The sequence below is a fragment of the Chenopodium quinoa genome, unplaced genomic scaffold (genome assembly GCF_001683475.1).
Source record: "Chenopodium quinoa cultivar QQ74 unplaced genomic scaffold, ASM168347v1, whole genome shotgun sequence".
NCBI lineage: Eukaryota > Viridiplantae > Streptophyta > Magnoliopsida > Caryophyllales > Amaranthaceae > Chenopodium > Chenopodium quinoa.
In genome coordinates this window covers 652,377-724,465 of record NW_018744593.1, presented here as the reverse complement: position 1 = coordinate 724,465, position 72,089 = coordinate 652,377, and the positions used below count along the sequence as shown (strand labels likewise).

General features: G+C 35.5%; 5 protein-coding genes across 5 annotated transcripts; 2 read left to right on the top strand and 3 right to left on the bottom strand.

The window, feature by feature from the left end:
• The first annotated feature begins 784 nt into the window (after positions 1 to 784).
• Positions 785 to 2,269, top strand: LOC110699588 (dof zinc finger protein DOF3.1-like). Its single transcript, XM_021877091.1, has one exon. The coding sequence runs from the start codon at positions 1,289 to 1,291 to the stop codon at positions 1,958 to 1,960; it is 672 nt and encodes a 223-aa protein (XP_021732783.1). The 5' UTR covers positions 785 to 1,288; the 3' UTR covers positions 1,961 to 2,269.
• An 8,591-nt stretch (positions 2,270 to 10,860) lies between these two features.
• LOC110699772 lies at positions 10,861 to 11,574 on the bottom strand. The gene has a single exon (XM_021877289.1). The coding sequence runs from the start codon at positions 11,572 to 11,574 to the stop codon at positions 10,861 to 10,863; it is 714 nt and encodes a 237-aa protein (XP_021732981.1).
• A 4,833-nt stretch (positions 11,575 to 16,407) lies between these two features.
• Positions 16,408 to 17,121, bottom strand: LOC110699771. Its single transcript, XM_021877287.1, has one exon. The coding sequence runs from the start codon at positions 17,119 to 17,121 to the stop codon at positions 16,408 to 16,410; it is 714 nt and encodes a 237-aa protein (XP_021732979.1).
• A 10,960-nt stretch (positions 17,122 to 28,081) lies between these two features.
• Positions 28,082 to 37,552, top strand: LOC110699587 (LAG1 longevity assurance homolog 2-like). The gene is made up of 7 exons (XM_021877090.1): positions 28,082 to 28,241; positions 28,981 to 29,227; positions 30,754 to 30,968; positions 32,314 to 32,469; positions 35,962 to 36,147; positions 36,232 to 36,410; positions 37,063 to 37,552. The coding sequence occupies exons 2-7, from the start codon at positions 29,111 to 29,113 to the stop codon at positions 37,080 to 37,082; spliced, it is 873 nt and encodes a 290-aa protein (XP_021732782.1). The 5' UTR covers positions 28,082 to 28,241; positions 28,981 to 29,110; the 3' UTR covers positions 37,083 to 37,552.
• A 4,365-nt stretch (positions 37,553 to 41,917) lies between these two features.
• LOC110699586 (brefeldin A-inhibited guanine nucleotide-exchange protein 5-like) lies at positions 41,918 to 71,081 on the bottom strand. Its single transcript, XM_021877089.1, has 33 exons — positions 70,657 to 71,081; positions 70,480 to 70,567; positions 69,094 to 69,340; positions 68,759 to 68,880; positions 68,611 to 68,669; positions 67,530 to 67,587; positions 66,543 to 66,627; positions 66,219 to 66,452; positions 66,003 to 66,061; positions 65,832 to 65,901; positions 65,691 to 65,759; positions 63,852 to 63,974; positions 63,617 to 63,670; positions 63,451 to 63,539; positions 63,239 to 63,335; positions 63,045 to 63,143; positions 61,916 to 62,104; positions 61,081 to 61,191; positions 60,816 to 61,000; positions 56,931 to 57,554; positions 55,648 to 56,065; positions 55,199 to 55,438; positions 54,961 to 55,084; positions 54,722 to 54,870; positions 53,277 to 53,627; positions 50,561 to 50,727; positions 50,239 to 50,450; positions 49,982 to 50,148; positions 48,911 to 49,027; positions 47,026 to 47,162; positions 44,183 to 44,516; positions 43,521 to 43,616; positions 41,918 to 42,429 (listed from the first exon to the last, which is right to left on the bottom strand). The coding sequence occupies exons 1-33, from the start codon at positions 70,763 to 70,765 to the stop codon at positions 42,367 to 42,369; spliced, it is 5,346 nt and encodes a 1,781-aa protein (XP_021732781.1). The 5' UTR covers positions 70,766 to 71,081; the 3' UTR covers positions 41,918 to 42,366.
• Between the last annotated feature and the right edge of the window lie 1,008 nt (positions 71,082 to 72,089).

The following is a 72,089-nucleotide window of genomic DNA, read 5'->3' as shown; positions in this document are numbered from 1 at the left end:
TTGAATTCCGAACTATTATATTAGTGGGACGACATGTAATGAGTCTCATATATTGGACAAAGAATTTCAAACCTTGGATAATGAATCTTACAAATTAAGCTAAATGTTATAGAAGGAGGTAAGTAAATGTTATTCGTATTTATAAGTAAAAACAAATACCAATATACTAATTTGTGATATCATTTTGTATTATTCAAGTTACAAAATAACTATAGATTATCAGCTAATTCTACTCAATAATTTTATACAAACAACAAATACAACTAGCTAATCCAAAAAATTTAATGTGACCATTCAATTGATTCAACCCTTAGCAATCAACTTTCCGCAATTACCAAACAAGCCGTTTGTCGCTTGTATTGCCCATACCCGTGCAAAAAGAGAATAAAACTCCAAGAACATATTCCATAAGTAAAGTTGAAAATACAGTTTTCCAATCCAAATAAAAAAAATCACCTCAATGAAATTATAAAACTACTTTACACACAATAGCTAAAGCACATGCTATAATACGATTAATATAATAATAACCCTATAAAATCATGAGTTTAAGGAAAACCATAAAAAGACCAATCTCCTCAAAGCAGTTGACACATGTCTTCCACAACTTCCCAATCACAAGACAAAGCTTGCAATTGAAGCCATAATTATAAATTATATCCAAGTTATTCCCTCTTAATTAATTTAATTAACCTAATTTAGTAACAATCTAGAAGGTAATTAATCTAGGGCGGTTTAGTTATAAGTTCACACTCTATTTGTAGCTATTTTCAGTCGGCCACTAGTCGGGTGGTCAGTTTCACGCGAAAACACTGTCAAAGATAACAACAAAGTACTTCACATACATATTATTTACATTCACATACACTTCATAATAATCAAACTCTCTATAATTTGAACACCTCTCTATCTCAAATTTCTTCTTCTTTCTTGAATTTCTATTCATATTCTCTCTCCTCCATTTTTTTCGTTGTTGTGGATCGTTAGGATTAAAACTTCATAGTAAGTTCGGGTTTAGTTTTGTCGACCCGTTTGTCGGGTTTAAGATTTGAATTAGATAAAAAGTGTTGGCTTGTTTGTGTTGGTGAGATCTGAATCATACAGAATTGTCTTTTGAAAAGAAAAAAAAGGGTGTTGTTTTTAGAGGCAGAAAACAACTTTTTTGTCCAATTTTGGGTTACCCTTTTTTTTGCCACTTCACAATAGTTTGAAGATTTTTTTTTGGTTTTTTTTAAAAAAGAAAAATTTGACTCAGAATTTTCCCAAAATTAATCAGACATATTTACAAATGCAAGATCCGTCAGTTGCAGCAGCAGCAGCATTTCCACAGTTGAAAGCGCCACAATTTCCGGAACAAGAGCAGCTCAAATGCCCACGTTGTGACTCGAATAATACCAAATTCTGCTACTACAACAACTATAATTTATCTCAACCTCGTCATTTTTGTAAGAGCTGTAAGAGGTATTGGACGAAAGGCGGCTCGTTGAGAAACATTCCTGTTGGAGGCGGAAGTCGTAAGAACACTAAACGCGTCTCGTCGAAGCGATCTTCTTCCATTTCTTCCGCCTCGGCTGCTCAGACCCAATCGACGTCGTCGGGTCTGAGGCCGGAGCCCAAACCCGTCTCAACGTTCACCCCGGAAGTTGAGACGGGTTTGCGCTTGCCAGCAACAGCAGGGGGTGCGGCAGGGAGCTTCACCTCCCTGCTGGGGCTGGCTTCAGAGGGTCAATTTAGTAGCCTCTTCCTAGAGGGTCTAGCCCCAAATGGTCTGAAGTTGGGTCAAGGTGATGGGTCAACCCGAAACCCGGGTTTGGAATTACTTCATGGAAATGGAGGTTCATCATCGGAAGGATTATTCATGGGTGGACTTCAAATTGGGGGTGATCAATCTTGTAATTGGAGCACATCTAATGGTTGGCCTGATCTTGCTATTTACACTCCAGGTTCTAAATTACAGTAAAATAGTTTTCTATTTTGGGTGGTTTTTTAAATTTAATTATAGAAAGAAGATGATTTTTCCTTTGTTTTTTTTGGGTTTTGATTAATCATCTAAATTAGAGGGATTTAATTAAAAATTCCTTATTTAAGAAATGCTTTTATGTATGGTGGATTTAACTGCAATTTTCTGATATATACTAGAAGGTGACATCTTATTTTTAAATATATGAGACAAAACACAGGAATGATACATATTCTAAGTATGTAATGGGTAAATGTTCTCTCGATTTCTGTGTGTTGTCATGAATATATACTTGTGTTATTCATTATTCTTCACATTTTTGTGATTGAAATTATTATTTCACCTCTTTTCTCTAGAAGGGGTTCCCTCATTCTTAAGCAATTGCAGATTTCAGAAACAATTTTTTCTGTTCAACAGGAATGTTACATAATGGTTATTGTTTATGATCTATGTTACTTAGACACGTGTACGCGTGTTGATCATTATGATCTATATATGCAACTCTACCACGGAACCTTGATGGTTGATGCGGGTGCGGGGACATGACATTTATGAAACATATTCCTCTCTATTCTTCTTCGTTTTCACATTATTGATGTATATACTTGCATTTAGGATTCAATTATTTGCTAGTTTAAATTATGTTCTTATCTATAATAAGTACGTGGATTGAGATTACCGGGGTGTTAGAGTTAAGGTTATACGACTATTTTTGTTGGAGCGTTGAATATGGATACTTAAACAGAAGAGTCGAAGTAATATAGATAATCGTAGTGGCAATCATTGATGAATGTAATTAATTTCATTCATCAGTTGGACGTTTGTATTTAATTGATATGATTTGGGATTGGTGTTCATTATGTAGGCATAATGTATGTTGTTGGATGTTGCATATTTGTAAAGTTCAGTCCATATGCATGAATGGCGTTGTGTGGCAGCTGAGTTGTTGAGGTGGGATGTATAAATATGGAATTTGACAATTTTGGTGGTTTGTGAATTTAGAATTGTTGATAAATTCTATACTTTGAATTGTTTATCTTTTTGTCTTAAGAGGGCTAGACAAAATTCCCAACTTGTATCTTCCTTCTCCTTGGATATTATTGTTTCTGACAAGTACAATATTCCTCGAAGCTGGTTAATTGTAACATCAATTAAGTCTTGTATGAGGTGGACTTACGTTAATTTTAGGGTAAGATGGTCAATTTGAGTGTAATTTTAACAATTTTTATGGTAGTTTTAATTCCTTTAAGTATAAGTTTTAATTTGTAATGAATTTATTATATTTTAATGTGTAAATGTGCAATTTCTTATGAGTACATGCTATGAAGGTGTTAATATGATTAATCTAATACACTATTAGTGTTTTTTTAAGGGTAAAATTTATGTTAGGAAAATAGTAACTTTTGAGTATATGAGTATAACTTTAAATACTTTTAGGATAACTTTACCCGTCTTACAAAAAGTTAATAAAGTTTACCTTAATCAAGAATTTGTGTTGTCACATTAACCTTTTTTTTAATCTGTTTTTGAATAACGCCAATACTTTCTTCTATAACCTGCCTACTACCTCTAGTTTCTTTTTAGGTACTTCGTTATTTTTTTAGTGTCACGCAACCTTGTTTTTTTTTGTGGTTTTTTTTTTTTTTTTTGTTTTTTTGGACATCTCTTTTATTTATTTAATATCTCTTTCATTTTTTTTTTTTGGCATACGGGTATAAAATATCTTATTTATTGTGTTCTTTACTAGATTTTGGGAAAACTTCTCAAGTTGGAATGTGTACCATTAATCAAGATATACGAAGTATAAAGTTACAAGACCAGTCTTAATCATGTTAGAAAACCTTGTATGATATGTATATCCAAAAAATAACTCAAGGGCCCAAATCAGACATAGGGAACTTAGTTTGTTACCGGATCTCTACACACAACCTGTCAGAAGATTTAGCCTAGATAATATCATCAACATAAAGCCGTAAATATGTCAGATCGTCACTTTGTCGAAAAGTGAAAAGAAAATTGTCACCTTTAGCAACATAAACCCCATTTTGATAAAAAATCGCAAACCGATAAAGTGTCTTGTGTCTTGCGAAGACGACAAACGTATGTAAGTGGGCATTCTCCGATCAACAAAACCTAGAGCTTGATGCATATAAACTGTTTCCTGCAAATTACCATGTTAAAAAGACATTCTTGACATTTAAATGATGAATGGACCATTTTTTAGCCATAGCTAAATTGAGAACGGTGTGTATATTGGCCGGTTTGACCACTAGACTAAAGGTTTTGGGCGGGTTTAGGGCAGCTTTTTTTGGCCCAAAATTGGGTTGGGCCCGGCCCGTCCCGATTTTTCAAAAAAATTGGGTAGGTTTGGGAAAGCATTTTTATGCGAATTTAGTTAATTTTTTTGGCCCGGCGTGAAAAGCCAACACGGCCCGACCATTTTGGGCAGGTTTGGGCACGAACTTTTCGGCCCGAAGTTTGGCCCGGCCCAGCCCGACCTGAGAAATGGGCAAAAAATTTAGGTTTTGGCCCTGTCGGCCCAATGATCACCTCTACTTTCAAGGTCTTCATTAGATTTATACTTATGTTTCAATAGCGATATGCAATTTACAATATTCACCTCTGTAAGCCTAGGTACCAAATCTCAAGTTTGCATTATATTCAAAGCACTAAATTTGTCATTCATCGCTGCATTCCAATTTGGGTAATTCAAAGTGTGTTTGTAATTTTTTTAAAGTGGTGATTTCCGAGGAGGTGGACCCGAAGTTTGAACGTGGAGGTTGTATTTCGAGTTCAGCTTAAATATGTCCCATTGACTACGGGTTATGCAAGGTGAGGGGGGAGTAGGTCTAGTGGGTTGTAGCGGGGGGACACCACAAGCATGCGATGGGGTGTACACAAGGTGGGAGTGGTGGGGCTGTGCGCAGGAGATGGAGGTAGTGAGGTCCGCGAGAGGAGTGTCGTGGGTAGGCGAGCCATGGCTTGCCAGCGGTGTCCTCTGCCTAGCAGGTTGATGATGGTGCGTAGGTGGGCTGCTAGGAGGGGTTGGGCCATTTTGAGTATAAGGAAGAGTAGTGGGCTATTGGTGGGCTTTGGGCTTCATGAGGAAATGGGCAAGCAGGGGGGTTTTATCATCAATCATAGCCCAAAAATTGCAATCCTTCAACACATGGTTGGTCAAGTTCTTGTAGGGAAAAGTGTGCTCATCAAAAGTGACGTGTTTAGTCAAAAATAAATTTATTAGATGATAAATCAAGACATCGATATCCATGATGCTTCGAAAGATAGCCCAAAAAGACACACGGTGTAGAACGTGGAGCTAGTTTGTGCGGAACAGTAGAGTATAGATTAGGGAAACAAAGACACCTAAAAACTCGTAAATACGTGATGGTTGTTTTCGAAACAAGGCATGAGTGGGGGTTATCATATTGAGAGCTTTTGTTGGCAAAATATTTAAGAGGTAAGTTGTGGTCTCAAGAGCATTGATAGAGATTATTAGAAGATAATCTTGTCATAGGATATATGTGTGTATTTAGGATATATTTTGTGTATAATGTATCTTTATCGTATTGTGTGTAACTCTATATATTTGATCAATGTAATACACTCCAGGCTAAGGAGTTTTCTCATAATCTAGCATGGTATCACAGCTTAGGTTTTATATTTTTTTTCCTTTTTTTGTTCTTGGGTAACCTGTGCGTCTTGCTCCATCACTTCCGTCAAATACGCACCATCACACTTCCCTTACTTCTAGTTGTACCACATCATGACTAAAGACTCAAATACACCTCCACCTTCACCTCCTAATCCACCGGAATACCACCCTGCCTTGTCCGTTAGCAATATTAAGAATTACGTTCCTTTAATTCTTGATAGAGAGAATGTACAATACTCTAGTTGGGAGGAGTTGTTTGAATGTCGCGCACATGCATACAACGTCCTTGATCACATTGATTCTAAGACCCCCCGTCCTGAAGGTATTTCCGACTCTCTGTAGGAGAGACTCAACTCGGTTGTCAAGCAATGGATCTATGTAACCATCTCTACATATTTACTCCACACAATCCTCACCAAAGGTGATATGGCACAATAAGTTTGGGATGAAATCAATGTTAGGAAAAATGCTAATAAAGAACAAATTCTAATTCTAAGAATTTGAGAAATAAAAAATTACAATGTAATATAATATCAATTACACCAACAACCAAACACCAACAAGTTTAGAAAGTAAAAATTACAGAGAATTACACTAAACTACAAGTATGAAAAACTATACTTGCATCACTCTAAGCCAAATGAACATCCAAGAACACGAGAATACCATGGACCGTGTGAGTCTTCGATACTTGATACTCGTCTAAGGCGTGAGAACACTTTCCTAAAGCGTTAATTTTCCCCACAACGGTGCTTGGGTTGAACTAGAAATACGCTTTGAGATACAATAGACGAACTCTACACTTTAAGCACTTAAATGTGTAGAATGATGATCAAATTCTCAAACAATTAACTTAAATGATAGAGGATTAAAGAAGAGATTGCAAGTTTTTTCAATAATGGTATAGAGAGGGAAAAATTTCAGAGAGGAAGATGATTTTTTTTTGTCTAGAAAACAAAGGCCCCGATACAATATAAAAATAAATAAAAGCAAAATCATAGAAGAGGGAGGAGGCGCGGGCGCGCACGAAGAGGCGCGGGCGCGCACGAAGAGGCGCGGGCGCTCCACCACAGAAGCGCGAGCGCGCCACCGTGAGGAGCGGGCGCGCCACCCTCCGGCGCGGGCGCGCCACCTTCGTGCGCGGGCGCTCCTCCCCGTTTTGCCAAATTTCCAAATTTTCCAGAAACCTGGCGCGATTTTGTTGGCTAAACTGTGGCACGGGCGCGCCAACAGGAGGAGCGGGCGCGCCTCCAAAATCTGCCAGATTTTCTAGAAACTCAGCGCGATTTTGTCACGCTTTCGGAGCGGGTCGCGCCTGCCTTTCACGAGCGCGCTAACAAGTGGAGCGAGCTCTCCACTTCAACACTCTAAATAACTCAACAATCCTCCCCCATTTAGAGTGTTCCTTTAAAACCTTCTCTACTTCTATCAATAAAGCTTCATCTCATGCTTAAATGTCAATGTCCCTACGGATTGAATTGACACTTAGTATAACACACTTAACGATGATCATATCCCATGATTTCCATATGGATTGAATCACACGGATATCTCTAACCATTCGAAGGTGAAATACACACAAGATAACTTGAATTTAACATCACTTGACACTTTTATACAGCCATGTGTCCGTATCTTTCATAAGTCCATCAAAGTCTATATGTCCATCTAGACTTCTTGAAGCGGCTAAACTTCGAACTTATATAGGTAGGTTCTCATATACGTAAATGTGCCCTTGTGACAAGACACTTGCATTTAGAACTTCTCAACTCTAAATCTTTGAGAACTTTAAATAAACGCTACCTAGCACATCACAAGTATCATAGCAATTCGGGTCATTAAATATTGATAACAAACAACAAAAATGTAATTCAACCACATTGAATCTAAGACTTGATGTTTCTTCAAGCGTTAGATTGGGTTTCACAAATTTGTGCTTTAGGACATAAACTCATCCCAGTCAAAGCAAATATGATGGAATGTCTTGGCATTGCTTTAGTAAAGCAATCCGCCAAATTCATTTTCGTAGGAACATAGTCAAGACTTATGACCCCATCATTGATAAGCTCTTTCACTAGGCTATGCCTTAGTGAAATATGCCGAGACTTACCATTATACACTTGACTATATGCCTTTATCAAAGACGAAATCAAATCACAATGGATTGCCACCGGTGGCATTGGCTTTGGCAATAAAGGCAACTCTAACATGAGATTTCTCAACCACTCAGCTTCCTTACTAGCTGAGGCAAGAGCTATGAATTCTGCTATCATAGTGGAATCGGCAATGCAAGTTTGTTTCTTGGAAGACCATGAAATGGCACCTCCCCCAAACATGAACACCCAACCACTTACAGAAGAGTTATCCTCTTTGTAAGTGATCCAACTTGCATCAGAATATCCTTCTAAAACCGAAGGAAAACCACTATAAGACAAACCATAATCCAACATACCCTTAAGGTACCTCAAGACCCTCCGAACTGCAAACCAATGTTGTACACCCGGATTACTAGTAAATCTACTAAGTTTTCCCACAGCTAATGCAATATCCGGTCTTGTACTTGTCATGGCATATATTAAGGATCCAATTATCCTTGAATACTCCAATTGGGAAATCGTTTTCCCCGAATTCTTGACCAATTTAACATTAGGTTCCATGGGGATATTCACCAGACTCTTATCAAACATATTAAACCGTTTGATCATCTTCTCAATGTAATGAGATTGACTTAGAATAAGTCTTCCATTGTCCCTAATGATCTTGATGGCCAAAATGACATCCGCCTCCCCCAAATCCTTCATTTGAAAAGATAAGGTTAAGAATTCCTTGGTTAATTCTACTTGTTGTAGACTTGTACCAAAGATAAGCATATCATCAACATATAGACAAATGACGACACCATGACCTTTGTCATCAAACTTGCTATATATACACTTATTAGCTTGATTCACTTTGAATCTAAAGGACAAAATCGTGTCATCAAATTTCAGATGCCACTGTTTTGGTGCTTGTTTAAGTCCATACAAAGACTTAACCAATTTACACACCTTATTTTCCTGTCCTTCCAAAACAAACCCTTCGGGCTGTTTCATATACACTTCTTCCTCTAGATCTCCATAAAGGAATGCCGTTTTGACATCCATTTGATGAATCACTAGATTATATACCGAAGCCATTGCAATCAATAACCTTATTGAGGTAATTCTTGCAACCGGTGCATAGGTATCGAAATAATCAACACCATGCTTTTGCCGAAAGCCTTGGATAACCAATCTGGCTTTAAACTTCACTATGGGGCCATCTGGTCTCCTTTTCCTAGTGAAAATCCACTTGCAACCAAGAGGTTTGCAACCGGGAGGTAAATCCTCTAAGACCCAAGTGTCATTTCCCATTATGGAGTCCATCTCATCATTTATAACTTCTTTCCAAAATGCACTATCTTGGGAAGATATGGCCTCGCTATAAGTTTTTGGGTCACTATCCACATTAAAACAATATGGAGTAGTGGAACTAAGGACATCCCTAGATCCTTCAACCAAATAAATTATGAAGTCATCTAGAGGATTCCTAATTTTCCTTTGTCTTTTACTTCTTCTAACATGAGGAGTCTCATCCTCGTTATTAGATGAACCTACATGAGAATCAAGTTGATCATTATAATCAACAATTTCCTTCCCTTTGGTACTTACTTGTAGATCCTTAGGTCTACTCATTGATGAAAATCGGTTTTCATCAAAAATTGCATCTCTTGACTCAATAATCGAATATTTCGAAATAAAGTCACTTTGTTCTATAACATAGAACCTATAGGTTTTGCTATGCTCAGCATAGCCTATAAAAGTGCATTCCAAGCCCCTTTCACCGAGCTTTCTCTTTTTGTTACCGGGCACTCTTACAACTGCCCTACAACCCCAAACCTTGAGATACTTCAAGTTTGGTTTCCTTTTGTACCAAAGTTCATAAGAAGTGGAATCCTTTCCCTTAGTGGGAACACGGTTAAGTATGTGACAAGCCGTCAACATAGCTTCACCCCAAAACCCTTCACTCAAACCGGAGTAAGATAGCATGGAATTAACCATTTCTTGAAGAATTCTGTTCTTCCTTTCAGCTACACCATTTGATTGTGGTGCATAACCAGCTGTAGTCTCATGAATAATACCCAAAGATTGGAAATAAGCAGGATCATAATACTCCCCTCCCTTATCGGTTCTCAATCTCTTAATTAAAGATTCTACTTGCACTTCTACCTCTTTCTCATAAATATCAAATTTAACCAAGGCTTCATCTTTGGAATATAAAAGATACACATAGCAAAATCTTGAAAAATCATCAATAAACGTAACTATATCAATAAACGTAACTATGTATCTTTTATTTCCCAAAGAAGGTGTACTATAAAAGTCACACAAATCACTATGAACCAATTCTAAGATCTTAGAACATCTCTCAACTTTCTTAAAAGGAGTCTAGTGATCTTATTAAGCATGCAAGTAGAACATTTATCAAGAGAAATATCACATGGAGGAAATAACTCTAGTTTAGACATGAAATTCAACTTATTGTAATTAACATGACTCAATCTAGAATGCCATAAATAAAACAAATTCACTCCATTGTCATTACCAACATTCATACAAACATCATTCATCAATACACACTTCTCTCTTAACGAGAGTTTAAACAAACCAAGAGTCAAGTAACAACGTCCTATAAAAGTGCTACCTCTAGTAATAATACATCTATATGCTTCAAATAATAGTTTATATCCAAGTCTATTCAGGGTAGGGCCTGATACAAGATTTCTAGAAATATCCGGAGCATATAATACATCCCTAAGAATGATACTATTGCCCGAACTAAACATCATCTCAACTTGTCCTCTTCCTTGGACCATGATGGAAGAGTTGTTCCCCATATAGAGCTCTTCACCATCAACAACCTTATGAAAGGTTTTGAACCAATGCTTCACCTTGCATACATGCCTTGAAGCCCCCGAATCCATCCACCATGAGTCATCATCCTGTACCATAAAAATGTTAGGATCCGTTGCATTTAAATCCATACCGGAATTAAATTCAACCTCATGTAAAAGATTACCTTTGGTGGATGAGTCCTTGTTCTTAGAAGCTTGACTCTCCTAGGATTTCTCCATTTTTTTCTTGAAAATGTAGCAATCCTTCTTGCGGTGTCCCGTCTTACCGCACTCCCAACAAGAATTCTTGTTGTTGTCCTTCTTTTTCTTAGACTATCCTTTGGAAGAATTCACATTCTTCCTTTTTCCACTAGTTGAAGCACTAGATTTACCTTCTTCCACCACATTGATGGTAGAAAAGCTAGGATTCCCATCCTTAGCCTTTTCCATGGCCCTAATTCCTTCTTCAATTTGAAGATGGGTGGCCAACTCGGACAATGACATGTCCTCTTTCTTGTGTTTAAGCTCATGCTTAACACTTTTCCAACTAGAAGACAGCTTATCAATAATACTCGAAACAACAAATAATTCATCAACATTAATTCCTTGTTGTTTCAAGTTACTATATATAGGTTGTACCTCATGAAATTGATCCATAATTGATCTACCATCAACAAACTTGAAATCATTAAAGTTACTTACAAGAAATTTCTTGCTTGAAGCATCCTCCGCCATATAATTACTCTCCAACGACTCCCATAGTTCCTTGGCGGACTCAACATGATGATATACATTAAACAAATCATCCTCCATCCCCTTGAGAATACGACCCCGACATATAAAGTCATCATTATCCCATTTCGATTTCTCACGCACATCCTCCATGGTTTCATTCTCATGTTCCACCGACCTAGGAGTGCTAGTTACATAGGCAACCTTCAACGATGTAAAAAGAAAATACATCTTCTTCTTCCATCGTCGAAACCCCACACCGTCAAACTTCTTGAGTTTGACAAAGTGTGTGGTAAGTTCTTTCACACTAGACATGTTGTTCTATTAACGCTTTAGATTGTTAGGAAAAATGCTAATAAAGAACAAATTCTAATTCTAAGAATTTGAGAAATAAAAAATTACAATGTAATATAATATCAATTACACCAACAACCAAACACCAACAAGTTTAGAAAGTAAAAATTACAGAGAATTACACTAAACTACAAGTATGAAAAACTATACTTGCATCACTCTAAGCCAAATGAACATCCAAGAACACGAGAATACCATGGACCGTGTGAGTCTTCGATACTTGATACTCGTCTAAGGCGTGAGAACACTTTCCTAAAGCGTTAATTTTCCCCACAACGGTGCTTGGGTTGAACTAGAAATACGCTTTGAGATACAATAGACGAACTCTACACTTTAAGCACTTAAATGTGTAGAATGATGATCAAATTCTCAAACAATTAACTTAAATGATAGAGGATTAAAGAAGAGATTGCAAGTTTTTTCAATAATGGTATAGAGAGGGAAAAATTTCAGAGAGGAAGATGATTTTTTTTTTTCTAGAAAACAAAGGCCCCGATACAATATAAAAATAAATAAAAGCAAAATCATAGAAGAGGGAGGAGGCGCGGGCGCGCACGAAGAGGCGCGGGCGCGCACGAAGAGGCGCGGGCGCGCACGAAGAGGCGCGGGCGCTCCACCACAGAAGCGCGAGCGCGCCACCGTGAGGAGCGGGCGCGCCACCCTCCGGCGCGGGCGCGCCACCTTCGTGCGCGGGCGCTCCTCCCCGTTTTGCCAAATTTCCAAATTTTCCAGAAACCTGGCGCGATTTTGTTGGCTAAACTGTGGCACGGGCGCGCCAACAGGAGGAGCGGGCGCGCCTCCAAAATCTGCCAGATTTTCTAGAAACTCAGCGCGATTTTGTCACGCTTTCGGAGCGGGTCGCGCCTGCCTTTCACGAGCGCGCTAACAAGTGGAGCGAGCTCTCCACTTCAACACTCTAAATAACTCAACAATCCTCCCCCATTTAGAGTGTTCCTTTAAAACCTTCTCTACTTCTATCAATAAAGCTTCATCTCATGCTTAAATGTCAATGTCCCTACGGATTGAATTGACACTTAGTATAACACACTTAACGATGATCATATCCCATGATTTCCATATGGATTGAATCACACGGATATCTCTAACCATTCGAAGGTGAAATACACACAAGATAACTTGAATTTAACATCACTTGACACTTTTATACAGCCATGTGTCCGTATCTTTCATAAGTCCATCAAAGTCTATATGTCCATCTAGACTTCTTGAAGCGGCTAAACTTCGAACTTATATAGGTAGGTTCTCATATACGTAAATGTGCCCTTGTGACAAGACACTTGCATTTAGAACTTCTCAACTCTAAATCTTTGAGAACTTTAAATAAACGCTACCTAGCACATCACAAGTATCATAGCAATTCGGGTCATTAAATATTGATAACAAACAACAAAAATGTAATTCAACCACATTGAATCTAAGACTTGATGTTTCTTCAAGCGTTAGATTGGGTTTCACAAATTTGTGCTTTAGGACATAAACTCATCCCAGTCAAAGCAAATATGATGGAATGTCTTGGCATTGCTTTAGTAAAGCAATCCGCCAAATTCATTTTCGTAGGAACATAGTCAAGACTTATGACCCCATCATTGATAAGCTCTTTCACTAGGCTATGCCTTAGTGAAATATGCCGAGACTTACCATTATACACTTGACTATATGCCTTTATCAAAGACGAAATCAAATCACAATGGATTGCCACCGGTGGCATTGGCTTTGGCAATAAAGGCAACTCTAACATGAGATTTCTCAACCACTCAGCTTCCTTACTAGCTGAGGCAAGAGCTATGAATTCTGCTATCATAGTGGAATCGGCAATGCAAGTTTGTTTCTTGGAAGACCATGAAATGGCACCTCCCCCAAACATGAACACCCAACCACTTACAGAAGAGTTATCCTCTTTGTAAGTGATCCAACTTGCATCAGAATATCCTTCTAAAACCGAAGGAAAACCACTATAAGACAAACCATAATCCAACATACCCTTAAGGTACCTCAAGACCCTCCGAACTGCAAACCAATGTTGTACACCCGGATTACTAGTAAATCTACTAAGTTTTCCCACAGCTAATGCAATATCCGGTCTTGTACTTGTCATGGCATATATTAAGGATCCAATTATCCTTGAATACTCCAATTGGGAAATCGTTTTCCCCGAATTCTTGACCAATTTAACATTAGGTTCCATGGGGATATTCACCAGACTCTTATCAAACATATTAAACCGTTTGATCATCTTCTCAATGTAATGAGATTGACTTAGAATAAGTCTTCCATTGTCCCTAATGATCTTGATGGCCAAAATGACATCCGCCTCCCCCAAATCCTTCATTTGAAAAGATAAGGTTAAGAATTCCTTGGTTAATTCTACTTGTTGTAGACTTGTACCAAAGATAAGCATATCATCAACATATAGACAAATGACGACACCATGACCTTTGTCATCAAACTTGCTATATATACACTTATTAGCTTGATTCACTTTGAATCTAAAGGACAAAATCGTGTCATCAAATTTCAGATGCCACTGTTTTGGTGCTTGTTTAAGTCCATACAAAGACTTAACCAATTTACACACCTTATTTTCCTGTCCTTCCAAAACAAACCCTTCGGGCTGTTTCATATACACTTCTTCCTCTAGATCTCCATAAAGGAATGCCGTTTTGACATCCATTTGATGAATCACTAGATTATATACCGAAGCCATTGCAATCAATAACCTTATTGAGGTAATTCTTGCAACCGGTGCATAGGTATCGAAATAATCAACACCATGCTTTTGCCGAAAGCCTTGGATAACCAATCTGGCTTTAAACTTCACTATGGGGCCATCTGGTCTCCTTTTCCTAGTGAAAATCCACTTGCAACCAAGAGGTTTGCAACCGGGAGGTAAATCCTCTAAGACCCAAGTGTCATTTCCCATTATGGAGTCCATCTCATCATTTATAACTTCTTTCCAAAATGCACTATCTTGGGAAGATATGGCCTCGCTATAAGTTTTTGGGTCACTATCCACATTAAAACAATATGGAGTAGTGGAACTAAGGACATCCCTAGATCCTTCAACCAAATAAATTATGAAGTCATCTAGAGGATTCCTAATTTTCCTTTGTCTTTTACTTCTTCTAACATGAGGAGTCTCATCCTCGTTATTAGATGAACCTACATGAGAATCAAGTTGATCATTATAATCAACAATTTCCTTCCCTTTGGTACTTACTTGTAGATCCTTAGGTCTACTCATTGATGAAAATCGGTTTTCATCAAAAATTGCATCTCTTGACTCAATAATCGAATATTTCGAAATAAAGTCACTTTGTTCTATAACATAGAACCTATAGGTTTTGCTATGCTCAGCATAGCCTATAAAAGTGCATTCCAAGCCCCTTTCACCGAGCTTTCTCTTTTTGTTACCGGGCACTCTTACAACTGCCCTACAACCCCAAACCTTGAGATACTTCAAGTTTGGTTTCCTTTTGTACCAAAGTTCATAAGAAGTGGAATCCTTTCCCTTAGTGGGAACACGGTTAAGTATGTGACAAGCCGTCAACATAGCTTCACCCCAAAACCCTTCACTCAAACCGGAGTAAGATAGCATGGAATTAACCATTTCTTGAAGAATTCTGTTCTTCCTTTCAGCTACACCATTTGATTGTGGTGCATAACCAGCTGTAGTCTCATGAATAATACCCAAAGATTGGAAATAAGCAGGATCATAATACTCCCCTCCCTTATCGGTTCTCAATCTCTTAATTAAAGATTCTACTTGCACTTCTACCTCTTTCTCATAAATATCAAATTTAACCAAGGCTTCATCTTTGGAATATAAAAGATACACATAGCAAAATCTTGAAAAATCATCAATAAACGTAACTATATCAATAAACGTAACTATGTATCTTTTATTTCCCAAAGAAGGTGTACTATAAAAGTCACACAAATCACTATGAACCAATTCTAAGATCTTAGAACATCTCTCAACTTTCTTAAAAGGAGTCTAGTGATCTTATTAAGCATGCAAGTAGAACATTTATCAAGAGAAATATCACATGGAGGAAATAACTCTAGTTTAGACATGAAATTCAACTTATTGTAATTAACATGACTCAATCTAGAATGCCATAAATAAAACAAATTCACTCCATTGTCATTACCAACATTCATACAAACATCATTCATCAATACACACTTCTCTCTTAACGAGAGTTTAAACAAACCAAGAGTCAAGTAACAACGTCCTATAAAAGTGCTACCTCTAGTAATAATACATCTATATGCTTCAAATAATAGTTTATATCCAAGTCTATTCAGGGTAGGGCCTGATACAAGATTTCTAGAAATATCCGGAGCATATAATACATCCCTAAGAATGATACTATTGCCCGAACTAAACATCATCTCAACTTGTCCTCTTCCTTGGACCATGATGGAAGAGTTGTTCCCCATATAGAGCTCTTCACCATCAACAACCTTATGAAAGGTTTTGAACCAATGCTTCACCTTGCATACATGCCTTGAAGCCCCCGAATCCATCCACCATGAGTCATCATCCTGTACCATAAAAATGTTAGGATCCGTTGCATTTAAATCCATACCGGAATTAAATTCAACCTCATGTAAAAGATTACCTTTGGTGGATGAGTCCTTGTTCTTAGAAGCTTGACTCTCCTAGGATTTCTCCATTTTTTTCTTGAAAATGTAGCAATCCTTCTTGCGGTGTCCCGTCTTACCGCACTCCCAACAAGAATTCTTGTTGTTGTCCTTCTTTTTCTTAGACTATCCTTTGGAAGAATTCACATTCTTCCTTTTTCCACTAGTTGAAGCACTAGATTTACCTTCTTCCACCACATTGATGGTAGAAAAGCTAGGATTCCCATCCTTAGCCTTTTCCATGGCCCTAATTCCTTCTTCAATTTGAAGATGGGTGGCCAACTCGGACAATGACATGTCCTCTTTCTTGTGTTTAAGCTCATGCTTAACACTTTTCCAACTAGAAGGCAGCTTATCAATAATACTCGAAACAACAAATAATTCATCAACATTAATTCCTTGTTGTTTCAAGTTACTATATATAGGTTGTACCTCATGAAATTGATCCATAATTGATCTACCATCAACAAACTTGAAATCATTAAAGTTACTTACAAGAAATTTCTTGCTTGAAGCATCCTCCGCCATATAATTACTCTCCAACGACTCCCATAGTTCCTTGGCGGACTCAACATGATGATATACATTAAACAAATCATCCTCCATCCCCTTGAGAATATGACTCCGACATATAAAGTCATCATTATCCCATTTCGATTTCTCACGCACATCCTCCATGGTTTCATTCTCATGTTCCACCGACCTAGGAGTGCTAGTTACATAGGCAACCTTCAACGATGTAAAAAGAAAATACATCTTCTTCTTCCATCGTCGAAACCCCACACCGTCAAACTTCTTGAGTTTGACAAAGTGTGTGGTAAGTTCTTTCACACTAGACATGTTGTTCTATTAACGCTTTAGATTGTTAGGAAAAATGCTAATAAAGAACAAATTCTAATTCTAAGAATTTGAGAAATAAAAAATTACAATGTAATATAATATCAATTACACCAACAACCAAACACCAACAAGTTTAGAAAGTAAAAATTACAGAGAATTACACTAAACTACAAGTATGAAAAACTATACTTGCCTCACTCCAAGCCAAATGAACATCCAAGAACACGAGAATACCATGGACCACGTGAGTCTTCGATACTTGATACTCGTCTAAGGCGTGAGAACACTTTCCTAAAGCGTTAATTTCCCCCACAACGGTGCTTGGGTTGAACTAGAAATACGCTTTGAGATACAATAGACGAACTCTACACTTTAAGCATTTAAATGTGTAGAATGATGATTAAATTCTCAAACAATTAACTTAAATGATAGAGGATTAAAGAAGAGATTGGAAGTTTCTTCAATAATGGTGTAGAGAGGGAAAAATTTCAGAGAGGAAGATGATTTTTTTTGTCTAGAAAACAAAGGCCCCGATACAATATAAAGGAAATAACCGCAAAACCGTAGAAGAGGGAGGAGGCGCGGGCGCGCACGAAGAGGCGCGGGCGCTCCACCACAGAAGCGCGGGCGCGCCACCGTGAGGAGCGGGCGTGCCACCCTTCGGCGCGGGCGCGCCACCTTCGTGCGCGGGCGCTCTTCCCCGTTTTGCCAAATTTCCAATTTTTCCAGAAACCTAGCGCGATTTTGTCGCGCTAAACTGTGGCGCGGGCGCGCCAACCGAAGGAGCGGGCGCACCTCCAAAATCTGCCAGATTTTCCAGAAACTCAGCGAGATTTTGTCGTGCTTTCGGAGCGGGTCGCGCCTGCCTTTCACGAGCGCGCTAACAAGTGGAGCGAGCTTTCCACTTCAACACTCTAAATAACTCAACAATCAAAGCCATATTTCAAGATAATAAAACAACTAGGGATCTTTATCTTGAAAATTAATTCAATGACCTTCACCTATCAGGTTTTCCTGATATCTCAGCATATTGCAAGCAGTTGAAGTGTTTAAAGGATCAATTAGCTAATGTTAATCAACAAATTTTGAAGCATAAATTGGTTCTTTGCCTAATTGCAGGTCTTCGCAACACAAACTTTGACACTGTTGCCGCCATTCTTGCCCAGACAGATCCCATCCCATCCTTTAATACCGTGAGATCCCGTCTACTTCTTGAGGAGTCTCGCCGAGCAAACGAATTAGCAAGTTCATCTGCTCGGTCGTTTGTAGCACACACCGGTAATCCGATCTCGTCCTCTGGCTCGCAATAGCAACACGAGTCTCTCCAGTGTCCCGCGGTGGTTCTGGTGACGGATGTCCAGCCGGCCGAGGCAACAACAAGGGTGGCAGCAGCAAAGGGGGATGTGGTCATGGGAAAGGGCGTGGTCAGTCGCCTAAGTCTAATGCATCTTCACACAAGAGCAGCAGCATCAACAAGTCCTTCTTCTCAGAACCCCCCTCAGTGGGCCGGCCCAACTCCACAGCAGCCCTACATTCTTGCTTGGCCTCCGATGGCATATCAGCAACTATGGGCTGCCTCTCCCTTTCCCTTTCCACAACGGGCTTAACAAGGGAATGGGTCGTATTCTTCTATGGCATCCCCTCAAGCCCAACAACAAGCTTATATAGCTAGTAAACCAAGCTATGGAAATTTGATGACCCTTACCAAGCTTGGCAATGCTTTCTCTACAATGAGTTTAGCAAACCCCGAAGATGGTTGGTACATGGATTCGGGAACTTCGTCTCACATGACCATAATCAAGGTAATCTCATGCCCTTGTTTAATTTGAGCACTCAAAATTATATTTTAGTTGGCAATGGTCATCGCATTCCGATTACTGGTTATGGTCATACCTCTCTCACTGACAAAAAGTAAGCCCTTCGTAATGTTCTCCTTGCCCCTAAAATCATAAAGAACCTAATTTTAGTCCGTAAGTTTACCTCTGATAATTCAGTTTCTATAAAATTTGATCCGTATGGTATTTCTGTAAAGGATCTTCGCACGGGGAACATATTACTGAGATGCAATAGTTTAGGGGAGCTCTAGTCACCACCAATCAACCAACTTCATGTCTTGCCACCTCTCTCTTCGCCGTGTCTCCCTCCACATGGCATGACCGTTTATGACATCCTGAGGCGTCATCTTTAAGCTTTCTTAGGAGTAATAATTTTATTAATTGTAATAAGGAGCATAGCTACAATTTTCGCAATTCTGTCAAATTGGGAAACATACTAGATTTCCTTTTTATAAATCAAATAGTCATACTACTTGTTCTTTTGACATTGTTCATGCCGATTTGTGGACATCCCCTATCTGTAGTGTTAATGGTCACAAATATTATTTGATCTTACTAGGCGATTTTACTCATTATGTTTGGACCATTCCGCTCACATATAAATCTCAAGCCTTTCAATCTTTCTTGGATTTTCATCAATATGTGCTTACTCAACTCGAACCCCCAGTTAAATCTTTTCAAAGTAATCACGGTCGTGAATTTGACAATGATCCTTTTAAACTATTTTGTGCCAAACATGGTATGGTTTTTTGGGTTTCTTGCCCACATACCTCTTCTCAAAATGGTAAGGCCGAGAGGATAATTCGCACCTTAAACAATGTTAAGTGCACTATCCTATTTCATGCTTCTCTTCCCCCTTCTTATTGGATTTATGCGCTTGAGACGGCCACATATATGCTTAATATCTTGCGAACCAAAGCTCTCAAAAACATAACCCCGCTCAAGCTCTTTTTGAGATAGTGCCATCATATGACCACATTTGTGTTTTTGGTTGTCTTTGTTTCCCTAATTTGACTGCTACCACTCCACACAAGCTTGCCCCACGCTCCACCCCGTGTGTCTTTTTAGACTACCCCCCTAATCATCGAGGCTATAGGTGTTTGGACTTGACCACAAATAAAATCATATTATCTCGTTATGTCACATTTGATGAATTCACCTTCCCCTACCGCAACTTGGGACATTTTCGTTTAAAAGATTATGAATTTCTTGGTGAAAGTGAAACCAACCCACTCCTTAATCACGCCCTATTCCATCAGAGTCAAGTACAAACCACTCCCTAATCTACAAGCCCACAAACTGTGCTTACTAGCTCACTCACTCCAACTGGGTAGTATACTATGCAAGGAGGGCGCGACCCATCTCCTTCCTTCGCAACAGGTTCGCGGACCACACTGCCTTCTAACCCAGCTAGCCTTCACAACCCCATCACTCCAACCCAGACCGCCCCTATTGCTTAACCGGCCCAATCCAGCCCACATATTATTCCCCACCCCCTATGTGAGGCTTCTAGCCTATACGCCCAACAAGGCCGCCCCCTCCCTCTCCCCCTATTACTCGAAGTCAACGGGGGATTTTCAAACCAAATCCCAATTATGGTCTAACTAGCCTAGCTCCTCAAAAATCTCCGCTATCTAAAAACCACAAACAGGCCGGCCTTAAATGACCCAAATTGGAATGTGGCGATGAATGATTAATATAGTGCTTTAATTAAAATAGGGACATGGGATTTTGTACCTAGGCCTACGAGGGTGAATATTGTGAATTGTATGTGGCTATTTAAACACAAATACAAGTCTAATGGTGACCTTGAAAAGCACAGAGCTCGTCTTGTTTGTGATGGCAGGTCGCAGGAAGTTGGGGTCGATTGTGATGAGACTTTTAATCCGGTTGTTAAACCGACAACTATTCATGCAATTCTTAGCTTAGCTTTGGTTAAAAAGTGATCGATACATCAATTAGATGTGAAAAATGCCTTTCTTCATGCTGATTTGCAGGAAACAATCTATATGCACCAACCACCGGGTTTTGTTGATCAACGAACACCCAGCTATGTATGTTGCCTTCGCAAAGCACTATATGGTTTGTAACAATCCTCTAGAGCTTGGTACCAACGTTTTGCAAATTTCCGGCTACAGATCGGTTTTGTTGTTGCTAAGAGTGACACATCTCTTTTCACTTACCGACAGGGTGATGACATGGCTTATTTACTAATTTATGTTGATGATATTATTTTAGCCACTTCTTATCACAAGTTGAGACTTGGGATTATATCATAGTTACAAATTGAGTTCCCTATGTTTGACTTAGGGCCTTTAAGCTATTTTTTAGGAATTGTGGTGACCCGAACACCATCTTACTTACTTCTTTCATAGCAGAAGTATGCTCAGGAGATTTTAGAGCGTGCGGGCATGGGCTCTTGTAAACCCGCAACTACTAAGTTGATACTAAATCAAAGCTAATAAGTGCAAATTCAGGCTCCCCTTTTAGAGATCCTACTCTATATCGAAGCTTGGCAAGTGCTCTACAGTACCAAACTTTTACTCGTCCTGATATCTCTTATGCAATTCAGTAGATGTGTCTTTTTATGCATGATCCTAGGATCCTCATTTTAAGGCATTAAAACGCATTATGCGTTACATTCAGGGCACCATTGATCATGGGTTACACTTATATCCTTCTGCTCCGACTTGATTAATTACTTATACCGACGTTGACTGGGGTGCTTGTTCTGACACTCGTCGCTCGACTTTGGGTTTACTGTTGTTTCCTTGGGGACAACCTTATTTCCTGGTCATCTAAGCGTCAACCTACTCTTTCTAAATCGAGTGCGGAAGCAGAATACCGAGGCGTCGCTAATGTTGTATTGGAGGCATGTTGGCTCCGTAATTTTTACTTGAGTTACATTGTCCGCTTCGACAGGCCACTATTGTTTATTGTGATAATGTTACTGCAATTTATCTTTCTAGCAACCCAGTTCAACACCAACGCATCAAACATGTTAAGATGGATATACACTTTGTTAGGGAAAAGGTTGCTTTGGGTCAAGTTCAGATGCTTCATGTCCCTTCGAGGTTCTAATTTGCAGACATCTTCACTAAGGGTCTTCCACGAGAACTTTTCTTGGATTTCAGATCCAGTCTTAGCGTACGTCCTCCTCCCCCTATGACTGTGGGGGTGTGATAGAGATTATTAGAAGCTAATCAATCTTGTTATAGGATATATGTGTGTATATAGGATATATTTTGTGTATATTGTATCCTTATCATAATGTGTGTAACTCTATATATTTTATCAATGGAATACACTCCAGGCTAAGAAGTTTTCTCATAATCTAGCAAGCATAAACCCAAAATGCAGGTAAAAGTGAGGTAAGTTATGTTTGACATTATTTATGGTGGCTATCATGTAATCGACCTTTACATTTTAAGAAGATGTGTGAGGGCAAGAGAACCTAAAAACCATTACAATATCTAAGCATTGCTTTTTAAAGGAGTCATTCTAAAGTTTCTCGATCATGATTGTAATAATCCGTATTTTTATAATATATACTTCCTCCGTTCTATTAATATTGCAACAAGGATGAAATTATGCATTCCAAAGCACATTTTATATGCTAAATATTTGTATTTCTATAAGAATAAAAATTATAAAAAGTTGATATTGTGTAAGTATTTTACGAGACAAACATGAATATATTTTATTTAATATAAAAATGTCAAACAACCATGATAAATAGTGCAAAAGTCCAGTTGTTGCAATATTACTAGAATGGCGGTATATATATATATATATATTATTTTATTTTATTTTATTTATAAATTAAAATGATTCATTTCATTTTAAAGAATTAATTATTCAAATATCAAATAAAAGTGTATAAAATAATATGAGTCATTACTTGAGGCAATAAAATATTTTTAATTTGGGTTAACATCAATTAAATTGATGAATCAACTTGTCGGGAATTCAAGAACACTTAAGAGCCCAGCAAGTTGGCCCCAAAGGAGAAGATAAGGGGAAGTAGGATTAGTAATGATAGTTTTGGTAAATAAGTGTTTTTGTTTTAAAAGGGGAGTATAAAACAACATCAATTAAATTGATGATAGTTTTAGAGTATAAATACTTTAAAACCTCAAGAATTTTACACTCTAAAATCATAATTGTTAGATTTCATAAAAACTCCAAAAGTTTTCCTCCTATTTCTCTCTCCTTTTTTCTCTCTTTTTCTTCCTTTTTCCACGCCTCTTTCTCCTCTTCTCTTTTCTCACACCGACGCCACCGGCGCCACCACCAACCATCGGCGGCTAGCAGCAGCAGCCGGCGACCACCAGCCGACCACCCGTCCTCTCTCCTCCTTCCCTCTTTTCGGTTTGGTAGTAGTAGTAGTGTATATATATATATATAACTCTTTCTTTCTCCTAATTAAATTCTAGTTATTTTATTAAATTAAAGGCATGATTTTTTTATTATGTTTTTGGTATTGATTTTGAGTATATGATGTTGTTAAATTATTCCTATAATTTTCAGATTTTAATTTAATCAAAAACCCAAATTTACAAACCCTAGAATTTGGGAATTTAATGTTTATGATTAGGGTTTCATCCTAGGTTGTTGTGGTTGTTAAATTGATGATTTAAACATGTTTCTATTGAGTTTTAAGCCCTCAATTAATGCTGAAATTTAATTATACACACTACTTTTTAGTTATTGTGTTAGGGTTTGATTACCCATAAAAGGAAAAAAGGTTTTTAATGATTTAAATATGATTTCCTAGCCTATTAGTGATGTTTTATATTAAATAAGTATGTTCTTCACCCAAAAAAAAAATATTAAATAAGTATGTCGGAATTTTATTTAAGTAATAAAAACTAAGTCTTTTTAAAAGGATTTAAAGTACCCACTTAAAGAAAAGGTTATGGCTTTTATCCCATTAAATTGGGTTAATTAGTAAGGTTTAAAGAGTGTTATAGTTGCTGGAAATTTGTGAGAATAGTGGATTAAGTATAGTTATGTATTCTTATTTGAAGGAAGCTTTGAGCTAGGTGATTTCTAGCGAGTATGCCCGAGTTTAGGCACTATTCAAGGCACGTATGCGCATAAGAATACACTACTAGAAATAGGCCGTTTTCCGAGGGAATCGTTCCGACGTACCTAAATTATGTCAGTAAATCCGAATTTTCCGACGGAATTAGGGTCTGTCAGAACATTCCGTCGGAAACGGTTCGTTACGACGGAAAATCCCTCGGAATCCTTGTGACGAAAATTATTTCCCTCGGAATAATAGGCTTCCGACGGAATATTCCGTCAGAAAGTTAGGTTTCCTACGGAATTTAAATCCGTCGCAATTTTCCTACGGAATATTCCCTTGAAAAACCCAAATATTCCGACGGATTTTTATCCGTCGAAAAATTTCCGACGGAAAAATCCGTCGGAACTTTCTATTATATATAAAAAAAACCGAAAATTCCTTTGGGAACCCTAATCTTCTCCCTTTCCGCCTCTTTTCCCTATCTATCTCCTCTCCTCTCCTCTTCTCCTTTTCTCTCTCCTCCTTCCTCTTCCCTTCCTCTTCTTCTCTGATCTCCTCTCCTCTCCTCGATCTTCTCCCTTTCTCTCTCCTCCTTCCTCTTCTCTTCCTCTTCTTCTCTAATCTCCTCTTCTCTTCTCGATCTTTTCCCTTTCTCTCTCCTCTTTCCTCTTCTCTTCCTCTCTGATCTCCTCTTCTACAACAACAACAATCAACAAAAAGGGGGTCGCAACAACAACAATCAATCACAACATCAATCACAACATCAGCCGCAACAAGCAACATCAATTTGAATGTAATTATAATTGTGTAATTATATAATTTTTTTTATTTTCGTTGTTTAATTTTCGGTTTATGTAATTTTCGGTATTTTTTAAATAAATTGTGTTAATATAATTTTGTTTATTTGGGCTTATTTCGGTTGTTTAATTTCTAATTTTCGTTGTTTAATTTTCGGATTAATTTGCATTTATTTGGGTGAATTTGTTTTTTTTGGATTTTTTGGGTTAATTTGGTTTTATTTGTGGGTGGTGGTGTGGTGGTGGTGGGGTTGGGGTGGTGGGTTACGGGGTGGCGGTGGGGTTAGGGGTGGTGGGTGTATGGGGGGTCTGTGTGGGGTGGGTGGGTGGTGGGCGGTGGTTTGCTGTGTGGGTGGGGTGGTGGGTGTATGGGGTGGGTGGGTGGTGGGTGGTTTGCTGTGTATGGGGGGCCAGGGGGGTCTGTGTGGGGTGGGGGTGGTGGTCCGGGTCTGTGGGGTGGGCTGGTGGCAGGGGTGGGTCTGGGTGGGGCTGGTGTGAGCTTTTTTTTTATTTTTTTTAATTGGATTTTCCGACGGAATTTTCCGTCGGAATATACCACTTCCGAGGGAAAATTCTCTTCTTCCTACGGAAAAGTTTCCGTCGTAAGCTTGCGACGGACTTACGATTTTAGTCAAACTAGGGTCCGACAAGATATAATCCGTCGGAAAACACTATTCCGACTGAATTTCCGACAGAAAAGGCCGTTTTTCCTACAAAAGGGTTTCCGACAACCGGTTCCGACGGAATTTCCGTCGAAAAGGGGTGTTTCCGACGGAATTTTTCCGTCGGAAATGACCTGTTTTCTAGTAGTGATATTTGTGTATGCGTAGTATTATGCTAGGATTGTAGCGTATGTTTCAAGTGATGAATTAGTAGCATGTTTAGTTGATTATATGCTTGGAATTGATGTTGGTGAAGCATGAATTATTATGCAAGCATGTGAATATGTTATTTGAGACATGGTACAAGTTGAATATGTATGAATCATGGAAGTATGTTTTATTTTCAAGTATCAAGAAAACATGAACTTAATAAGGCCTTGTTTAGTTCAACTTATTTTTACTTATTTCAGAAAAAATAAGTTCAGATCAGATCAAAAAAAATAAGTTCATATCAGAACATCGTTTTATGTGCGGTTTTTTATCGCTAAATATTCTTAATTTCGTAATGAAAAAATTGTGAAAAATTACATATTAATAAACTACACATTATTACGAATCTAACAAGATTCCACATGATATATTTTTTCCTTATAGATTATCGTATACTTAAGGTCAAAGTTTGCTCAAATCAGACAATCAGATCAGATCAGTAAAAATAAGTTGAACCAAACAAGGCCTAATTGAGGCTTATGTATGTTGAAAAGAGCTAAAGTTAGAATTATTGAGCATGATTAATGAATTTATTTCTCACCCATATATTATTGGAGTTGAGTCAAGATGTTAGTTTATTTGTTTACTCAGTCATGTAAGTTGAGTTTGAGTCAAGGAAGTTTATTAGTACATCTTATGCACCAAGGTAGTAATCGTGCAATTTTGTGCACAAAACTAGGCAAGGAACCTTAATTAAAATAAACAATATGTGCTCACTAATTAATTCAAGAATGAATTGGAAGTATGTGTTGAATGTTGTTATGTTTGTTCTTGATTGATTGGTTGGAGTCATCACAAGTTAAATTGATAAATCACGTAAAGTGTAAGAGGATACGCACCAAAACTCTTGGAACGTATACACCTTGAGTATGAACACATGGGGGGGGGAGTTATGTGACTTTATATTTGATCATAGCTTCTACAGGGGTACAGGACGTTGTACTGTATTTTATTATTAATGTGCTGAAATTCCGTCACAAGGTGACATAGTAGGTGCCAATTGAGGTAGCTCCCTAATTGGAAGTTCAATATTTAATGGGCTATTTTTAAGGAAGGAAACACGTTTGATGCGTAATCCAAAATTATTATTTGATAATTAATATTGTTAATTATGAGTTAAAGGTAAGTTGACTTTTAATTGTATGGCGAGCATGTTTTAATTGTTTTTATTGATGTTAGAATATTCATGTTAGTGTGGTGTATATGTACTCAGCTTTTGCTGATTCGTACTTTTATGTTTGTGTTTGGCTTTCCTTTGGATTGACCCTACTATGACCCATTATTTATATGGTGAGCTCAGGGGATGAAATACAGAGAAAGTGACAGATACTTGAAGCATGAAGGGAATGATTGCAGAGAGTTACTTAATTTGCTTTCTTAGTTTTATATTTTGAATTATTGGTTTATTGCTTATAGACTAACCTTGTTATGTTTATTTCTAAGTTGGTTTTGAAAGGGCCATGTTTGAATTGGTTCAAACTTGTGAACGATTTATTTTACTTTTGTTTTGAGGTTGTGAACTCAAGTTTTAGTTTGAAAGTTGGTTTTAATTTTTAGTTTTTCGCTGTGTGACTTTGAAAAATAGTCTTAGCCGTTATTACAGTGGCGGTAATATTTTGGTTATTTCCTAAAAAGGGTTTTAATTAGAGTAAAATGAGTATTTTAAAAGAAGGAAATTTCCAGGGTATTACAATGATCACTTTGAAAAGGTTTAATAGGTCTCTCAAATTGAGTTTGCACATATTAACAAAAAATTACGAAAGTTGGAAAAGCTTGGGTTTTTATATGCAAGAGGTATAGTCCACACAATATGAGTTAATCATTGACAAAAACCAAATAATATTTATGACCATTAGAGCTCCGAATAGGAGATGTCCATAAATTGGCATGTATGATATCTAAAGCACAAGTAGTATGACTTGTAGAAGTGTAAAAATGTTGTCTAACGTATTTCCCTAATTAACAAAATTTGTAAAAGGTGGAGGAAAGCTCCTTATTACAATTAATGAAAACTTCATTTTGATAAACTAAAGGTAGTTGTATAAAAAGCTTTACATCTAAATTATTCTTATTTTGCCATACATCGTGACACTATTAACTTTGCACGCATCTTTAATTGATTAACGCAGCTATTATTATTATGAAATTTGAAATACGTGACAAAATCAATAAATCATGTATAGATTGATTAATTTATAATTTTTATAGTCTTTGCATCATTTGTAGATTGATTTTATTAATTTATACAAGCAATTATAATAGTCTTTGCATTAATGTTGATTGATGAAACAAGATCTTAGTTATATTCGTGCATTACACGGGACGTAAACTACCTTACTTGTACTCTATACAATTATACGTATCATAAAAAAAAAAAAAAAACAATCAAAAAATATTCCTGTTATGTTTACATATTTTTTTGTGTTTGTTTTGTTTTATGTTTTTTTTTTACTCTTTGAAGCCTTTTTCACGTTAGCGCTGGATCGCTGCACCCATCCCTCTCTCTCCTCCATTGAAGCGTACTCCGAATCCTCCATTGAAGCGCCTTCCGAGCTTTCTCTCCTCCATTGAAGCAGCTTCTCAGGTAACATGTTTTCTATATTAATCATTGGATTTCATTTTCACAATCTAGTTTGAATCGTCAATGTAATTGTCATTACTAGTTAATTTAGGGTTCTTCTAAGGCAGATTATTGAACTATTAGTTATAATTACTGATTTACTTAAGTTATTATGAATGTTTATTACAACGATCGATTTTGTTGCTAAGGAATTTGCAGTTCATTTTCTTAAGCGAGAAGAATTTAACGTGATTTATGTTGCAAATCGTTTTTCATTCAATAACATGTATGATGAAATGTAAATGTATGTTAATTTTCTCAATTGTTTGATTTTAATGTTCAACGATAATGTGATTGATGGGTTAGAAAAGGAAACTACTGGATTCATTGGTGAAAACCTTGGATTTTTGATGGATATAGATTAGTTTTTGCTGTTAGGGTTTCTCTCAGTAAATTCTCTTTTTAATCTAGTATTATACTTCATATCCCTTGTTTCGTTTTAGCAAACTTATAGTGATTTCCTAGTACTGGGGTTGACTAATTCGTATACGAAATATAAGTTATCATTGAACTGAGGATTTGATAAGATTGGGTGTGTAAAAAAATGTGTGTAAAGAGATATGTTTTGGAATCTGAGCAATGGCAATCTTAACATTAGGTTGTAATTTTGAATTCAATTACTTATTATTGATATTTTTAATAATTTTGTTTTTTCTCCACCCGTCTGAACATTGTGGATACGCCTTTGGCATTTTTCTTTCAGGTAGCAAAGACTGATTGGATCTTCAAATGTATAAATTTTGTACATGATGTGATAGAATGCCAATAGCATCCATTTGATTACTTTGGTTGACTTGTGAGAGTGATAACATTTCAAAGCTTCTGATTCTTCCATGGAACCTTTCTTGAAATCCAGTGGTATTCCAGAGGCATGGCATATCATTGTAGCAATATATTTCGCTGTTTTCTTCGTTGGTGCAAGATTCTTCTTTGACAAATTCATTTTCCGTGTAATTATCTCTCAGTTTCCTTTCTATTATTCCATTGAATGTACCTCTGCATTTTTTTCTTATAATGTTACTTGATTGCTTTCTTTCTTAGTACTAATTTTAAGATGGGTGATGCATTTTCTCTTATAATTTTTTATATGTAACTCAATAATTTCAGTATCTTATTTGTTAAGTGCAATAGTGTTATGTCTGTAGGAATGGAATTAAACATCTGACGAATATGTGTATTGCTCTGTAATTGTTTGCTTTGACTTAGAATGAGCTGGAATGTTGTGCTTTGACTTAAAAATGTCCTTGTAATATCAGCAGTTGTCTATATTACCACTCAGAGGTGTGACTTATCTCAATGAGGTTACATGATTTTCATAATGAAGGCCTGTTAGGAGATGTTGGAGTCTCCAACATGCTTGTATTTTAGGAGATGTGGTGCAGATCCTTTTTAGCCATAGAAATCCATTAGAAAATTTTCTTATACCAAATTGACTATCAACTGAATGGTTGTGTTTTGATGTTTGGTTACCTATTATTCCATGTTTTTATTTATACAACTTTCTAATATAAATTGCGTAGGATGTACTTAGATAACCGAGTCTACCACCTCAATAGGGACCTAAGATAACAGGTATATATTCTCGATAGTCTGTGGTACATATGAGATGTTTATGGTTGTAGATATGGTATCAACTAGGAAGAGACCTAGGCTGCTAGGCATATGTAATTATTACTGTATGAGTTACGAGTTGTCTTTGACCAGCTTGAAGTATGTAGCATATAGCAGTTTTTGCGGTAGAAGCCATGTCTTGTAATGAATTAATGATAGTTTGATCGTTTCTCTTCAGTACATAGTATAAGAGAGTACAGGTGGTAAAATTTTATTGAGTACAAATGAACGAAAAAAGATGATGGGTTTTTTTCATTTATTGTTTTTCATAATTGGGGACCATAATGTTTTTAAGAAGTATCAGGATAAGACGAAAGGATTTACATTAAGTGGACTCATCCCAACGGAGTAATGAGAAGTATTTTGTGGGACAAAGATTTAACAAAAGAAAGAGAACACGAGAGTAGAGAAAACTTTGTATAAATTGTATTACATCTCTTAGATATGTGTTAATTACTTTGGCCATGTCTGACATTTTTACTTATTGAATGAGATTCAATCCTCAAATTTGATTTCCATTGGCCCACCCATTCCAGATTTCTAAACAATACATGAGGAAATTCTTTTCACATAACAGCAAGGAAAAACTTTGTTTGATTTTAACAATAAAAAAAATGGTTTGATTGGTTGCGTAGAATTAACAGATGTAAAAGTTAAATGGAATGATAAAAAAAATCTAAAGCTTCCTTCTGTGGTGTAAAATACCTCAATCTTCATTTTCTCAGCCTAAATAAGAATCTTCAAGCTATTTGATTCATGTCGTCTTAATATCTTTGACTATTCTGGGATTGCAATGATAGGTATTCCAATTCAACTAAAGAGTGTTTGACATCATTTTTTAATTTTTTTAATTTATTTATTTTAGAGGCTATCCATATGGTTATTGAGTTTGAGTAAGAAAGCTGCTCCATTGAAGTTTGACGAGGCTACCAAAGCAAAAATCGCAAAGTGCTCTGAGTCATTATGGAAGCTGACTTACTATGCCACAATGGAGGCATCAATTCTTTGCATTATCTTTTATGAACCATGGTTCAGAGATTCGAAGGAGTATTTCAAAGAATGGCCGAATCAAGAGCTTAAGTGAGTCTATACTTTTTATTGAGTAGTAACCTCTATATCTGCTTTGACATACTTGCATTTAAAAGTTGTATAATAAGTGGATAATGTCTTCTTTACGTTTTTATATTATTTCTTTTCACATTACTAAGACAAATTCATGAAAGCTACTAGTGTATTATGATTGTGAATATGTGATATCTAGGATTTAATCTCTTTTTTTCTCCATCTTTTGAGATAAGGCGACACAATGTATTTATCGCTCATGATATAAGCTTTGACAATTTGAGGAGGAGAGGGCATATTTGTTGTGTGTATTTCTTTTCCAGTTATATTAGTGGAGTAGTTGAAAAGACTTGTTTTCATAGTGGCAATATCATTTTGGATTGAATAATAGGTAGAACACATGTATTCTTGTTGCACAGGATCGAGACTCTGAGCTTGCTAACTATGCCTTGAGAAATTTATTCTATTCTGAAGTGGCTGCCGTGTCCATTACTGGGTAAAATTTCCTTATTAATGCTTAAAGTTACATAGTTATGTTATACAGATTAGTGTTGAAATATTTCCTGAGTATTCTACAGTTTTGGTATCCTACTAGGCTACTACATTTGTCCATTTAGTGGGGAAATAGTTTTTGGAAAAAGGGACCCCTACTCAGTTACCTGACCCACATCCGAGCAGAACCTGAAGCTGCATTAACCTAACCAAAGATGATCCAAAAAATAATATGCCTAATATTGATTTATTTATCATAATAAGCTAATTGTCGATAAACTTGAATATGATCTGCTCCGAACGCCTAAGCCCATCCGAACTAAAATGAATAATTCATCAGCTGAAAATTACTGATCAAATCCAATCATAACAACTAGATTCTCACCACTACCAGCAACAAGTGTCTTTTGTTGGGATGTTGGCAATTACTTTATGAGGCATTTTTGTCCTAAAAAGTTCAATATTCATGAACAATAAAATTTGCTCCTATGATACTGCATTTTACTGAACAATACTCCATTGTAGATTGAATTTTGGCCCATCTCTTGTGATACAATTCTTTTTGTTCAGGGTGACATATTGTCTATATGATATACTTTCTTAAAACCTTAAGGAAAGAGAATCAGTATTTTGGGGTTATTCATTTGCAGCATCGTTAAAATGCTTGAAATTTGATTGATGCCTGTATGTGTTGGCTTGCACTTTTATAAGGGCATGCTTTGACATGAGGGTTTGATTGCATAGCTAGATCAAGCTGCTCTAGGCTTTGGGGTCTTTGTGTGATTCTTAATTATCATTTTGATGCAACTCACATGATATATCTCACTCTTTCAAATCTGGTTGGCTCACTTGGTTTTTTTGTTTGCTCCAGAATTTCTTTGAAACTATTCTATATGTGCCAATGTGGGTTCTACATCTATAGCATTGCTGCCCTTCTTACATGGGAAACTCGAAGGAAGGATTTTGCAGTAATGATGTCTCATCATATAATCACTGTTCTTCTTATAAGCTGCTCATATATGACAAGGTATTGACTCAAATATTTTTCACTAATTTTGTTTGATGCTACGTTATATGTAGATGTATCCGTTTTTACTGATGTGATGGTTCAATGATAGCTTATTTGAGAAACATAATATTTATTTGGAGAATCATTTCTAATAATGCAGTTCTGCACATCCTTGTACTTATCTTTTTTTGGAAAGATTCAGGAATGCAAAATTACTTAGAAAAAAAATCCTGGAAAAGGAAGTTACTTGATCTCGTTGATTGTCTTTAACGTGAGGATAGTTTTTGTTAAATATGTGTCCATGCAAGTGTCACTGGATTTTGCGTCTCAATTTGGCATTACAATTCTCTCAATTTTTCTCTCTATCTGTGTGTGTGTGTGTGTGAGAGAGAGAGAGAGAGAGAGAGAGAGAGAGATAGATTGGAGGGAGTGCTCGTTTATTTTATGTGTTATTAATTTATTATCCAAGAACTTTGTTAAAGGGGCTTTGAAAACAAAATAGTTGATTAGAGTGGTTACTAAATTTTTTGCAATGAGGATTGCGAATTGATATTAAGTCATCTTCTGGTGTGTAGGAAGGGCTTTTAGGCACAACTGTGCTACTGAAGAGGATTTTGGGGGTGATTAAGTTTTAACTAGATTTTAGGAATTGGCATTGATTATTTGAAGTGAAGACGTGTTGATAGGTTGCTATTTTTGGTTTTCGTGTGATTTATACTAGTCCATAAAGACCCCCCCCCCTTTCAATTTAGGTTTAGGTAAAAGCCCCGTTAGAGTATTTTGGCCTTCAACCCTCTCGGGCCTGATTTTACCTTTTTTTTTTGGGGTGGATTGGTTTCCATGCCTTTTTGGGATAGGTGATGGTTTATTCTTGAAGTTGCCTCTTATGCCTTTTCTTCCACAACCAAGTCTTGGAAGGCATTGGGAAGATAAAATATTGATTAGATTGTTTTCTGGTGCTCAGGATTGAGGACGGTTTGGAATCATTTTTCTGGTATGCAGGAAGGGTGATGGCATAAGTTTAATGGTGACTTTATGACAATAACATTGTTTTGAAGGTTTAGGTTTGTTAGGAAATTAATGTTCTGGATTCCCTCTTTTGATCGAATTTCTTTTGGCACTTTGTGATTTAAGATAAAAACATATTACTAGGATAATCCTTTGGGGGAGGTTAGTTTATGTTTAAGCCACCTAGAGAACTAGAGCTTCAACTATGTCTTTTGCATTTGTCCTGTGCTTGCATCACATGATTGGGCATCTCTTGGTATCAAGCCTATTCTTGGCACACTTAATCTAGCTCTATTATGTCTTTGGTGATAGTGTGGTTCATGACCATGTCAATTGAAGTTTCCCCTCCGCCACCAAATGAGAGATATTATTGTTCAAGGGCTGGTTTGTATGTTTAGGTGGAGATATTTGGGTCTTCAGTAACCAAAGGCAGGCTCTGTGCCTCTGTGGTGTTACTAGTGCCTTGCTCTATACAAGCTCTAATAGCTTTCAGTTGTTGATATGTGATCAGCAAGCATTTAATACTCTTCACTTCTAGTCTGTTTTCCTCCGTATTGCACACGCCATTATTTTAATTTTACCTTCTCTCTAGGATTCTCTTTTTATTGTTTGACTTCCTGCAACTACTAAGTTGCTTATGTTGCAATCTGAGGTGGACCATAGTGGATAAGGATGATGAAGTAAAATTGCAAAAGGGGCTTTGAAAAGGCGAGAATGTGCAAGGAAATCTTGTACCTGCCATGTGCTGTAGTGACGTGCCTTTTCTTATTTTTGTGGATAGGTACTTTGGGGGTCTGATCATTGCTATAGTACTTGTATTTTTTAACATTTAAGGTTATTACCTAACAAAGGGAAGAAAAGTGTTTGATTCAATGTTGATGTATACAACAGGTTGTCTTAGCTCAAGCACTTGGGTTGGTAAGATATAATCTAGAACGAGGGGAAGATCATAGGGGAAAACTTAGAGGCTATCAGTTATTATCTTCAATATTGTATGGTTCTTTTGAGCTGTCATCCTATTCTTTTCTTGAAATCGATCCAATAATATCTCTGGGAAAAATGCACATGGACTGGGAATGGTTTCCACTGGGTATTGTGCCATTACATAGACAAAGAAAGGAACATCATTTTATAGTTAATTGTTGCATTAGAATTGTTGATTTGTTGGTATAGCATTATACGCTTCAGTTACTGTAGGTTAGCTTGAGTAAAAGGCACATATTTGATATGCATACCTTAGATTGTGGTTAAAGAAATCTTAAAAGGATCTGATGGTACAGCTTATACCATTAATGTTGACCTTCCTTGTTAGGTGCCTATATCTTAAGATGCCCCACAACTAATACTCAGTGTTACCATGTGAAACACATGATACCTAGTTTTGGGAGGAGTGGATGGTAATGGGTCTTGGATCCGGGTCTTAGTTTTGGGATCTTACAAAGAATACTCAGTGTGATCATATGAAACACATGAATCCAAGTCTCAAGGTGGTGCCACCAATGCTCCAGTTAGTACCTGAAGGAGTTTGTAGTTGAGTAATGTGTAGGGGGGTAGAGAGAATCTGAGATTTTTTACCTTGGTTCTTAGGGTATTAGGGTAAGTGAAGCTGATGGGCCTTGACCATTAGGCTTGTACTCTTGTGGACCCTAAATGGAACGGGTCAATGACAGTAACTATGTGAGGGAGTTAATGAGACAATAACACCCGAGCACTGATCTTGGAGTCATCTATATTGATTCTGTTGCCTGTCATCAGTCTCACCAGGAGTATATCTGATATTGTACTTTGTAAGAGTTGTAACTTTCTACTTGTGCTCATGTGCTGCTGGAGCTCTTTACCCCAGAGGCCCAGAGTTATATATTTTACCTTCTTAATGCTGCAATTTAGTGACACACGGCATTTGCTGTTTATTATTAGGCCATTATGTTCACATATGTCTCTATGAAGTGCTCAAGCTGCATCTCGAGTCCCTGATTCATGTCTTAGAATTAGCTATTCAAAATGAGAGTTGGTTACTGATATTGTTAGCTCAAGTTTTACCGTTTAATATCCCGGTAAAAGAGAATTCAAATTCCATTTTGTGTCAATATTTATAGTACTTGGCTGCTTTTTTTCCAACTGGCATTGCTGAGTTTAATAGTTTCTTTTAAAGTCTTAGTTTTGTCTTGAACTCTAGGCTCCCAATTCTGGCATCCTTTTATTAGAAATTGTAATGTTCAAAGTTTATTAGAGGGCACCCAAGATATTAATTTCTGCACTCTTAGGAAATTTGAGTGGTAAGAACCTATCTCCAATTATGATTCCTCGTCTATGGCAGAGTCCTCTTCAAAGGTGTTGCTTCTAGTTTGTCCTTACCAATGATTACTTAATTGTAATTCTGGCATCTAAAGTAAACTTTTGGCCCATAAAACCGTTATATTTGGATGGAATTTGTCAACTTAATGTTTGAAATAGTAGTTTACTAACAATTTCCTGAAGTAGTAGATTTTTGTTTATTGGCAGCTTTTTCAGGATTGGATCAATTGTCTTAGCTCTGCATGATGCAAGTGATGTTTTCATGGAAGCTGCTAAAATTTCCAAATATTCTGACAAAGAGCTTGCAGCAAGCGTGTTCTTTGGTTTATTCGCTCTGTCATGGCTCATGTTACGGCTAATATTCTTTCCTTTTTGGGCAATTAGAGCTACCAGGTCTGTTCCTTTGTCAATTTCCCTGATCTCAGGGACTTGGTAAATATTTTGTCATTTTGTTTACTTGTTGTCTGATCTTTTCAGCATTGATCTCTGTACGGTCTTGAACCTTTCGGACCCCTATGATAAAGTTCGGTACTATGGTTACAATACCATGTTGATTATGCTGCTTATTTTCCATGTGTACTGGTGGATACTCATATGTTCCATGATAATGCGGCAGCTGAAAAATAAAGGAAAAGTTGGGGAAGATATAAGATCTGGTAACCCTCTCTCTTTCCCCCCATCCCTTAAGCAATTTATATTATGGACCGCAGAGCTCAGTGCATTATGCTCTTGTTTATCAATATGCTGTTAATTGGGAACAAAAGAACAATTAAAGTTGTAGTCTGAAATGAGTACATTGTAGTAGTGATGGTGATCAGTGCTGACTGTAACTTTTTTCTTTCAATTTTTGTAGTTCTTAGCAACATGTATTTCAGGTGTAACTTTACATATTTTAATAGCTGTTCCACTTTCCATATGGATTGTAATTGTATCAGTTATTCCACTTTCCTTCTAGGAGGGTAGTCTCCTCCTCTATTAAAGACTTCTATGCCCTCATCTTTTTGTGGCCGTGAGACTTCTTTCCTTTTCTTTTCCTTCATCGCATGGATCCATCTATTCAACCCAGTTTACCTATATTTTATTCTTAACTAACATGCAGAAACTTTGTAGAATAACAATTAATGAACAGAGGAAGTACTTTGTAGGGAAGTCCTCAACAAGTACTTTCAGTTGTGTATTATATTGAATGTTGTGTTACTGTTTATGGACATATTGTTTTCTTATAAATTTCTTTCTTTTGTATCATATTTCTGACCTTTTAAATCATTGGTATGCTCAGGTGTAACATAATCTTCTTTTTAACTGCAGATTCAGAGGATGATGAATAGGTGGAAAATTTTGGTACAGTTAATCCAATTTAGATCTTGAAAATATCTGCATACAGATCATTTGGAAAAATGTAGCACATCTCAAATTGCTCTTGAATCGGCTCCCAGCTTGGATATGGTATGAGATGAAGTGCTTCCATTGGATTAAAATTTTTCCTGTATAGATAACATGTTGTATGATTGTTATCTCAAGCGTCACATCCTTTACGCAGAATTAGAAACCATATATTGTAAAGTGCAGCGATTCTTTCCATTGTAGCTGCCTCTACTCGGTAGCTGGTTAAGGTGCAGTTAGAGCTACATACTGTCAGATGAAGTACGTGATTAATGAAAAATATTGAATGTTTTCGCTCATGATAACTCATTAAATCTTGGACAAGTTTTGGCCTTTTTGTAGTACTACAAGTATCAACATTGAAGATATTGTACTCGTACTATGCATGCTGGATTGGGGATTTTCTTCATATCAACCTTATCTGTGCTGCTGGGGTTCTGGTTATGTGGCTTGAGTTTTTAGCTATACTAGTTTAGATACCGTGCCATGCACGGTTATTGTGAAAGTTATTATTAATCAGTTTGACAACATTTAACAAAACATCTTATATATCAGTAATTACAGTTTTATGAAAATTATTATTTACACCGAGGAGCAAAGTACACCCAAAAGTGTTTCCTGCTCAATTGATAATATATAAACAATATTTATCAAAATGAGTAAAAAGTAATTTGGTAAACATTGTACCCAAATAAATATAAGAATCGTTGTCAATTCTCTCTTAATTTAACTTTTGTACAATTTACACACACTACATTGACTTGACTAATGTTTGTGATTTATACATGAATTTAAATATAGTTATATGGGGGTCTGAATCCTCTATTCCACTATTGTGTCCCATTTAACATTATTGGTCCACATCATTTTAATTATTTCCTTTTCTTGATTTAACTTTTAGTAGCAATCATAATTTGTATTCTAGTTCTTATCTCTCTTTCTTTTCTTGTATACAATTTTGTTTAATTCAACTCCACTATTTTTTCTTTTGTACTACCTCCATAACTTTACAAGAGTTCTAATTTTTGTGTATAATTACCTCAATTCATTCATTCTTTTCTCTAATTGCATCCGTAAATATCAAAGTACCGAATTTCAATTTAATAAAATATATACTACATGCTGAGAAGTAATTTTGTTATGTTGTCATATCCAACTTTACTGAATCAATGATATATATAATTTGAGTGTACAAGCGTTGTGGCAATTATATATATTGTGGGTGATCTAGTGACTCCATCGTATTTGGTTCAGTATACTAGTGAGGGAATGGCTTATAAGAAGCCGCCATTGGAATTTTAGGTAGAAAAATTATGTTAAATTTTAGAAGAAACATTTTTTTTTTTTTTAAATGGAGTTGAATTAAACTTTATCGTACAGAAAAGAAAGAAAGATTAGTACTTAAATATAATTTATTGTATAGAAAAGAAAGAAAGATTAGTAGTTAAATATAATTATGTAGCTAAAATGATGTGGACCAATAATATTGAATGGTACACGGAATGGGACACAATAGTGGGATAGAGGATACTTGTTAGAACCGTCTCAATGTATAGTTTTTGCTTAGTCATTTTCTCAAACACTTGGAGTGTAATAATTTATGCTTTCTTTCTCCTATGATAACGACCTATTCATCTCCATCAATCATAGCTAATAAAATGAAGAAACGTTCAACGAAAATTTTATAGAGCTTATAATTTTACTAATTAACAATTTCATTGTATAACAAATTAATTTCTAACTTTATAAAAGCAACAAAGCTTCTTTTAGTGCCAAGTGTAGTTTTTATATTGGTTAATGAATTATGTGTAAATTGGGATCACTTACACGGAGAGTAATCCTATTTATCTCTCAATAAATATATATTGGTTGAGGAAGTTGTCATTGATGTACAATAGCGGAAATCAATATTGGAAGATAAAAGCACTAACTAATGAAGATAGTTTATTAATAATGCCAAGTTATGCAAGTATGGAGGAATCTATTAAGTGGGTTGTAACAATATTCCTTATTATGGGGTAAAAGTGGGCATCATTAAATAGTCTATTATTAACTGCATGTAGGCAGTAATTAATAACGTGTTGAATTCGAAGCTTGCAAGTGGGATTTCGTACAAGTATATAAGGTGGTGAACTAGATAGAGCTTTCTCAGTGTCCAAAAAAAAAAAAAATATTATAATGGCTGCTGCTTTCCTCATCTCATTTCTAACTATACTTCTCTGCAAAACACAGTTATTGAAGGTGTTCAGGGCCATTGTAAGGTCGAAGGCGGCCATGGGGGAATGAGCTTGTTTCTTAAGTCTCGGTTGGTGTTACCAAAAAACCAGAAATAGGTTGGACACCATTGCAATATGTCATAACGAAACCTCATCATTTAGGATTGAAGGCACTTGGAGTTCACCCTGGAACTCCAATATGTCATTTCCTTCATTCCCAGGTACTTAAAGTAGATGTTAGCTCCCCAAAGTATATAAAATCCCTTGTACGTACTAATTATATGTTAGAGATATGAGATATCGAAAAATATATGTGATATATATTTTTCGTATATATCATTAATAGAATGATATATTTAGGATATTTATGTTAAGATATTATTTAGAAAATATATCTTTAAGATTTATGGTTAGGTTAGTATATCTTTTAGGAAGATTGTTTCCTATCATATAAACTTAGGTTTTGTATAAATACTCTACCTAATGATTAATAATAGACAAGCCATTCTATTCTCTCTTTCCTAATTTGTCATGGTATCAGAGCCCAGATTGTGTTGTGATTTGAGCCAGTATAAAAGTGAAAAGGAATATTGGAATGTGTATTTCACATTGAAGAAAAGAGAAAGTCGTGTCCATTTTATAAGGCTAACACGAACGTGTATTTCACATTGTTTCCTATCATATTGGAATATTGCCATATTGTTTTGAGGTGGAACCTCCTTGGACTTGTATAGTGGACACTTGTGACGGATGTGGCCCATACCCGTTTGTCATGGTATCAAGAGCAGGTTAGATATTGGGAGTGTTTACAAAAATTGTCCCCCTGCCGATGGGTTAGAATATTAAACCCATCGGTTGGATAGCCAAAATTATAGTTTTTTTTTTCTTTTAATATTTATTATGCGTGAGGTTTGATTTTTATTGAGACTTAGTTGCTTGTGGTTTGTGATGCTTCCATTTAAATCATGGGAGGAATTTTTTTGTGGGTTTCCTTAGTTGACGAGGGTGATTGAATTAGGGTATTAGCTTTGACCTTGATTTGAGTAAAAAAAAAAAAATGGCTCTCTTGTGTCAGGAGACCAGATATATTGGTTCCCCTTGTGCTGTGAGATAGGGTTTGTGATTTGATTTGAGCATAATTTTGCTCCTTTGGATATGAGTTTGGTTTTGCTCTAAAATAAAACCAATAAGAGATTTGAGTGTGGTTTGCTCTGAAAAACCAATATTTGATTGGAGCTCGGTTTTGCTCAGGAAAAACCAAATTAAATACGACGAGTTCGAGAAAAAGAGACGTTCTCGTTGTAATGTTATTTTTGCAGGTTTGAAAAGAATGACGTTCCTGCTCGGTTGATAATTAATGGGTTCAAAAAGCTGAATGTTCTCATCATTCAAGAAAAAAAAAATAAAAAAAAATAAAAAAATTTGAAGGCGACATCACCAGAGTAGTGCATCTCGACTTCAACCAAAGTGAAGAATTTTCAATCGCAACGTTCGTGTTACTGCCGTTACGATTGCGGGAGGGTGTTAGTGATATGAGATATCGGAAAATATATGTGTGATATATTTTCCGTATATATCATTAAGAGAATAATATATTTAGGATACTTATGTTAAGATATTATTTAGAGAATATATGGTTAATATTTATGGTTTCCTATCATATAAGCTTAGGTTTTGTATAAATACTCTACCTAATGATAAGCCATTTTATTCTCTTTTTCACCCTAATTTGTCATTATATTATATATATAAAGCTTATTGTGAAATCTATATACAATCCGGGTAATTCCAAATTTCTCATATTGATTAGCAAGTATTGTTTCTCATGGGGGTATATTTATTCCTTCTTTTTTTTTTTCACAATTTACTTTCGAGGAAGCTAAGAATCATAATTTTCATAGTCCAAATTCAACTAAAAATACGTCAAAAAAAAAAAAAAAAAAAGAAAAAAAGAAAATACTCCCAATTGAACAAAGGTGGTCGTATTTCTTCCCCTTGTGATACTACAAGCGGACCAAAATTGCGGAAATGCGAATTCTATTAAGGTGGAAGTCATTGCGGCTATGGGTGTTAGTAGAATTGTAGTTCTTTCCATTTTCACTATGTTTTCGTTGCAAACTGTGTTAAGTTGATCATTAAAGTAATTTGATTTTTGGTACGGTTTTTAAACACTAGAATTATATATGAATTAATTTCTACATACTGTATTTGGATACCAAAAACCAACTTCCACAGTGAGAAAGAGAGCGGTACAGGGAACATGAAAGAATTACCTAACCTTCAATTTTGTTTGGACAGGGTAAAGTAGATATCGAAATGGACTGTTAACTTTCACATTTGACGTCGTCCCATACAATCATCTACCATTACAACTCATCAAAGCCCCCACACATGTCTAGTCAGCAAACAAGAAATATATAAAACCATTATTTGCAATTCCCAAGGCACAAATATTTCGATTTTGCCACTAGAGATACCAAAATCGTTTCTCAATATGAGAAACTGGGCATCGCCCATACAAACCCAAAAAAGGCCAGTCCTTTAAGGAGTCTTTTGCGATGGCCTTTTGCGACTAATGTATATCACAGTACTAGAGATGAATTTTCACAAAGCTGCAAAAGGCAAAAACATTGCAGGGTTCAAAGTAAAACTTAGTTAAACCCTATTAATACACTACTCTGTAATATAAATTTTCAACACAAACTATCTACTGTAATTAATACCCCAGCATTTTACAATTACAACTATACATAACAGCCAACCTTAACTTATCCTAGTGTATAGAGCATTAAGGGGAAATGTCCACAAGCGGACAGAGTAACTCGAGTTTTGTTAAACTGTATCAAAAGCAGAGGGAATGCACAAACAACAATAGGCAAAAATGTCATCATCCAAAAATGTATGGATGGCTGTGTATGGAGCATATGAAAAAATTTGATACACAAGAGCTGCAATGGTGACAGAAGTTTTGCATCCAATCTGAGCAGCTTTAAGGACCGGCAAGCATAAATCATTATGGTAATAGAGTGCTAAGTTGCCTCTTGAAAAGTTCACCGAGTGCCCCACGAACATCCATCTGAAACAAGCTCAATGGTCAGAATTTCACCATGTAAAAAAAGACTTCAAAGTTAATCGACATTAGCTGGACTGCAATGACCTCTATGATGCGTAACTTTTACATGCCATCTCATAATTCAGAGCACCACTTAATCAATGTAAACCAAACAAAGCACACATTTTACCTTTTACACAAAACTATTGCTCAGTTGTTTCACACTAAATAACTTCTCTCGATCTTCTAGTATGTGAAAGTGATAAGTGTCTTGGATTTTGATTGTGAATTATTGTACTACCTCCGTTACATATATGTTGCAACTTTGGGTATTATTTGTGAGAGAAATATTCCAAAGTTTCAACTAATATGTAACTGAGGTAGTAGTTTATGGGAGTTACGAGTTAGTGCATCAAAACTAACAAATTAAGCATTTGCCACAAACAAAAAAAATAAAATAAAATCATACTATGGCAACAGCAATTGGTGCAAAGAAAGTAAAAGAGATTGGGGGATTTCTTTGATAGACAGGTTGGTGCCATAAAGAGGAGCTAGAATTATCAGGGACTCTGGGAGCAATCTTAAAGAAAGGTGGCTGTGGAGACATCAATATGGACTCCAAATGCAATCACTGGCCACACCTTGACTTAGGGTGCCCTGTGAGTACTAATATTTTTTTCCCTGCCTACCAAAACATGGAGCCTACTTCAAAATAAACAGCCAACATCCTAACTAGAAATAAGTTGTTCAGGTCAGTAGGTCACAAACCGCTACCTGCAAACCATAAGATCCTTATGTATCTAATAACTATCCCAGAGAGCAGCACCCTGATAGTGGTTTAACACCAGGTTGTAAATCTAATTACTATCCCAGAGAGCCTGAATAATACTGGGGAAGGGGAAAAAAAAAAAAAAAAAACAATTGGATGAAACATATATATGTGCCATACTGTGATGCAACCCTTTTTAAAATAGCAGTAAACTGGATACAATTTCTATCATTGGATTGTTTCCAGCAAACATCAGTGGCAAAGAACTTGGTGCTCGCGGCTTAATTCATTAAAAAACACACATGGATAGATCTACAAAGAATCCAATACCAAGTAAGATGATCACCTGATCACAACACACAAGCTTGGTAAGCAATGGGTAGAACTCTCTGAGGTGTTTTCTGAATACATGACTATTCATAGAGGACATGCCTTTTATGACCTGCAAGTCAAAGACAGAGAACTCTCAGTTTGGGCATCATAAAATTAACAAGGAAATTACACTGGAAGAGATGTAAAATTTTTGGAGATACTGCTATTTATATATTTTTTATTTTTTTTACTCGAGGACTAACATTAGCTACTAAAAAACAGTGCATAATTTCATTCTTAAGAATTAAAAATTACAGAAATTCCAAAATTGGCGGGGTCTTCAGGCTCAGATGAAACTTGAAAAAATTTAATTGCATTTCAAGTACACCTAAAAATGAAGTTGGTTATTGGGAAAAGACTCAGGCATGCTGAGGTTCTTCTCTTTAATAGTAGTTGCTGTAATTCTTAATAAAAGCTCAAAATAGTAATCGAAAACTTCGTATAGCCAAATGTTAATTGCTTTTACGGCATTGAGTACAATCAAATATTTTGCACTTCACACATGAATAGCAAGCATTTAAACAGGAATTTGAATCTAATGGTCATTTGGTTAAGATTTTTGATTCGGTGGCAACTGCTTATGAATTCAAGAAGGCTGGAAGCGCAAAAATACAAAATTAAAAGTGATGCACTTACCCTCACAATTACAGGAGAACGCAACTCTAACACCCGATGAATTTCCACATCAGTAGTCTCACCAACAGCAGACTGAAAATCAGACGCCTCTTTCAGCATATGCCCGCAAAATGATACGAGTTTCTCTTCTGCTACCCGGCCAAGATTCTCATCTGCAGAAGAATAGGCCCTTGTATTTAGGTCACTCTCAGCTGTGGACACATTTGAAACCTGAATGTCACTTGTTTCAAGATTGTTCTCTGCGGTAGTATCAAGTTCTGAGGTGGTTTTATGTAATATATCCATGTAAATACAGGTGCTTGCCAATTCCTGGCGTAGAAGGTTCAATGGAGGCCTGCAAGATTCAACATGTGTTACTAAATGTCCTTATCATTCAAGAAAAGATATTTTGAATGCAGCAATTACATGAAAGAATCGACTATTAACTATCAAGCGTTATTCTCAGGTCAAGGGAAAGCAATGGAAAAAGTAAGCAACAATTCAATAAGAATCGGAGATGAAACCACTGGATCCTTAGGTTTCTTCAAAATTATGTGATAGAGAAGTAGAGGCAACACACACATTGCTTAACTACTTATACAGAACTGTAAAATTTGAATTGGCAAACATAAAGTAAGAGTTATGTCACGAGTCAATTGCATCACACTATTACATAAGTTAGGAACTATAGATTTCCATTACCTGGAGCTGTATTTTCCATTACAATATTGTTTTTAGACTTTGAACAGTTTACACGGGAAAATCCTTTGCAGAGCAATTTGGAAAAAAGAGAAGTATAGTCTTGCATGTTAGTTGTACATGCCAACTAATCATTTCCAAATCATACTGCTTTTTTACAAGGAAAATTGTTTTATAAAATCACGTAGAGGGAACTACAAACACTTCATCATACTGATAGTAGTCTTTTAGCAAATGGAGATAGTACAAAAGAAAGATTGCCAATGTGCACTGTAGAGCAGAACATGAAAGAGGGGAGCCACTAGACTTAATGGGATTGAATCTAATTAGGAAAAATTGTTTTCCATATTAAGGATTTTCGACTGCAGGATAAAAAAATAAAAGTTATGTTCAGATCATCATTTTCATCATCTTCTTTAGTGTACACAAATTCATGACTGCAAAGGAGTCTGCAGAGTTATTAAGGAATTGAAGGCAGGCACAGGTTACACTAGCGGCAATAAACCTTCAAGTCTTGATAAGGTTTAGCCTAGCTCAGCATGAGCCCAAAACCCAGCAAGCGTAAATTTTTTGAGCTCGGCAAAGTTGAATTTTAAAAGCAGCTTTAACGTAAACTCATGAAGCCTAGCCCACTTTTAAAAAATACGTCAGCTCAAGGTACAAGTTTGTGTTATATGCAGGTTGCGTAAAAGACTTTAAGTTCCACGCAACCCCCGGCCCAACTTATGGCTAGGAAACATTGTAAAACCTTTTATTTAATCAGATTCTAAATTTGTAACTCATCTTTTATAGCACCTTGTTATCTATCGATTTGGGACTAAGCAACCTTGTAAGCATCTAGGTTGAGAAAATTTGATGGTCGAATATGGCGTTGAAGGTAAGAAGCAAATGAACTTGCTTGTATTATATATCATCAAGCAAAATAAGATCCCTTTGATTGATAGTCGTGGGAGCATCATTGAAAGAATCTTTATTAGGATTTCATATCTTACAAATCTATGATCCCAAAATACATGATTGATCCCTATTCTAAGCAGAATAATTGTAGGATTTTTATGATCCTACCAAGAAAATACAGTGAAATGTAAGGCTCTTAATACAATTTGCAATTGTACAATCTAACGATCCAACCTAACAATGACAACTTGAATTGATAAAATAATTGTGTTAGTGTTCACTAATTAGTTTCATATATGACCATATAAGTGTAAAAAAAAATCAATCATCAATACTTTCATATTTACATAATGAGGGTAAGATATAAGGGAGTAGACCTAAAAGAATCAAGCATAGTAGAACAAAAAAGAAAGGACTAAGATGGAAAGAGAGTTAAACATAAAAGAGCTGAGGAGCTTGATACATGTAGTGTTAAAGAATCACTGCTTATTACTTTATTTCTTCAAATATATGACTGATCATGATTATTTACCAACAACATAATTATATTTTAGCAATGATGTAGAATCCTGAATTTGACAAATTAGTTAAGAGAAGATGGCTATATTATGGAATAGTTATCTACTTCAAAATGAATTAAATTGATTCAGGGAGAAATTATTTTTTACCAGCTTTGTCAGCCCACTAATATTCAAAAGCTAGGACTACCCCTATCTTCAGTTATATTTTTTCAAGTTAATTGTCCAATCCAACTACAAAGTATATATACATTAGCGTATTACTAATATATTATTCCCGTAGTCCCACACTAGTTTATACGCTTTCCTTTTTTTTCGGTACTATTGTATGTACTTCTTTAATACCCAGTCTTTTTTTGTTTTTTTTTTTTGGTTCTACTCACTTCTAATTTTTTATTTTTTTGGAAACCCCCCCCCCTCTCTCTCTCTCTCTTAATTGTCTTACATTCTTACCCTTTTTATATTACGAGTAATAAAGTTGTGTTTTTCAGCCGAGCTGGGTTTGGCTTGTTAAAATCTCAAGTCAAACTCAGGCTCAAACCTAGTTTACACATGAGTAATATATAAGAGTGTTAGGGCTCAAGAGTCAAAATATGAACACTTCAGTTCTCAATAGTTCTTAAAAGCATAACTGCATATTAATGTACTGAAAGTAACTGAAGAAATTCAAAGCACAGATGATAGTCTCCTCATTAGAAGAAAATAAAGCAACTAAAATTCATTTTAGAGCTTGAATCAAGAAGAAGCTACCTTCCCACAGGAATATGGCGCATGCGCAATCGAAGGTTAGGATATGAATTATATGAAGCAGCAAAATCCAATATTGATAGCAAAATATCCATGATGGTGACCTTCTGCTGGGCTTTTAACTTGGGCCAAAAAAATTTCTGCACAAAAAATCATAAATAAAGCTGAGTTTGTAGACTAATGTAGAACTAACTGTATGAAAATGAACAATGCATATTGGACAAGATGTTTCAAATACACTATTGCAGCATAAAAGCCAGGGGTAAAGGTATTTCAGATAAAAATCAAAATCCAATAAAATCTTATCCAATCCAAATCAAGGTAATTCAGATTGAATTTACTTAATTCATATTGATTTAGACTCAATTCTTGTTTAATTTTTATTATTATTTGAAAATAGGATTTTCTGATTAGATCAAATGAGTACGGATCCAATCTATAACCAAATTAACCAAACTTTTATATGAACTATCTTTACAGTTTTTTCAAAAACACTGAAATTGGGGCCCCCACAGCCTGTATGAAGAATATTGCTCTTAACCCTAAAGACACCCCTTCTCTCCCAAGAGTCATTTTACTTATTCCTCACTCTTCTTAGAAAACAGTGTCTCATCCACTTTCATAAACCATCCCCCATACTCATATATATTTAATCTCTCTCATTCTCATTATTTTTCATCTCCTTATCTCACACCCTCCCTCACTCATGTATCTTCCTTCATCTCATTTTAAGTCAATCATTAGATTTGGAGAAAAAAATTTCATATGCAATACATTATTCATTCATATTAATCTGTGTAATTTATTTAAAATCTATGACAGGAAAAAGTCGCTTATGTAAAAAATTCATTTTCATTTTATGGTGTAATCACTAATCAGCTGGCCTTAGTAATTATTTACTATTAATGACTGATATTGTAATCCTGGTTAAACTGCTCATTTTTTAGTTTCATTTAGCAAAATTCTATCTTTTGTTTATTTAAGTATGATCAGCTTTAGAATGTCAAATTGGACCCGAACAAGCACATAGAATTATCAATTGGATTCGACTGTATTGTAGTCCTAATTTGGTTTGGTTTGTTTTGTAGTCCTGATTCAGTTTAGATATCAATTGAAAAACAAAACCCATTTGTTTTGTTTGGGCCCTAATTTAAACTGTACAACAAACTTTTACCCTAAATAATGATAGTCAACATATAATGAATTTACATTTCTCAAAATTGCTTTAAATATAATTAGCTTTCAACAGGGTTAATGTAAATGCAGAAACACATTGTTTCTCCATTTAACACTGTATGTACAGCTTCCTAAGAGCTTAACCATCACTCAGAAAATGATTGCGTTAGATATAAATCTTTGAAAAAAGATAGCACGATTTTAGCATAGCCTTAAAATCTCATAATTCAACACATAATTACAAAGCTCCCGCTTTATAGGAAGAGCAATGCGGTAGGTAAGGCAGAACTCCTTGGAAAATCTACCCAATATAGCAAGGTTTGAATGGCTCAAGGCCCACTAAGGTGATAGGGTCCTATAGCCTACAAGAATACTGCAAGCATGAGGCGTGCACTACATCAAAGTGTTCAATTTTTTGAATTAAAATTATGTCTTTAAAAAATGGTTGCACATATAATATATTAATGCAGCAATTGTGCCTTTTTGAGTGCCTCATCATATATGCCTTGCCCAGGGGCTGCAGCAGCTTAAGCTTAAGAGCCTAGGTGTGCCTTTCAAACACGAAGTTATAGTGCTTTCAAAATCATCTAATCGTGAATTATTCTTTCCTACAGCCAACAGGACCTCTTTTTCCTACAAGGAATAAGTAACAAAGATTGCACATGTATTATAAATGAGCAGTAACAGTTAACTTTAAGTATATCCTTCATACCTGAATACTATCTATTGCACCGAGAAGCAACAACTGGGTGATGCATTTACCCCTAATCGTTGTTAACAATAGGCTTTCCGCTTCGTCCTTTGTATCAAACTCTACTGTTTCAGGCAACTAATGTTGAACAGGTTCAAACCAAAAACAAAATATGAGTTTACATTGAAATAGTAAGAAACTTGATAGTAAGAGAATCATGTTAATACAGTCAACCAACAGGTAACAATATATGTGCAATGTAATTGAGAGTAATCTAGCTGAAAAACTATAGCATAAACATGCAGTTTGCATAAAACCAAAGCATCTAATGAGGTAGCCATTTTAAATTGGAAAGATTTATAAAGCTCAAACTTGTTGAAGGAACCCTTATAAATGGACTCATAGGTTTTGATAAAAAAAATTATAAATCTACTTGAACCCACATTCCATATAAAAGTCCTATGTTTTTAAGCCTCATAACTGTATCAAAGTGCTTGAATTACAGATCTAAGGTTTTCATTTCGGGTTCGTCACCATGAATGGCTCTTCTCAGCAAAGGAATAATGATGATTTTTTTTTTTCCTAATTTTGAAATTGGCCTGGATTAAACTTTACTAAATCAAGAATTCTAGGACACTGGGACAAAATACATAGAGTGAACTAGTGGAGTCGAGGAATTAAATCAAGATCGTTTTTGAATGCAGGGGTCATTTGGAAAAGGATTTTCAACTAGATGTTCCATAAAAGTTGTTCGTAACATGTGTTTAAATTACACCACAACCTCGTCATAGACATTTGTGTTTTAGCATGATTCAACTGATCACTAATGACATTAGGCATATTGATTTTTGATACTTTCATCAGATATATAGATACCTTTAAACTTAAAATAAAGGGTACTATACCCTGTATTCAAGCATACTCTGAAATAAATGTTCCAAACAGTGAAGAAATAGAATTATTCCCAATTTGTCAAAACATGTTATTACTACAATTGCAATTTTATTGTTACGATGTGGACCCCTGAAATTACAATCTAAGGATTTTTACAAACATCCAAATTCTTCTCAGATATTTGAGTTACATGATTACCTCTGTTTGAGATTGCACAGCAACATCAACTTCGTCGTATTTTGCCTTGGAAGTGAAGCTTCTGAGAAAACGATTTTCCATCACATTGCCCATTATTCTTTGACTAAAGCTCTGATTCCTCTGCTGATCCCCAGAATCAGTGGACTTCTGAGACGGTGATGGTAATCCTGCACAATTTAAATTTTTAGCTTTGCTTCACAGTCCATTGTGATTAACAAGTTGCTATGAATGCTATCAACATGGAATTGGAAATTGACCTTCAGATACTTCTGAATGCAAGATAGCACTATTAGTGTCCCCTTTATCACCATCTATCTGTCTGCTATCCACAGACTCATGGCCAATGGAATTAACAGACACCCCATCACCTACATCAGTCTTCGAATCCCCCAGATGTTTAGGTGTATTTGATTGTTTGAAACCCAAATCATTCAGCAGTTCAAGTGGTTGTGTAGTGTATGAAGCATCTCTGTAGGTCAAAGAAAGCAATACATAACTTGAATTGAATCACAAAAAAAAAAAAAAAAATAATAATAAATAAAGAAAGAAACACGCACACGGAGAAAAGCAGGTACAAACCTTATGCTTTTTAATAAAGTGTCCCAATCAGTATCACTGAACTGATGTCCGCCAACTTCAATGAGATGTACAAGTGCACCAAGTGCTATAGATACTACTGATTGGTCGGTCTTCTTGGCGCAATCCAGCAGTAAGCTAAGCAATGGTGGCAGCATAAAAGATACTTCCTAAATAATAGAAAAATTGATACTTTATTATGAAATAGGCTTCGATTACCAATTAATTTAATCAGCATGTAGTAAGCATACAAAATTAGAGAAAGTGAAAAATGGTGAGTGACATTCTAAAAGCAGAAATAGAAAGACAAGTGTAAACATAAACTAAAAGCAACATTCCAGCGGCCAGCCTCTGTGAAAGTCCAGCCAGCACACACACACACACTGAGGTATTATTTTAGATTCTTAACAATAGTTTTAGCTTATTCTTAGTATTTCATCTAAAGCTTTATCTAGAACTGCTTTTATTTTTTGTCCATAGCAGCAAACAATCAGGACATCATTCACTATTAAACATAATTTAAGGTATGAAAGGATTAATTTTGGGATATTCTATATGGTGGCCCTGTGATATTGCAATTTGTATTTGGTAAAGCAAATTCTTTTTTGGGTACTTTCTCAAGTGACCTTGTGATATTGAATAAATAACTAAGTTGCACAAATTATCTTCTTTATGGCTAACCCATACTTTGATGGCAAATTTTCTAAGAATAAACACTTAAATGACTAACCGACCCTTCTAGTTAAAATCTCCAACCACCACCCCATCCAAAAACAACACCACTACCTAGCCCCACCAGCCCAACCAACAGCACCATCTAACCTCACCAGTCAACCCAAAACACCCTGCTAGTGGCTTTCTTCCTACAGTCAATCTTCTATCATCTCCTCAATTCAACCCGACTCAACTCTTCCATATCCTCCCCTTTCTCTTTCCTCATCTTCCAGTTCCAATTTGACTCATCCCCAAATTTCTTCTCTTCAATTAATGCTCACTTTATGCTTCAAATTATATTGCTAACTTGGTCCACTATTATTTGATTGGACAATATTTCAAGAAGTTCTCACTTCAATCCTCATTGTGAATGGTGTAATTTGGTTGAATTTATACAGAAAAAGCAAAACCCATAAACTACATGTATTCATGAACCAAGAGCAAGTCCAAGTTTTCCATACGATCTAAGCAGGAGCATCATTCTTTTAGTTTATTCATAAATAAATACTTAGCTAGCTGTTTAATGAACTGATTCGGGGACTGGGGAATGAATAATGCAGCAAGTATTTGATGCACCTAAATGGTATGCAATTGCAGCCCCTAACCTCAAGATGAGATTGTAAATGATATGAAGCAGCTTTATGAGCATTGTGGTGGAGAAGGCTATATAAGAGGAGGGGTTGGGTTTTGTAAATTGGGATGCATGACAATGTTGATCATATGCGGAAGAGGGGAATTTAGTACTTTGTAAATTAAGAGAAATGGAGGACAAAAAATAAAAGTTAGGGAGGTAGAGGAAGAATAAACACAGTGGGGATTGACTATGGAGGATGATAGATGAAGATGAGAGTAAATGGGGAGGGTAGGTTAGTAAATTCATTCATTTGAGCACAGGTTAGCCAATTAGGGCATTCTAATGATAAGTGCAAACTACAGGGGCATTTGAGAAAGTCCACAAAAAAAAAAAAAAAAAGTGTGTACCACATAGAAATTGCAATTTTAAGAGGCCACCATTTAGAATATCCCATGAATCTTTTAGAGGTTTACTATTAGACAGAAAATTAATTTTCTTGAGGAATCACAAGCCTAACATAACTTGTAAATTATCATAATCAATGACCATATCAGCATTAAAAAAATAAAAATAAAACCCCAGATATAGAACAAAGGTGATAAACTGGGGCAGAGGGTCAGGATTTTCCATCTGCTACCTAGCAAGAAAAGTAAATGCAACAGCCAGCTACAATGAACTACAAATTCTCGGTAAAGAAATAAGGAGGCGAATTAGGCTAATTGACAATTCAAATACATGACAGCAAGCATATTGTGCCTTCAGACTTTGCTAAGTGACTAATTATGTTACAGGCTTACAGCAGACCAAAAAAAATGGAAACTTAAGAAATAATGAAATGCTAGGCTGGTCAAAGTGTGACCTATACATATACTACAGTTTCTGCAAAAAGACTGATATATATCATAAACAAGAGAACCTTCAACGTGCCCAATAAAATCAGATCTGATTTTCATTTTTGACCAAGACAATTAATTAAGCTAGTTGTTTCACTAACAAAATCAATGTCTTATGATAACAAATTTGGCAGGATAGTTATTCCCCCCCCCAAAAAAAAAGAAAGAAAGAAAAAAGAAAAAAAAAAGGCAGGATAGTGGATAAAAAGGTCTTTAATAAGATTAAGGTTAGAAAGAAAATATCTCATCTTTAACAAATGAATCTAAATTCAAGCAGGGTATTGTCCAAGGGAATCATGATGATCAAATTCAAATACAAAACTTGCGAGAGTTCAATCACACAAAACGGAACAGCCTTAATATTGGTTCATGACTTTTACATGTTAAGACTTTAAGAGAGTACAAAAAAATCCATTAAAAGAAAACACTTGGCATCAATGATGGAACACATTAATTCAGGTTATTCCATTTCCATGCCATACATGCTTTAAAAAAAATCATGAGAGACAAATAAAAGAATAGCTAAGACGATTCATACCTTGTAAAAAGTGTTGAAAAGGTTACACAGCAGCTGGAGTGAGTGAATGCAGGTTTCATAGAGCCACTCATCATCAGAAGCAGTCTCCTTTCCAGCATGCCTTACATGATCAAAGATAGGAAAAAGGACTCGGCGAAAAATACTCTCCCAGAAAGATGGAGAGAACTTGCTACCCCTCTCATTTAATAGATCAAAAAGAACTTCTAGTGCACAATTTCTGACCTCAGCTCTTGGATCTGAAGTAAGATCTGATAAGCCAGCCAGCATTGGGAACCAGTAATGTTCAGTCACATCAAAACTTTCATCCGCATTAACATCAATAGGCTTTAGAGAACCGCCAGGCACAAGACCCTTACATATGATAAACCAGCCAGTCCAATTAGCTTAAAGTAAGGTAAGACATAATCACATAAATGAATAATGCATGATACACCACTTCAGAATACAGTTACGCTAATGCAGACTGTCACATCTTATTATTGAAATCCTTTGGAAACGAGAAATGATAAGTCCCCACAAGATCAAACTAGTCCAAACTTTAAATTACTTGAAATGGATGACCAGGGATGGAGAGAACCAAATTCACAAAATCCAGCCAATACTTTAATGGAGCTCCAAAATTGACATTTTACAAAATAAATATTTCAGTGAGAAAAAATGAACCAAAGAGTAATAGGATTTACAGAAACTAAGGATCAATGGCATAAAGTGATACTGGACATTTAGAGCTGTTGACAGCAATCGACAGAGAAGGAAAACAATAATGTTAGACAGCCGACAAATCCACATCACTAGTCAAAACAGATTGTGCGCGATGCTAAAGCAACTCTCATAAAAAATAAATAAAATAAAATAAAATAAATAAAAAAAATGTTGCATAGAAACGGAATCAGAAATCCAGAAACGGTGACACGGAGAAACATCTAATAAATGTGGAAAGCCATTTTCTTATTTAGTAAGTTTATTTACAAATATAACATTACTTCTTTTTCCTTCATTGAAATAACGATAAAAAAATTCAGGTGGAGTATTCTTTGTAGGAAATTAATTATTATAATTCTTTATAAAACTATGATGCCAAAACAGAGGGTTGGATAGAAAGAAAAAGGTTAAAAGAAGATATGTTCAGACTTCCTATATGCTTAAGATTTTACATGTGTACTATTAATGTGTAAATGCATATAATCCCCTACACATTGAAATTGACAGGATAGGTAACCCGTACACGATATTTAATAGTTTCTCACAGTTGGAAACAAAAACATGAAAATTCTTTCTCATCTTTATCAGGAAATGAAACACTAGCAAATGATGACTGCAGATTGCAGACCTGCAGTTACCAAGAAAGATGGCCAGTAGCAGATAAGCTAAATCTCAGATAACCATACACAGAAAAGCAACTAAAAAATGCATGATTGCTGGTTATTGAGTAATATAAGTCAAACCTCTGCAAGTCGGTCTTCACAAATACGCAATAGTGCAATAGCCTTCAGACTTATGCGATGGGAGGTTTTATTGTTGGCAAACCCAATAAGACAGTTGACACAGTCCATAAAGCAATCCCCAACAACTTGATCAAAATGTTCTAAGATCACTGAAAGTCACATGAGTGTCAGATAACATCCAATTACATCTGATAAGTCAATTGAAGACAAAAAAAAAAAAAGTCAACAGCAATGCTCACCCTGCTCCACATTTTCAAATGCACTTTCAACAATGGGTTCTGATTCATCATCTGCAGCAGCAGTAAAAATCATAAAGACACTTCGCCAACCTGACTTTATGCTTCCCACCTTTGATTTTATCATCTGTGAAATGACATTCATAATATAAACTATAAAACATTAGAAGAATACTCAAATTTAAACCTGCCAATGCAGTAAATGCAAGAGAGAGAGCAATTGAAAAGTTCACTTGGCAACCTGAACAATACAATCAACAATGAGCCTTCTCGTGGATTCACTTCTACTATTCCGCATAAGGACAACAAAAGGCTTCAATATGTCATTTTGGAATGTAAAGTTGGCGAGCTCCTCACGTTCTAAGTACTTCATACCAAGTTGTCTTAGAGAATCAATAGCATACATTGCCACCTTCTCGTCATGATGACTTCCAGCAGAAATAAAGTGATTGGCAAGGACAGACCATATTCTAGCCCACACCTAAAATAATAATTTAAACATCAATCCCGCACCCAGTCAGATACATCTTCATGAATTAATAAGCTTTTTGAATATCCTCTTAATCTAATAAAGTTCTGATATTTAATCATAACTCAATATCAAAAGAGCACTTTGGAATGCCCGCCAATGATATCACTACAAAAATAAGAACGCTCAAGCATGCATTCTATAGGGGGCAGAGAGAATACCATACGTATGCGGGCCATGTTGTAATAGCTTATTTCAACGAGTTTCTGTAAGCTAAAAACACGAGCTGGTGTTTGTTTTAGTTCTTCTGCAGATACGCCACAAAGGGCTGTAAAAAACTCAACTATCGCACTACTTGGCAACCTAACACTGTTCAAAAATACTTGCTCCGTAGGTTTTCCTGCCAATTCCCTAAGAGATTGAAGAAGTCCATCCCTAGATATTTGATTTGATCCAAGCATCACAGTTGCAGCTATAGCAGGATTTGAGGTGATATACTCTAGTCTAGAAATGCATTCCAGAACAGCATTCCATGTGTCCTCAAGAGAATCAGTATCAGACTCACATAATGCTAGCAAAGTCCGCAAAGCTTCAACATTTTTGCTCCGCATTTCCTTAGGTGCATGCAAGAATGTGAACCTGTAGGAAAAGATCAACCATACAAAACTGAAAAGCTTTGACGAAATTCCAAACAAAATCAAAATACACTTTTGAGCTGGTAGTAAAAAGAGATAATTTAAACAAAATGACACCTGAAAGGTCCATCATCTATCAACAGAGTAAAAGTTTCCTCCATATACAATATATTTTCCAACAATCAGAAGCAACAGTGTTAACGATATAAAGTTTCATCAGATGAACAGCATTTAAAATATCAATATCCACCTTTCAGCTATCTAGTTTTATATGTTTTGAAAGGAAAGATAAGTTATGGTTATCTGAGAGATTCTCAGAAGATGATATCAAAAATCACGAGGAAACATCTGAAAAAACATTTTCCTGGAAAACCCATAATCTGTATTCATAAAGGATTCTGAAAACTCCCAGAAAACCCATAATCTGATTCATACAGGATTCTGAAAACTGTTCTCAGAGAATAGATTCGAGATCACGAAGAAACAACTAATGTAATCGCCCGTTTTAAAGGACGAACATCCACCCCGTCTGATTATGGAGGGTGTCATGTCTATCGGGGGAAGCTGTAGTGGTAATACTCGCAGCATCATCTACAGCAGGCTCCCCGCAATGAAGTAAAATTAAAGAGAAACATGCTAAATATTCTCAGACTGATTTCAAGATTAAGAATAAATTCAAAGGCAACATTCAAGGGAACCCTGTCTAAAAGTGAACAACTGCGGTAGTTCATGCTCTTTAAGTTGAAAATCCACACAAACACGAGGAAAGAAACAAAGAAAGAGATGTCTAATTGCCACATGACAGTGATGCAATCAAGAAAAAGTTTAACATCTTATACTAAGTATTATAGCTTGGCACTAGAAGTTACCTGACTAATGATGTTAAAAAGGCATAACGCATTGTATTCATTCCTAAGACATGAGTAATGTGAATTCCGGACTTAAATCCCTCCATGCATGCCAGAACCTTTGACTTATTATCTCCTTCCTCCATTATAACTGAAAATGCAGCAAGTAAAGGCCATCCTACAGCTTCAACCATGGGCCTTATGTGTTCAATTTTCTGTGAGGTATGGAAAACCCCCCTTTCTGCAGCCTTACTTCTGAATATGGCTTGCGTTTTCTTAACTATAGCAGCAGTCTCAGATTTTGATTCTGTTGAAGAACTCCTAGGAAGAGCCAAATTAAGGATGCTGACCAGGCGCCCTCTATCTTCAGCTTCAGGTTTCTGTCTGCTATTCTTACCAATGCTAGACAGATCATCTTTCATTTTAATTTCTTCTTTTACAATAGAATCATATATCTCTTCTAAGAGCTCCTGAGGTGCAGTCTCTTCTGCATCAGTCATAGTATTCATACGTACAAAATCAGCCTTCGACATTTTGGTTGGCACCACAGGATTATGAGCATCTGTGTTCAGCATAATGACTGCATAGGCAAGAACATAAGCTGTATCCGCATTCTTAAATAAAGATGGATTGTCTGCACAATAGCTGTAAGGCACAGAGTTCAAAGATTGATTAAATAGCCAGCACAAGCAATACAGAAAGGCATTACAAAAGACTGAATAAAGGCTGATAGCAAGAGGGAAATATCACAGTAGACACAAATAGAAAAAAGACATCACTTGGCCACAATATTTGTACAAAGTGGCCATTTACATCCAAATAATAACCTTTTTGAATGGATAAAATCATATATATATATATATATATATATATATATATATATATATATATATATATATATATATATATATATAGAGAGAGAGAGAGAGAGAGAGAGAGAGAGAGAGAGAGAGAGGTTGGCTCATGTGAGAAGTTGTCATAAGGTGAGAAGAGTGAGAAGACATATTGATCGTTAGATCAGTTGCATCTGACGGCTGGTGTTATTTCTACCTCATTAATGGCAATTCTGTAGATAGGTGAAAGTTTGTACATATAAATAGATCAACAGTACCTACTACTTAGGTATCCACGTGAATAAGTTATAAGCTTCACAATTTTTTTCTTTTATCCTACCCCTCTGTTATTTCAATGGAAGATCTTCATCTCTCACCATTTTCTAGCTGGAAACCATTATTTTACACTTTCTTTGTAACAATGATGCAACCTTAAGTTGAATTATGTACTTGATCGAAACTCTAAATCATAAAGAGAAGAAGTGATATTCATTTGACGAACGAGGTTGTCAAGGAGGGTCATGTAGTGGGTGTTTGTGGCCAAGCACTAGCCATTATAGGATCAATTGAGTGCTCCATTTTTTCCATGGAATTTTATTATGTATATTAAAAACACTATTAATGTATCTCTAAGACAATTCTAATGTAACTCTAAAACAATTCTAATGTATCTGTATCACAATACTAATGCAACTATACAACACCTTAATGTACACGAAAAGTCATAAACCTTGAGTTCTTTAACATAATTTTCCCTTTTTTGCTTTTTAAAATTAATTTGCTGGTGCATTTGAAATTCATGTTAATTGTATGTACTTTTTTTAAAAAAAAGGTACGTTATTAATTGTATGTATTTGCAAGGTAAACTTGATGTATCTACTGTGATAAGTTGGTGTACCTCTTATTATAACTTAATGTATCTAAATTTCTCACACTTCTCACGATAAGCATACTTCTCACCGGAACCAACCCCCTATATATATATATATATATATATATATATATATATATATATATATATATATATATATATATATATATATATATATGTATATATATATATATATATATATATATATATATATGTATATATATATATAAGTTTATGTTGTCATCTATTTACAGTTATCCAATGAGTTTATACAGCAATGGGAAAAGCCCCAAATAAAACCAGCTGACAAGCTAGACACTCCCACGCAAACATTATAATACATCTATCCATCCAAATAAAAAAATTCACCTTTCCAAAGGAAGTGGTAGACTTAAGAAGGAAGATTTAATTGCCCTCCAAAAAAAAAAAAAAAAGAAGGAAGATCTAAGGGTTAAACTGTTAAAATATGTTACACATTCAAGAAAATGGACATTAAGGAAGCAATTTGAAATCCTATGGTGACTCTTAGAATGGCAGATTTCGAATAAGGTTCTTCTACAAGAGGGACAAAGTATAAATTTCTATATATGTTACTACATTCCTGATTGCTTGTCCACTTAACAAAATTTCCAATCAAATCCGATGGTGACTCTTAGAATGGCATTGGTTTGATATTGAAGAAGGTTCTTCTACAAGAGGGACAAAGCATAAATTTCTATATACTACCTCCGTTTCATATTATTTGCAACTATTAGACACTTTGCACTCACACTTTATGTCAAATCGTGGCAAATAATATGAAACAGAGGTAGTATGTTACTACATTCCTAATTGCTCGTGCAATTAACAAAATTTCCGTACTTCCTCCATTTTTGTTTAACTTGTAACACTTTGCCTTGTGCACTAATAATATAATCCACTTTGACTAGCTTTGATGATTTATTGTTAAGGAAAAATAAAGCCGAAAAATAAAGCCATGTAGGGTCAGGTTAGATCGACTTGATCTATATTTTCATAATACCAAATTTTTATTATTTTTACTTATGGGTCATTAAAGATGTTAGTACTCCCTCCATTTTTTAATAAGTGTTCCACTTCCATTTCTAGCCGTTTTTTTATAAGTGCTCCATTTCTATTTTTGGAAAGTTGTAAAAATATTTTAATACTTTCTTCCCCAATAATGGTCTCCCCCCCCCCCCCAATTTCATTTTAATTACTCTCTCTCTCTCTTTCCCTCCACAATAACCCACTAATATTTTTTCTGAATTTTTTTTTTTTTATTTTTATTTTTTGATACTTTTTCTACTAAAACTTTGTGAAAGTCAAAGCAGAGCATTTATTAAATAACAAAGTGAGTAATTGAAAGTGCATTGGCAAGCATGAAATGAGAAGTGCTGCATATAAAAATAAATACATAAATCAGAAGTACTTTATATCAGTTGTCTCTTAGAATGCCAACACAGTATTACTTGTTAAAAATACTTTAAATATAAAACAACTTTGATTACCAATGCAATGACTAACTACTACATAATCTGCATGCATAACCTTATAAACACTTATAGGAATAGAATAATTAGAAGGCTAAGAGGCCATTACGGGTCAGCACCCAAACAATAAGGCCATAAATTAATGTACTTAAGCCTTTAACCCTAAGGCAAAAGATTAAGTCCCCAGAACCAAGTAAAGGTACATCATGAACATGAAACTGCATTTTGGGAGATCACAAAATCTGTACTATACATCAAAAACCAATCCTAACAAACTCATATTCCACGTGGCACTCTCCTCATTAAATAAGTCTTTTATTTCATGTAACTTAAAACATAGATTTTGCAAGATTTGAACCTGTAACCTCAAGTCTTCAACTTTAAACAGTAAACTGTTAACCACTATGCTATAATGTTAACTTTTCAAAATAAAATAGAAATACATGAATAAATAACTGTAAAAAAATTGATTATGACATTAGTGAAGTAACCTAGACATTGCTTAGGCCTAAAAATTAGTTGAAACATGATTATAAGGGAATTATTCAGAAAGAAAAGCCAAAAGACAACTAGTAGGTCGCTTGAATGGGATTCATTTTATTTAGCTAGGTAAAAAAAAAAAACCAGTCTATCATAGCTAGCATTCACCAGAAACTCCATGTGAATACAAATTTGAGATAATCAAAACAGAAATACAGCTACAAATACCCACCGTTCAGCAAATTTTTCCATAATACGGTCAATCTTTTGAGCTTCTCCAGGAAGTCTAAATCCATTAAGAAATTCTCTTATCGCAGTACCAAAAGGCATTCCCGAAAAATTCATGGAATCAACGTAAGCATGCATAACAGACAGAGGGAATTCCTCATGTTGGCCTAAGTAATCACCAATCATAGCCTACAAAATGAAGAGCATCATTAACATTCTTAATTCCACACTTATACAGACAATATGTTCAAAAGTGCTAACTATTTTACCTTGTTTAAGTTGGATGTATTTTTCAAAAATTCTGCAACAGAAACAGGTGTATTCTCCACCAGCTTGTTAGATATTAGATACTCCACACCCTTGCTGGGCTGCCTATTGAACTGAAGCAGCAGAAATAAAAAGGCAGACATTAATGATGAACATCATAATATAGACCTTGTTTTAGGTCCCAAAATGTTGTGCCTGTTTCTAATATTTCTATTTTACCATACTACGCCAACTTATTTTTAACTTCCCCATACAAAATACCATACATCCAAAGTATAATTAAATGTCACTATTTACAGTGTGTTTGGATAGATAATTGGGAAGGAAAAAAAGGGAGGGAGGAGAAGGAGTGGGGAGCGGAGGGAAGAATGATGAGTTTTTCTTCCAAATCTCCCCATTGTTGGAGAGATCAATTTCTTACAATTTAATCCCTCCAATTCCCTTCCTTATTTGTTATCCAAATGAAAGATAATACATCCGTTCATTCCCCTTCCCTTCCATTTCCTTCAATCCAAACAAAGTGTTACTTTTTTTACCTTTACTGCATAAAATATCCCGTTTAAGAATATTACGCACTCCCTCTAATACCCTTAATTCCCGTGAAACTTGGGAAATGGGATGGAGGGAGTACATCACTAATAAATCTCATTACCAGAAGTCCAGAACCAGCTTGCATTTTCACATATTCTGCTTACTGGCAAATATTCTTGCCCTCATAAGTTATTGCAAAGATCTATATTAATGCATAACATACGTGAAAAATAAGCCAAAGTCCGTTTAAGATTCTGATTCTTGAGACAGCAACTTACAGACCGATAACCAGTTCTCAGATCTTACCAGGGATATTGCTGCTTCCACGGTGGATTTATGAGCCTTTGCCTTCTCAATATCACTAGAAAAGTCCTCTCTATTTTCTATTCTGACCGAATCTTTGCCAGAAATCTCATCATCAGGGGAATTCCGCTTTTCTGATTCTTTAAGTAACTTCTCCCAATCAACCAACGATTTAATTACATTTACAAGGCACTGCAATGAAAGTAAACCTGAAGGTATGAGACTCCGAAAAACAAAGGAAAGTCAAAACACCTGTTGGCACACCAGATAATCAAGTTCTTCTGTGTAACAAAGCATGTGCAAGATATGGATTCCAAATATTCTTAACAATATAAATGGTAATTAACTGTCCGAAAGACTGCCTCGATTGATAGTTGCAGAGCAACGAAATTTCAAAAGAGTTGCAAAAGGCTGACTTTTCAAAATCACAAATCCCACCAAGTTATTCTTATTTCTTGTTTGTAGAGAAACAATTCTAATCTATGCCCTCCCAAATCAAAGCTTTAATTTGAAGCAGCCTTTTTGGACAATTGATCCTCCCCTATAACTGCAGGAACTTCAGGAGAGGCACTACAATCCCTAAGCTCCATCATGATAATGATCTAAAAGAAGCAAAGCATAGAACCCTGCACAATTTAAATTCCATAAAAGATTTAATCCAAGACAACCTTAATCCCAGTTATAATATTTCAGAAGACAATGATTGAGACATGTCTGCCGCATAGCATAAAAAGAATGGCTGGTCAGACAGGGATAGCATAAAGTTTACCCAATCGTTTAACAAATCAGCCTGCTCCCTGGTCATCATGTTTAACTTAGTATCATTTCCAACATTAATAGCGTAAGGAAAGCATTTTATTTTCATCAGCAATTGGCATAGCTCCAAATTTTTGATACAACGGAAAAGTAAATACTCAATAGCAGAGAAAAGATACATAAATAAAACCAAGAAGATAGACAGCATGGCATAACTTGACAAAAAAAAAAAAAAAAAAAAAAAAAAAAAAAGAGTTGAGCATATAAGGAAATGACAAATGAATCTAAAAAAGCAAATCTGATGCCTTGTAAGAAAATACAAGGGATTACAAAGGTTAGATGGAAAATCAACTTAACCAAGTACAAACTAATTCACCTGCAGTGAAGAGCCCTTGACTGATGCATTTTGAGAAGCAGCAACAGAATTTGGATCTGATGCTTGAATCCCTTGAGATATTTTTGACAAAATTGTGACCTAAATTTAGTAATAAAAATTAGTCAGGAAGAAGGAATGAAGTCAAATGAGCAATAAAAAAAATTACTAACTAAAAAGTAGATCAAAGCTAATACCATGCGTTCAAAAAGGTTTGGTGCATCAAGGTCACAATCATAATTAACATATATGTCCACAAGCATCTGTGGATCCTTGCACACCTTTTCAAGCATCCTACAAAACTCTTCCTTGTGAGACACCCATGGAAATGAGAGCCAGTGCCAATAAGAAAACAATATCATGGATGACAGATGGAATACCAAACAAATTTCACATATAAAGCCCTTACCTAAGTACACTTAACCTCTGGTTAGGTGGACATTCTGCATTATCCAAGTACCTTAGCACTAACAAGGGAAAGAAGATCCCTATCTCACCCTGGAAGAGAAAAGCAAAGAATTCAGGTTGAAAATCATGGAAACGAACACTTTAAGCTGAAGTAATAATAATAGTACCTTAAGACTCTCCCTAAACCGTAACAATAATACCGCAAATATTCCGGCTGCATGCTATCAAACAAACAAAAGACTCGTTAATTTTGGTTAACAGTGATACAACCATTAGCCTCATTTTACTTGCTCATTTGACAATTTTTGTGAGAGCTTTATGATCAAAATGGAGCAAGTAAAATGAGACTAAGAGAGTACTCATAATATCAACATAGGATCAGAAAAAGGCATGTAGATAAACCTGGAAGATAACAGGGGATGGTGAGACACATGCCCGCAACAAAGTATAGGAAAGATATGCTTTCACTGAGTCAATGAAATGGAAGTTTTTAGTAAATGCATGGCTGACACCTTCCAGTAACCCCTGCAACCAAAATTAATACTTAAAACTAAATAATGTGTATAAATGCACAAATACATAGAGAGAGAGAGAGAGAGAGGTTTTAACAGAACAAGATTGAAGACTAATCCAAAAAGATAAAACTACTAGGGTAGGGTATCCCCAAAACACTTCAATTATCTTGAACCACATTCTTGAAGAATATGAAATATACTATTACAAAAATAAAAAATAAATAAAATTAATAAAAAATAAAAAATAAATAAATAAATAAAAATAAAAATAAAAGGGGGAAGAAGAGAAATTCATGAGTTATAAGCTTATAAAAGTACTTAAGTTCAGAATTTTAACAAGAATTAGGATAATAATTAATCTGAATTGTGCAGATATGTTTGTACATGAAACATACAGGCAAAAGTAGTATTAAACCAGGAATGTGTATCGAGAATGTTGTGTCCTCCCACCCATGTCAAATTTTAGGACGGCGCTTCCATGTCTAAAATTTGATCCCTAACGTATACTGACACTTTTTCATGTACCAAAACCAACATAGGCACCTATGTCTGAACATCAAACAATCATCAAAAGCCTTGGATACATCTGACTACAAAGACAATCTTATTGATAAATGATAAGATTGGTATGTTGGCTTTATCTTTTAAAAATGGCCTCTCCGCCTATCCATAGGAGCAAACCTGTGCACACCAATACCTCTCTAGACCACACCAAAGCATTTGGTTTATTGTGGTTGCAGCTTATTGTATTTATAGCAATCGTTAGCTATCTTTGTTGAAGAGGTTTGGTCATATCTTCTGAAGGGGCTACATCAGGATGATTTTAGTGTACTTAGCCTCCTTAAATTCAAGCAATAAAACCAGGTGATATCCCTTGTGAAGATTAAACATAGTTGCAGACAATTTGTATGTTGTAGCTCTTGGAGTCTGATCAGTAGGGGTTGGGCAAAGTTGCAAAGAAAAGCTTTGGGGACAATTAGACAATGGGAACATTAATTTCTAGAAAACACCTTTTCTGCAGTTGTTTTGCCTATTCATTAATATAAGTGATAAGTGATTGATGAAAACTAATTTACTCTCCTAGATACATCCTCTTCGCACTTGATATTGGAGTACCTGTCTTGATAATTAATAAGGGAAAGGGAATTTCAATTCTCACTACATTAACGACCTAGTCAAAATATTCAAGGCCTAGTTCTCAACACAAGCACAAGGTTCTTACCATGTAAAATCTGCAAAATGTCAACTCTAACTATAATTGCAAATATAATGAGGTTTATCATTTAAAACAACATAACATCATGGTCTTTTGTATTGATGGAAAATAAAATATACACTATAGAACAAATTCAACTTTTCATATAGATATTTTTTCCATAATTGCTAGTGTCCCCTGAGCGAAGTATAATACAAAATGTGCACTTTTGAACCAGTATAGAAAAACAAATGGTGATCCCATACCCTTTCCACAATCAGGTAAGTAACACTGCATTGGATTGAACAAGCATCCAAGGAAATCAATGCTTCATATACAGCACCACTTATGCCTCCAATGCCCCTTAAGACAATGGATTCAAATCCAATACATCCACTCATGCAGTAATACAAATTATTATATGCAACTAACTTTTACATTACATAGCCAGCCAAAAAACATCCAAAAACCAGAACATTACTTTTAATTGGTGCGAAATTACAAAACATAGAACTGGAGATTGATAATAACCTGCAGAAGCTCTAGGGACAAAATGCGTGTCTTTGTAGCAATTACATCATTGTCTTCCTTCATACCCATCTGAAGACAGCTATAAAATTAGTGACTAACCTGGGAATATGCAGAATTCAAAACAGTTTGTAAAATACAAACCTTACAAAGGGTGCGGAATAGCAAAAGGGCATCACGATGCCCAATACTCATGCTCTCGAGATCCATACCACTTTTGCATTAAAAGAATGGCATCAGGTTACCATCACAAAATAATTCTTAGCAAATTAAACAAACATAACTTCAACAGAAAAATAGCTCAGAGCTGCATACTGTTTTGTCTTATTCCCATCTTCAAGATGCACTGCCTTGTCAAGCATAGCCTCTAAACCCTATAAAACCAATACAACTTCAGTTAATATCCAGAAAGTGTGAACAACAGATCCTCTGTATATGGTACAATATGTCCTCTAAAGGAGAGGACAGCAAGATAATAATTTAAGATAAGCTACAAGAAGTGAAATATGTCATGATTTTTCCAGTAACCACCTTTATATCAGCACCACCAGCAAGATTTTGGAGTTCCTCAACAGATGCAATAGATTCGTCTTTAACTGGATTTTGAGAAAGTGCATCTCCTAGTGTCATCTCTTTCTCACTTTGGTCATCCACAGAGCAGGCTTCTCCACTTTTTTGTGAACTGCTAGTAGATTTATCTTCTGAATGTGTATCAGAAGAGGTTGGACTACGATCTTGAATCTCCTTAGAGACATTATTGATACTCTGAATTTTTTTAAAATAACATAATTATTGTGCTCCCGTATTCACTTCAAGAATAAACAAACAAAAGTAGATCAATATCATTTTTCTTACCGAATCAGACTCCATTCTACGAAATATGATGTTGATCATTTGGGTCAACATTGCCTTTGACGTTGCTTGATTAACAGGGCTTTTGCTGCCATCACAGTAGTTTCATGTCATCTCCAAATTAATATAAAAGCTTATGTGTGAACAAAATATGTAGGCTAGCAGCTGAGTAGTCAGAAGCTATTTTAACAAAAGTTACAAACTCCACCAGGAGATAAGACCGACAAGTATTTTCACTAGCTAAATTTATGGCACTGTACATAAGATAACACTTCAATACCCATATTCACAATTTTTTTATCTTTCTTACGGCTTTTATATGAAGGCAAAGTTCCAAATTGGATGAAAGATTTTGTTTGATATGCTAGTTTGGGGAAACAAACAAGGCTTTTTCTAGTGAGGAGACAGGGAATCAAAATATGCATTGTCATCAGGTGATGTTTCTGTGAAAGAGATTGTTGAGTGATTTGAGTTTGTTAGGCATTCATTAGGCTGCTCCACTTACTGACATGATGTTATATGTCGCTACAAATTAAGTATATGAAATATAGATGGTGGATAGGGCATTAAAGTTTGTGGCAGGCTGCTTCCTTTGCTACTCTGAGGACTGAGGATGCTTTGGTTTGGGAGAAACAACAGGATTTTTCATGGTCAGCAGTTTTCTATAGTTTCAAGTTCAAGGGGGTTTGAATGAAGTAATTAGCTTCGCTTAGGGCTCATGTTCATGGGTGTTCCCTTGTGTGCCTCTATCCAATGTAATGCAAACAATCTGCCACCCAGTGAGAGTGCCAATGGGCATAGCATCCAAGGATTGAAGGCCGGTACAGATGGTTCGTTTATTACTCCTCAATGTCTCTCTTGCTAAACCATAAAAAAAAAAAAAAAAAAAAATAAATTAATTAATGCTACATGTGTGTGATTTCCTCTTTTCTTCCTCACTGCCTAAATACATTAAAATTTAAAACCAATATTTCAAAGTGATAAAATTACCTGTTCAGAGCAATATTGTAACAAACTCTAATAACTCCCAGCAATGATTCCCCATGCACTGCATATGATGCAAATATTAGCAGACTAGGATGGATCATCAAGAAAGAGATAGGATAGTTTTGCCAAGCATCCTAGGTTTTAGAGGAATGACACCAAATGACCAAGACATAATACTAAACATTAAACACATAAAACTAAACCCCTTTAAGTTTTATAGGTAATCACGCTAGTCCATAGTATTTATACATCAAGAAAAATCAATGGGAACAAAGAACAAATGCCAATGCCAAACCGAATAAAATTGATACATTTGACACCTATTCCTCATCTTTTATTGTACTCCCTCCACTTTTCTTAGTTCTACTCATTTACTGTAGTTATGCAAACCAAGGACAAGTGGAAGTGGGGACCATGCATGAGGGTACTTTTGCTATAAAGAAAAGAGAGATGGAGAGTAAGAAAATTGGGCTCCACAAAGTAGGGTTTTATATGATAAAAAATGAATAAAAGGTTGTTATAAAAGGAATAAAGTAAAAGTGGGTAGAAAATGGATGAAAACAGAAAGTGAGTAGAACTTCGGAAATGGAGGAAGTACAATACTTTTACCATTAGAGAGAGAGAGGAGAGGTCATTGCATTTTCACTCTCCTCCTCTATAGCTCCCAATACTGAAAAAGAAAAATGCAAGTAGAAAGATTTTCTAACTTGCACTAAGCTACTGTCTAAACAATGGTATTCAACTCTTACCCTTAAGCCTTAGGAAATTAAAGTATTTTGAAGAGTGCTCACTATACAGAATCAAATATTGGATTACTGATTATAACTTAATCAAGCTCTCTAGAGTAATATTCGAGATTGAGTTGATTTATCAATATAGTTTTCACAAACTGCATCTTTCCACATTTTCATTGAAAGACATACATTTGAACTGGAAATTTCTAAAGCATTAATTCTTTGTTTCTCATGTAGGGATTTCTACTCTTACCCCTGTACATTTTTGTCTCTAACTAATGTAATCTAATTGTTTAGCCAGTAGAAAAACAAAGAACTTGCTATACAAGACTCAAGCTAAATGCTCATACCTCTAAACTTTGCAGATGCTACAGCTGTCAAGAGCACTTTCAATACTTGCAAAACAGTACTGCAAATACAGAGAAACCAAGTTAAGAAATCGTATTCACTTCAGAAAAACAAGTATAACTAAATGTAAATGTTGCAAATTTTACATGCCTGTCTAAGGATGAATTATCAACGCAACTGCAAACTATGTTTAGGATTTCGGCAAACAGAGGCGCATTTTTTCCACCATCTATACCAGGATCACCCTCCAAATGGTCATAGGCAATAAGTTTCTGCTCCAAAATGAATTAAGTAAGCAATGATATTGGCAAAATAAAAATCATTAGTAAATGATTTTTAACAAAGACTTAGAAGAGTTATCAAACTTTATATGAAAAAAACTTAAACATACAACAAAAGTTTTAGCAAAGGGCTAATCCAGAAGCCAAAACCATGGGAACAATTAAGTTGGCTCAGTAAGTGAAATTCGAAAATAGGATACATACATGAAGACAATCTAATGCCAATTCTACAACTTTTATATTTTTTGTCTCAAACGCAAGTCGAAGTGGGTTTAGAACAAGCTCAGCTTCAGCTCCTTCTAAAGTCTGTCCTGTATTGGACAAGGCTGTTGCAATTGAAATATTCATCCGTGCTGATGTCTCAGCTTGTTGTTCCCCCTCAGAAGTTTGTCCATGAGATTCATCAGGCTTCACATTTTCAATGTCAACACCTTCGTCAGAACCATGTTCACTGCACGGAGATGAATAGATATATATAAAAAATAAAAATAAAAAAAAACATTAGCAATGCAATAGGAATCGAATATTAAAGATAGCACTTAACCTGACTGAATTCAGCAGCGAGTATATTCCTAAAAGGTCAATACTAGAAAAGGCAAATAGTTACATCCTGTCAGGCTCAAATTAGTTCAAAGTGTCTTCTCCACCCCAAGGCCCCAGCCTCAAATTAGGAAGAAATTATTATTGGAAAGAATATAGTATCCACCACTACGAAATAATGAACCAAAAAAAAAAGTTGTTTCACGGCCCATGATGAAGAAACAATATTATACTCAACAGTCGAGAGTTTTAGACAGCCTTTCACATTAGCATAAGATGGTTTAAACTACAGATTTCAGTCATTTATTTTTTCATAACAATCTTGATCAAATAAGAACAATCAGTTAGTAAGGTACCATATGTCCAAATCTTTGCAGTGACCCTAAAATGATGGGTGCCAACAAAATTTTGTGTGTTTGAAAAGCATGGAGAGGTTTCATGGTAAAAACGCTAAAGATGTGGTAGGTTGACACCAATAATCAGATAAAGTGCAAGAAACCAATGGGAAGTACCATTATTAGTCAACTTTCACTTCTCAATTCAAAAAGAAAATACTCTTATGGATTTACTTCCATGTAAAGGGAGCGTCATTTTTTCATTCACTAGAAAACCCATAGTCATTTCCGCACCCACAAGAGAATTTCATGTCACTTGCTTGCTCAACTAGAATCACCTGATCACTAGTTCACTACGACATAGCTTCCGTAAAATATTTTGCATAACAATTTTTTTACTCTCATATTACAAAGTACATTGTTCAAAGAGACCACAGTTTTCACCACATTGTTCTCAGCCAAGGTTATGGCTCAATGCTAGAAGTAAAACTCTTAAGTTTCACTAGTGAGCTACATTACTTCACTAATCTATTATCACAATTATAGCATGAACAGCATCCCCAATGCCAGCAATATCCAAATCAACAAGTCAAAAATCCAACCTAATTTACAAAAAATGAAGTTGATTTGCCAACAATCATGCTTTCCAATTCATCAATATAATTGAATCTTTCAAAGATCAAACAATAACACAAAATCCCAATATAGATCTAACCTCTTCGGAGCTTCGGCCGCGGCTGGCGCTGGCACTGATTGAGCCTTCTCCTCCACATGGGTTTGCTGATTCCCTTCTTTAATCCCATCTACAAACACATCAAAACCCAACATTCATATCATCAATAAAATCAAAAATCAACCAAAACCCACTAAAATTTAGCTAAAAAACACCAACCCAGATAAGATTGAATTGCAGATTGAAGTGAAGTAAGCTTTTTGGCTGAACATTCCTTGAGCATAGACTCAAATGCCCGAGTCACAAACCCACCCGCAGCACCCGCCATTAAAGGCAGCTGCGCAATTCAAAGATGGGTTGATTGATCTTCTTCCTTCTTAATTTCTTCCAAAAAAATTGGGATGAAATGAAATTAGGGGAAACCCCCAGTTGAGATCAAAGGGTCAAAGAATCAAAAATGGAAGATCCGAGAAAAATGGGGTTTGAAGAATTTGAATGCGGTGGTTTTTTGGGTGGTATCCGGTGAAATTCGCCGTGGTATGGTGATGGGATTGAAGAAAGTCGTGAGTATGAATGAAGATTCAAAGAGTGAGGAGAGAGAGAAATGGAGGTAATAGAGCTTAATTTTAGATTTAGTTGCAGATCAACTTTTTGAAAGAAAAACTAAAAATATTTTCAGAGCATTTTTTTTTTTTTTTTTTTTTATGACAAATTTTTAGAGCAACTTAGGTCATTGTTCTTTTGAGCTGCTATGCTGAAATATACTCTGTTTCGCTCTGCTCTATTCTGCTTAAAAATAATAATTAATATTTAATAAAAATAATAATAATAATAATAATAATTAATATTTAATAATAATAACTAATATTTTATATTTTATATTATTTACAACATTTTCTAATGCTATTAAAAGAGTGAAAAAATCTAAAAAAAATCAAATAATAATAATAATAATAGTAATAGTAATAATAATAAAATATGATAACAATAATAAATAATTAATGATAATAATGCGATAATAATAACAATAATAATACTAATAATAACAATCATAATAATAATAATAGTAATAATAATAAAATATGATAATAATAAATAATTAATGATAATAATGCGATAATAATAACAGTAATAATACTAATAACAATAATAATAATAATAATAATAATAATGCGATTAATAATAATAATAATAATAATAATAATAATAATGCGATAATAATAATAATAATAATAATAATAATAATAATAATAATAATGCAATAACAATAATAATAATGATGATGATGATGAAATCTGCTCTGCCCTACTCTGCTGAAATCTGCTCTGTTTTGCTGAAATTTGCTCTGCTCTGCTCTGCAAAGAACCTCAAAAGAACAGGGCCTTAGCATTCACATAATCGCACTTTGCTTTATTTTTTCTTTTTTCCCAATTTCAGGCAAGTGCAAGTATAAACGTCGAATTTCCTCAAACAAAAAAATATATAAACGTCGAATGTATCAGGAAAGTATTAGAATACCACAAATTTTTAAATGTGGGTGGCAGGCACCAAGGTTACTTATTTAGGAGTTACTCGGTTGATAAGGGTTACTTATTTTAGGGTTACTTATTTTAGAGTTACTCAGTCGGTCAGCCCCCCACAGAAAACACTCT

What these genes read in the sequence shown, in the direction of transcription:
- LOC110699588 (XM_021877091.1), top strand. Translation starts at nt 1,289, where the DNA reads ATGCAAGATCCGTCAGTTGCAGCAGCAGCAGCATTTCCACAGTTGAAA.
- LOC110699772 (XM_021877289.1), bottom strand. Translation starts at nt 11,574, where the DNA reads ATGTCTAGTGTGAAAGAACTTACCACACACTTTGTCAAACTCAAGAAG.
- LOC110699771 (XM_021877287.1), bottom strand. Translation starts at nt 17,121, where the DNA reads ATGTCTAGTGTGAAAGAACTTACCACACACTTTGTCAAACTCAAGAAG.
- LOC110699587 (XM_021877090.1), top strand. Translation starts at nt 29,111, where the DNA reads ATGGAACCTTTCTTGAAATCCAGTGGTATTCCAGAGGCATGGCATATC. An exon ending in TGGGCAATTAGAGCTACCAG is followed by an intron (nt 36,148 to 36,231) that starts GTCTGTTCCTTT and finishes TGATCTTTTCAG; the next exon opens with CATTGATCTCTGTACGGTCT. An exon ending in TGGGGAAGATATAAGATCTG is followed by an intron (nt 36,411 to 37,062) that starts GTAACCCTCTCT and finishes TTTTAACTGCAG; the next exon opens with ATTCAGAGGATGATGAATAG.
- LOC110699586 (XM_021877089.1), bottom strand. Translation starts at nt 70,765, where the DNA reads ATGGCGGGTGCTGCGGGTGGGTTTGTGACTCGGGCATTTGAGTCTATG. An exon ending in TATTCCGCACCCTTTGTAAG is followed by an intron (nt 65,760 to 65,831) that starts GTTTGTATTTTA and finishes AGCTGTCTTCAG; the next exon opens with ATGGGTATGAAGGAAGACAA. An exon ending in TTTTTAACATCATTAGTCAG is followed by an intron (nt 56,066 to 56,930) that starts GTAACTTCTAGT and finishes CTTTTCCTACAG; the next exon opens with GTTCACATTCTTGCATGCAC.